Source organism: Lissotriton vulgaris, chromosome 2_1 (assembly GCF_964263255.1).
Source record: "Lissotriton vulgaris chromosome 2_1, aLisVul1.2, whole genome shotgun sequence".
NCBI lineage: Eukaryota > Metazoa > Chordata > Amphibia > Caudata > Salamandridae > Lissotriton > Lissotriton vulgaris.
The window spans coordinates 1,620,579,204-1,620,651,292 of NC_141687.1; the positions used below are offsets into that span (position 1 = coordinate 1,620,579,204).

Genomic DNA, 72,089 nt, shown 5'->3' on the forward strand with positions numbered 1-72,089 from the left:
CATATGGAATAAAGAAAAGCAACAGCAATCATTACAAATTCAGGAGCAATTTTAATTCATTGCTTACATCACTATCTCTATATAAGAGAATATATAGGTTGCCCAAAGCGAGCGTGCATAGGATAAAGAATGTAGAGTGCTTAGTGAAAGAGATAGAAAATAGAGAAACATACAAGTATATTTACAAATTTATATGCAAAATACATCAGTTGTCACAATATAATTTTGTTTGTGTGGCCTGGTCTGTGTAATGAGTTCTATACACAATTTTCATTAAGTGGAGACATTGCTTCCAAAAGTTATATTGCACCAGAAAATTATGTGTCACAATCCAGGTAACCAAAAAAGAGCGTCGACGTTTCGACTCGTCCTAGAGCCTAGAGGTAAGTTGGACCGTGGCCATGCGAGTCTTCATCAGGACTAAAACATTGGGCAACCAAGGGAGTAGTGTGAGCCCTAAAAATGAAGCAAATATATACATCAGGCTGTTGCAATAGACTTGCGACCAGTAATGTTGTCGCAATCTGCTAGGGCAAGAACAAATATGGCTTACCCAATAGAAATGGAGAACCAAGTGGAATTCTTCACTCGGAGTCCCAAGGTAACTGAGTGATACCTAAAAACATAATAGGGTGGTCAATTGACTCACTCTCTATTAGATCATAAATGATGCTTGGCTTTAATGAAATCTGGACTTGTCATTACCTTTGTCCAGGGGACGAAGATGTAGAACTATATTATCTTCATGTGGCAGGCTTACAGTCTCTGCATAGACAATTTTCAGACTCTGCATGACATAATTCACATGACTGTGACACATAAATTCCAGCAACCCTCACCCATTTCTACACAAGGGAGGGGATGCATTTTGCCAACAAAGATGCAGAGGTACTAAATTGTGCCAGCAGTCAACGTACTGCTTTGCCCAATGCCTCTGCAAGCCTGACGCTCGTGTCACAATCCATTGTAAAATCACATCTATAGATCACTTCCCCAGCCTAATCATGACAGCTTCGCCACACATTATAATCACACTCTCCAAGCTCAAAAACAGCTTCCCATTTATAAACCGATATCTTATAGAACTGCAAAATAACTTTAAACTCGGCACGCTTCACATCAGTGGTGTATTGAGGTCAATGCACACTGGCCCACATTGCCAACCATCCAAGTGAAAGACAAGCATTATTAGCAAAATACTTATTAGAAATTAGAATGTAAAATCCATGTATTAAGAGTTTATATATCAGTTAGCAATTCAAAATTTGCAAACATTCGTGACAAGAATTTTCAATTCTATTAAGGACTAGGAGGCGAGGATTATGCTTTCTCATTTCTTTAATGAAATGCTCAGCAGCCAATCAAAAAACAAAACTACAAATCCCATGAACACTTGGGAATGACCCTAGAGGAAACACTATATAAGGTCCAAACACTAGTCCTTCTTCCTCTTTCTTTGGGTAAGCAGATCCACATCAAAAAACAATCCCAGGTAGAGTAACATCAAAAGTTCCAAGCAAGCCGCCGAAATCCAAATGATCTTGTAACAGAAGATGGAGGTATCTTGGATCCGGGCGCAAGGAGACAGAGGAGACTCTCGAGGCAGAGCAACCACATCATTTCTGGTCTGAACCTGTAAAAGATACAGAGCCGTAATATCCCAATAATGGAGAAAATTAAAGCAAGATAGGGGGGGGGGAAACAAGGAAAATATAACTGCAACAGTATGCAAAATGTTATACAGTACATGAAAATGCAACATAGTTACAATCAGGGTGGGATAATCCTCGCCTCCTAGTCCTTAATAGAATTGAAAATTCTTGTCACGAATGTTTGCAAATTTTGAATTCTATGTCAGGACAGGAGGCTCCGATTATGCTTGTTTAAAGCTCATCCACCACAACAGAGGCAACACTAACAATTGGTTTATAATAAAATTGTTTGAAAACAGAGTCCGAAGACCAGTCTGCAGCTTTCATGATGTCAAACAAAGTAACACCCATGGAGTACGCTTTTGAAGCCATTGCCCCTCTAGCAGAATGTGCCCCAAACACAGAAACATCAATGCCCGCCTCGGACATGAGCCAGCGCACCCAACGAGCTAAAGTAGCCGGTGCAACAGGATGGAAAGGCTTCTGTAAGGCGATCAACAACTGACCTTGCATGTCTGCGCGTAAAGAAGCGGTACTCACCTCGTAATCCTTCAAACACTGGACAACACAAAGGTTGGGATGATCAGGAAAAGAAGGATACGTTATGGAGGAAGTGTTAGTTTTAGTCCTCCTAGAAAGAGTGAAAGTAACACCCTCAGGGGTGAAACTGCGACCCGCAAGATCTAAAGCACGAATATCCGAAACACGTTTGCAAGAAACCAGACATAATAACATGGTCAGTTTTGCAGACAACTGTTTACGGGATAACAAAAGATTAGAAGGCCAGGCCTCCAAGAATTTCAGGACAACCGAAACATCCCACAAAGACACATACTTCGGTGTGGGGGGTTTCGCAAGACGAATTCCCTTCAGCAGTTTGGAAAGCAAATGATGTGCACCAACAGGCTTACCATCAATGTGGACATGGCCCGCAGAAATGGCAGAACGAAAACTATTAACGGTCCGATAAGCCAGACCGGAAGTGGCCAAGGAAGTCAAAAAATTAATGACTAGACTGATATCCGCTGAAACGGGATCAACCTCCCGTTGAACACACCAATCACTCCAGCGTTTCCAGGCTCCTCGATACCGCTTGTGGGTATTGGGAGACCAGGCGTTATCAATGAAGCTGGCAGCTTCGCTAGAAATGCCTGGGATCGACCAACGATCCCCGAGATTCGCCATGCTAGCAACTGGAGAGTGCCGGAAAGAATGAGGGGATGCGGATCTCCGAGAGGATCCTGTAACAGATTCCGCTTCAGGGGAAGAAGGAGGGGAGGTGCGCAGCACATTTCCAAGAGAACCGGGAACCACGCTTGAGCCTTCCACAAGGGAGCAATCAGAATCAGCTCCGCTTGAAATCGTTTGGTGTAAGCAAGGACTCTGGGAAGCATCATAAACGGGGGAAATGCATAGCAAAGAGTCGATGGCCACTGTTGGAGAAAAGCATCCGTGGCCAGAGCTAAGGGGTCCGGTCTCCAGCTGTAGAACTGGGGAAGCTGCGCATTGAGGCGGAGGCAAAAAGATCCAGGTAACACTGGCCCCAATGTCGAAGGATGGCGCGGAAGACTCGAGGGTGAAGTCTCCAGTCGCTGAAATCCCGAAGATGTCGGGAGTGCCAATCCGCAACCTGGTTGTTGCGGCCCGGAAGATACTCTGCAATAACCGTGATCTTCCGGCGGAGGCAAAAATGCCAAAAATCCTTGGCAATCTCCGCTAATATCTTGGACCGTGTCCCGCCCAGTTTGTTTACATAGCGGACTGCCGACACGTTGTCCATCCGGAGAAGAATGCAACAACTCGCCTGTAGAGGGGAAAAACACCGTATTGCAAAGGAACCCGCCAGGAGTTCCAGACAATTGATATGGAGAGACAACTCCTGGGGTGACCAACGACCCCCTGTTGAAATTGACCCGCAACGGGCTCCCCAACCCCATCGACTGGCATCCGATTCGATCACCAGTTCTGGAGACGAACCGAACAGGGCTCGACCGTTCCAGGCCTCCTTGTGATCCAGCCACCATTGCATCTCCATCCGCACCTCCTCTGAAAGAGGAATTTGATCCGAGTAGCGGAGGCCTTTCCGGAGATGCTGAATCTTTAGGCGTTGCATCGCCCGGTAATGTAGAGGACCCGGAAAGATTGCCTGAATGGAGGACGCTAGAAGACCTACCACACGTGCCAATGTGACACAGAAGTTTTGGGCTTTTCTGAAGACAAAACCTTCGCCAGTCTTTGAAAGTCCGATTTGTGAGGGTTATGAGGCGATTTAGCGGCCTTTTGGGAAGGAGGTAACCAGCCCTGCTGAACAGCATACTCATTCAAATGACGTTTGAGGGGGTTAATAGCCCTAACCAGTGCCTTGTTCACTGAGAGTTGTACTCCTTTGTCCAGTTCTTCAACCAGGTTGTACTCCAGAGAGTCATCCTCCTCTTCATCGTAATAGCAGTCATCATCTGCGTCGTAATAATCAGCCATTGTACCAAGTACAAAATTCAATGCCCACTAGATGACTGAAAAATGTTGAGTATCAGAGATACAAATAAGGGGGAGTGATAACCCCAAAGCAGGCTAAATAGAGGTTGGAGATACCAAACTCAAGGCAAAATGAAATTAAAACGTGGAGGGAGATAAGCCTGCCAACAAAAACCACTCTAGGCAGAGCCTATGCACAACAATAGTCAACCAAAACACTTTCCTGTGCTCCGGCGTAGACGGGGTCGAAAGTTCAGGGCTGTGGGCGTGAGCGCTGGTGAGAAGCGTTCTTTCACTCAACCGGCGTGAGGCGAACAACCTGAAACCGGAAACAAAGCAACGCGCATGCGCGACGTTGCTGCCGCTGAAACACCGGCTCGAGAGCGCTCGCGCTCTCCCAAGAAGCCGACGACCCCTGCTCCCACTCCACCAAAGCAACCGGGCACAAAAGCGGCCAGGCGCAGGGAGGTGAACACACGCTCCCAGGAAGACACGCCGCTATCGGACGCACAAATACCGGCACCGAAGCCGAGCAAGAGTACACAAGCGCCGCGCACAAAATTACAAGCAGCGGAATATAAGGCAAGTGTACACAGCCAAAGCAGAGCAATAACAAGTAAAGCAATGCATGAAAGGTAAAGAGACTTAACTGGCTGCGGATTAGCAAAGAAAGAGGAAGAAGGACTAGTGTTTGGACCTTATATAGTGTTTCCTCTAGGGTCATTCCCAAGTGTTCATGGGATTTGTAGTTTTGTTTTTTGATTGGCTGCTGAGCATTTCATTAAAGAAATGAGAAAGCATAATCGGAGCCTCCTGTCCTGACATAGAATTAACTGCGCACCCATACAGCGTCGCAGTTCTCCTCCAAAATGTATCCTTTCACTCCGACCAGTGGTTGAAATGGAAAAATAAAAGTGCAGGAACACTTCTTGTGCAGCAGTGGATTTAATCAAAGAAACGTCAGGTAATTTGTAGCCTGACTCGGATTGGTATTCCGTGAAATCGTGTAGCCCCGCGCTCAGTCCGAGCAGAGATCGACTGCTTCTGTCTGATAAAGCCCGTGCTGAGCGTATTCCCCATAGACAGCCGAAGGCCAGGGGATAGATACGGTCCCAAGGGGATACCAGATATTACGCAACACCTGTTCCCACCTTCTCCTTAACTGGCCTCAGCTCAAATAGCCCAACCCCATTCCCTCCGCACCCTTTTAGCCACTCCCATAAACGAAATCACTCCCTATAAACCCGTGCAGCGCCCGCCTTCAGTAGCCCGGTTCCGCCTCTTGTTTCACTTCCAGGAGTCCAACTGTTTCCCGGAAACCCGCCCCCTCGCTGAAGGTCATCGACATTCACCGGAGCAGCGTCAACAGCATGGCGGTCGCAGGGAGGCTGACGAGGACAGCGTTGCGCACAGTCATGGCCTCGCAGAGCCGGGCCTACTCAGACCAGGTAGGATCTTTAGGGCACCAGCGGAGCTCAGGGAAGGGGACCCAGGAGGGTGTCAGTTCCGTAGCACGGCATGGGTGTAGGTGCGAGAGGAGGCATGCGAGGGCAAAGGGTCAATATTATAATGTGATTATTTGTAAGAGTACAAAACGAATTAGAATATTTACAATTGCCTCCGGATTAAGCACTAACCTTGGGTTCTAGAGTAGCGTGATGCTCAGTGTAAAGCGTTTTGACGGCTGTGAGTGGTAGGAAGCGCTATATATAATATGCATTTTGCAGTTGTTGAGCTGTATATAAGAGGGCGAATCGGAACTGCTGAAAGCGCACACGTCAACATGTGAGAGCAGAAATTGGGAATTGTTGCCATAAATGTGATTAAATGGCAGAATAGCATGATGTCTGAATGCACGTACTGGAGAAAACCCCTCCATTTGAAGATCAATCTTGCAGTCTAAACATATGTGTAATGTACATACACAGAATCATTTGTTCGAACTGTTTGAGATGGTCTACGGCTCGAGTCAAGATGGTTATATTTCCATGAGACTTGAATGTTGTAAGTGGAGCATTGAAAGTATTTTTTATGTACTTGCCTGCCAAAATGGCTTTTTCTGACTGCAGCGTCGCCTTGGACATTTCTACTAGTAAAGCATCAACAAGATAACCGAGCAAAAGGTGTGTGTACACATTTCCTCCCCATGCGAAACCCTGAAGGTGCTTCTTGCTGTATAACTATTTGTGCGTGCTGCATCTGATCCCACAGCAGTGCTCCTCGGGGGATGGCGTAACACCTTCTTTTTTAATCAGATGAACGTGTTCAGGAGTTGCATTTCCTTTTTATAAAGGATGAAAGGAAGCGTCATATTGAGTGGAATTTTAACTCTTTGCCTACTGATAATACCCAGTGGCATTAGTGATTGCTCCACTCGCCCATTCAACCTTTTAGTCCCCTCTGCCAACCAGCTATTTGGGATAAAGTTTCAAAATATTCACTTGAGTATTTTAACATACATTTTGTGATTAGTATGACCAGGTATTGCCCTCAGCCAGGGTGGACATCACCACTGCAGTATTTTCCTATGTAACTTATAAATGGCAGGGTCGGATTGGGATCACAATTTGGCCCGGGCACTGACAAAAAAAGTGGCCCACAATTAAGGGGCGTGGCCCACATCCAAGGGGCGTGCCCTTTCATGAAACACCATTTGGTTACACACGTCAATGTCCTTGAATATTAGATGTAAATACATTAGGAATTTGGACAAGTATGGTAGTGCACTGTCCAGTGACCAGCTGAAAGAGGGCATCAAAGATCAGAAATTGGATTATAAATTCAAATCTGTTCCGAACAGGGGCCCAAAAATGTTTGGCCCAGGGCCCCCAAAATCCTTAAGATGTTTGGCACAGCAATGAATTAAAGTGAGAGGCTACTGTTCTTGCACAGGACACAGGGCAAAGGTGACAATGGTGCCATGCTGAGCAACTAAAAAAACAGCAAGGCCCCTTTGTCACAAAATTATTCGAGCCCTCCAGGGAAGGAGCACCTAATAAGCAGCGACGCCCCTGCTATTACTAACCTACTCAGCCCTCCCCAGACATTCAGCTCGGGAGCACATGAATAGCAGTAAGGCCCCTGCAATTAGTAAATTAATCAGCCCTCCCCAGTCCTCCAAGCCTCAGGGCAATGTCCTGGCAGGGGAGCACAAAACGCAGCTGCTGGGTCATCCATGGTAGCCAGGGGGAGTCTGAGGTGAAGATGGTGCAAGTTGCAAAGATCACCTGGCCCCCACACCGAGACCCATTCTTCCTCGCCCACTATGCCCTCGGCCGTTTTTCTCCGGACCCCGACTCTCCATCTTGTCCATTCCCTAGTCTTGTACCCTTCTCCCTCGTTTCCCCCTTGACGATCCTCAAATGTTTCTTCCCTTTTCTGTTTTGCCTTTTCTCCATACCCTTGTATCTCTCCCACCCTCCCTTGGTGCTGTGACTGCATCTCCCCTGGTGTGTGTGTGTATGTATATATATATATCCATTTGTTTCTCTTCCTTGTGTGACTTTACATCTTGTACATTTGCAATTTTTTCTGCCTGTATCTTTTATGTAACGCATGTAATCCTAAATCCTTATGTTTCGCAACTGATTATTATGTAAAGCGCTCTGACACCTTCTGGTAAAGTTTGCGTTATATAAAATCGCACTAAATAAAAAACAAAAAAAACATAACACTGTTTATGTGCTGCGTGGGCCGAGGTGAAAATGACTCAATGGCCTGAGCAACACCTGGCCCCCAGGGAGGCCGATTTTTGCAAACAATCACCCCTCCCCAGCCACCCTCAGTGTGATTGCTTTGCAGTGCATGGGGTGAAGGAGAGGCCACAGCGGAAACTCACTGCACAGTGAAGCTGCATTCATTTCTGTCTCTGTGGGCCGTCTTTTTTTCTCCCCTTTCCTAGTCCACAGAGATCAGAGAAATTAATGCAGCTTCACTGTGCGGCTGGGAAAGGGGAGAAAAAAAACGGCCCACAGAGGGCACGGAGATACCGGCGCTTCGGCCAATGCCCGCATTGCCAATCCGCCCCTGATAACTGGTAGCCATGAATAAACAATTTCTACTGCGTTTTCCAAAATGGAAACTAACGATGGAACATAAAAAGGGCAACACAGGCCAATCGTCATTATCTCAACAGAAAATCATAGGGGTCCTAATTTGGTTTGTCTATGAAACAGTGTTCAAACGAAAGGTGGGTGGGTTGGACTTGTACCGTGGGGTGGAGACTTGGTGGGGAACTGGTTGCCATGCCATTATGAATTTTTAATAAGGTAGTTTGACTACCGTTCTATAACCATTGTATCCTTTATCTTATGATAGCTCTATTACAGTGGTGGATGGATCAAGCCCTGATCTTTGGACTGGGTAAGAGTGGTCTGCTTAATTCAGACACTCTGTTCATCACCACCCCCTTTTCTGAATCCTTTTGTCCACCATAAGCGTGGAAGGGTATACTCAGATGTGAGTCCCTCGCTCATTGCACCATCAGGATTCAAGCAAGCCGGGCCGACGACGGCTGAAATGCCAGAAACCGGTCCCCGGAAGCTTGTTTCCTTCCCAGTATAAGAATTGGCTTGGTAGTTTGGTTTGCCCTGTTCCCATCATGCACTGGTAGCCAGGTTCTGAGCTGGGGTGGTGCAGTGAGCTTAAAAACGGTGATGGATCAAGCCCTGATCTTTGGACTGGGTAAGAGTGGTCTGCTTAATTCAGACACTCTGTTCATCACCACCCCCTTTTCTGAATCGGCTCTATTACAGTGGGCATTGCGGATTTTAGTGCTTGCTACCCACATAAAGCACACCGCCTCTCACCCCCAGTTCCTTGCTATAATAACTACTGATTTTAAACAGTAGTGGAAAAGCTTCCATTCATGTATATTTTTCCAACTAGCATTGCAAGCCTTGGGTAATTTGGCATGGTATAACATGCTATGTCTTTAATTTAAGCCGGTGCTTCCTTCCAAAATAAGGGACCTTTAAGGCATCCCTACTAGGCATCAAAAGGTGTGCGTTCTCTTACGAACCCTTCCAACTATGGTTGGTAGCATTAGGGTAAATTGTTAGCACTGTGGTGATTAACTCGGTGTTTACAGGTTTTGTTGGTTGAGATGTCCCTTCACAGTTTCCTATTGTCTTTCAGACATAACCCTAACCTAGAGTGTCCTCCCACTATTTCATTCACTTTCATTTCACCAGATGTCATGGTTTTGACAGCAGTTTGCATAGTTGTACCAGTCCAACAAAGGAGATTACTAATCTTTCAAAGTCCGGTCTTATGCTGGTGCTGTTCTGAGGACATGTCCCAGAGAAGTAATTATCTCAATGTTCCTGCATGTGATACTCCACCAAACTCTTTCAGCACTGGGAATTGTCAATCCTGCCTTTTGTTAACATACTTAACTGATGCATGGTACACTTCAGGAAAACACATAAGGTAAATCATTCTATAATCTACCATTAGGTGTTATGTTTAGATTTTTGGCAGCAGTAGGTCCTTTGGGCTTCTATTATATTGGTATTCAAATCCTGAAACCGTGTCCCCTAATGTATGTGGTATTATCCACAATTTGTGATACGCGTTGACAAACATAGGTCTGTGCAGTGATTTTCAGTGCGTTAAAAAAGAATACAAATAACTGTCGCAATTGTGTTTTTACTTTTGATTTTTTTGTCAGAATGTCCAATAAATGACCCTAATCCAAGGTATCAAGACTTCTTCGTGTAGATTGTTGCTAAATCTCGTATTCCCTATTTCGTGAGGCAGCCTTGCATCACATTTAAAAAAACCTTCCAAACGTTTGTGCTGTTTCGGTATAATTAAACAGGGGGTGGTGATGGACAGAGTTTCTGAATTAAGCAGAATACTCTCACCCAGTCAAGAGATCAGGGCTTAATCCAACACCGTTTTTTAGCTCACTGCACCATCCCAGCTCAGAACCTGGCTATATGCAAATTAGTCTGTCCCTGGCCCAGTGCATCTTGGGAACAGGGCAAACCAAACTACCAAGCCAATTCTTTCACTGGGAAATTTCGGTATAGGCTGTATTGGTCTCAATCCACCAATTCACTGATCATGGCCATTATCCAAATTATTAGGATTTTGGCAAGTACCTTACCGTTCGGGTTAAGACTAGAAAGTTGGTGGTATGCCACATCTAGTGGTGTTAGACATAGTTTCAATAGAGGGAGCAATAAGGCGTCTGTTGTGTGGGTATCCTCCCTTTATTTGAGCGTCCCCACACATGGTCTTGGCAGGTAACCCAGAAAGTTTTGTGGGAGTAGTTAAAACTATTAAACAGAACTAAACAGTTTGTCAGGCAGAGTATTGAAAATACAGAAAGACAGCTGCGTGCACACATCGCAAATATTCGGGCGCTGGAAATGTGAGATTGAAACCTTGATTAAACTGGTGTGATTGGAAGGATCACCAGACTTCAGCGAAGGTTGAACTGATAATCTGTGAAGGCTGGTACACCTCTGTTTTGGGTGTTCTCTCACTGGTCCCTTTCCAATCCATTGATATGGAAATAAAGTTGGTGCAGGGACTAGAGGGATCAATCTTAACCGCACCATTATTGATATCATCTTAGAGGTGAACCCCCAACAATTTATTGTTTTGTTTCTTTACCTTCTCCCCACTTGGTACCATCTATGGGAATTTGTTATTTGTGAATGGAGGCACTTGAAGTGTAATAATTATTATAAGTGCATATTCCCTTGCAATTTCATGTTGAAATGGGAATGAAGAAAACTGAGATGCTGTTCTTCTGCTATGGATATGTTTCTCAATGTGGTATGAAATGTTATTTATGACCTTTGAACTCCCTACTTGGGTAGGAGAACCAAGAATGTTTTTTGATTAATTCATACCGTTAAACATTTTATTGGTTTAATGTGATTCATTTTTTTTCTCTCCAGCTTGAATACACAATATATGAATATAAATTGTTGTCAACTAGGTTTACCTTTGATCATATTCATCAGAATTATGTTAAAGCTAGTATTGTGCTTGTCACAGAACAGCCCTTCAACCTTTTTAGGGCGAGCCCTCGTGACTCACTGTGTAGCAGTGCCTGCAGAGCCGCGAGCCGTTTTGTAGGTTTTCAAAATGGACCTAGAAATTCCACATGCTTGTGCATGTTCATTTCCTATGTCCATTTTGATTGGGCTTTGAGTGCGTGCTGTGTTTTAACAGAACACGCCATAGGCGGTCGCGTAGCTCCGCCTATGGCCTATTGGTGTCTGTTAAGCGCACCAAAGCCCATAGGTTTTCAATTATCGTGCCCACACGGCGCGATAATTGAAAACATATACCTGGCAGTGGCGCGTGCGCACCACTCTCTGGCTTTTTTTTTCTCAATGGACCTGGCCGGCTTAGCTTTGAAATGAGACCCAAATTGCCTTTTTCTGTAAACTTTGTAGGAATCTTTTTAGCTGTATACCTTTGCCTCGCTACATGTATCTCATTTTTCTGTTTCCTTTCTTCATTGGAACTTTGATTGAAAGCGTCCAGCTACACTGATCGCCCTTAATGCCTCCCTGGGGCGCATACAGCCACACTACGTCTATATATTGTTCCTCAGAGGCACACGCTGCATTGTCCTCGAGACTGGAACCATTTACATGGCAAAAGAGTGGCACAAAGCCATGATGGTGTGCCGCTTAGATTTATTCCTTCCCGCCTCCCCTTAGAAGTGTAGGCACTCTTGAAATTATGTATTTTTAGTCTGGCTGTTTATCAAGCTCTGAGACGCGTCACATTTTGTGGGGGAGGGCAAGAGTGGCTTTGACATTACAGGTGCAGATGTCCCTATGCTGTGCAGGATGCTTAACAAAGCTTCTTACCCGCTTGTTATGCAGGCTGCTATATCTGCAGTTGGTAGGAGAGAGATTTCACGGCAAGAGTGCTTCACCTTTCAATGGGATAGTACCGGCACTTCTCAGTGGAACCCCTATACCTTCACACTGAACTCGCGGGCTCCGCAGCTCAGCAGTGGAGTTTAATGTCAGCGAGAGCCTGCACCTGGCCTCTGCTACCGCCAGATAAGTCGGCGGGTTGAGTGCCCGCTGCTGAGAAGTTTCCAGGAGCGGCGAATCCGCCCTTCTACCTTCTGTGGTCGATAACGTGATTACCATTGAGCAGGACATAACTGACACCGGATGTTTACGGCGCTGCAATACTGTGGTAGGGCAGGCAAAGATGGAAGCCTGTTACTGACTAGGCTCATTGGAATGATGGAGACATGTTCACCACGAGGTGATATATAAGGCCGCGTGAAGCACCAACATAGTAAGTGGATGAGGTGTCTGGCGCATCCTGTGCTTTACAGGGGTCGATACTGTCTGGGTCTGAGCATTAACACTTTTCACCAGCACTCTGGGCAAAGCAGCTTATGGCATCATCACTTATCACGAGGCCTGTTACACTATTAGTGAAAAAGGGTTTGCATTTCTCAGCAAAAGTGCAATACTTACAAGGGCACCTACCCTCTACTGGGCCGCCAGTTCAGTTGTACATAATGCTTTTTTGGTCATATCTAAGGTTACAAAAATGCTTCTGACTTTTTAAAATTTTTTTTTATAATGTGTCCTAAATGCTTCCAGAGAAGGAAGTGACTTAATTTATGACGTAATAGCATTCCACAATTCGTTGCCTCTAGCACTAAGCAATCCATTACCAGGACCCTGGGATCCTGTTTTTGTTGGGACCAAATGCAGGAGCATGTTTCATGCAGAGGTGGTGTTCTGGTTTTTGTTGCAGTTATTATATAGCGGAACTCCACCCACATGTATTGGAGTGCTTCACATGAGCACGATGTTGAGCCCATGCTCTAAGTCGCCAGCTCTGTTCATTACTGCCGATTTTCACTTACAGAGCCTTGGAGCAGCTGAGCTGACCAACGTTTTACAAGCACTTTCACTTTTGCAGCCTGCGCGGCTGTACGTGCATAATAACGTCTATCAATTGTGCCATGCAAGAAATAAGATAAAGATTAAAAAAAAACACGAAAGAGAAGGGAATACACAGAGTATCTTTTGGAAATTATTCTCCAACTTTGCAGAGCTGAAAACAAATCTATCTCTGCTGTAAAAAATAAGAATGAAAGATCGGCTTAATCTTCTTTAACCGCATGCGCGCTAGCGGAATTCCGCTCGCACGCTGGGTTTTTTAAAAACGCACTTTGCGTGACGAGCTGGGCTCGTCAGCGTGCGAGGAGGTTACGCGATGACGAGCCCAGCTCGTCATCAGCGTCGAAGGGGTTAACTTCCCGCCTCTTGGGTCTGGCAGTGTCTGTTTTTCCTAGCAAGTTGGCGTGAAGGCTGCAGTTCCATTAAGGCATATTTAAGAAATGAAAGAGGAGGCCTCTGTGGCCCCTGCCTTCTTTACAGATCTACCCAGCCCTGCTCCCCAGGGAAAATAGCTCTGTGACCCCTATGACTCCGGGTGCTTTTCCTTTTACAAAGCAGTCCTTGTCCACACATAGCATGAGTAGCAGGAAAAAGAAAACATACTTCAAAATAGCCAGCCTATCTCACATGTGAGTTTCCAGATGCGTTCATTTTATGTCATGCTCCTAAGTATAATTATGTAGCTAAAAAGCTTCATTTTTTTTCATTAGTAACATTCCGAGTGTTAATAAAATACAGATTCTGACTTCTAAAGGACTGGCATTGTTGCCCCCTCTCTGAATGTTCTGCCACTTCTTCTCATGATTCATGGCTGCATCTTCCTAAGCATCGTATCATGAAGAGATCTCACCAGAAGTCATCCAATCACAGGGCGTAGGAGATAACGTTGTGGGTTGAAGGCTCCAGGATGCCTGCTCAGCCTAATTAATGTATTCAGTCAAAACTCTTACATTATTCAGAAAGCAATCAGAAATGAGACAATGCAATAAGTATTCGCTATGCTTTATATTTTAGTTGCAGATGTAGAGTTGCATCTCCCTGTGCCTTTCCATCACCAGCGGCAAATCAGTCCGTTGCAAATAAAAAAGCAAAAGTAAAAAACATTGTAATTTTCAACACCAACAGCTCCAACTTTAACAAATGCGAGACCTATTGCATTGCAAATGCTTGTTTAAATTACCTCTGTCAAATATTACATGACTCGGGCCTGTTATCCAGAATGGGGCCTTACAATTTTCATGTTTCTAAGAGAGGACCTTTCGAATCCACGGTACACCATACCTGTCAACCGGATTGCTATGCCATGAACTTAGCATAGACTCAAAGGGTGCACTCTCCTCTTTCTAAAGTAAGGAGCAGTATTCGGGGATTTGTGGGTAACGTTTCTTGCAGAGTGGCAGAAAATCCAACGCGGACTGTTGGCTCATAAATTGTTAGGTACTACTGTCAGTTTACGTTTCTAATACTAGCCTCTGCTAATGTTCTGCTCCTTTTTAGCATAATAGTATTACATCTTTTGGTGTTTAAAGTAATTTAACCCCTTCGATGCTATTGACGGAACGGTTCCGTCATGAGCGTCGGTTGGCCTGTGCTCATGACGGAACCATTCAGTCATGAGCCCGTTGGCTCATTAGAACGTTCAGCGCAGGGAATCTGCGCCGCGCTGAAGGTGTTAAAATATATAATTGTGGGTGTCTTTGACTTCCAATAAAGCGGGGGAGCCCGCATGCATAATTTGACCCCAGAGTCTCTGGCAGAAAAGAAGTAGTCTCCATATCCCCATAACCTTGTCAACAGTGGCCACAGACCCACATTCATACAGCCAATCCACTGACGAAAGTACCAAGCTTTAATTGCTTAGTGAAAACTAACCTACCCAAGATTATGTGGTGGGGCTTGCGTCTCTTTAGATGGTTCAGTCTGAAGTTCAATTAGCAGATTTAAATTTTGTGTTTTTCATTAAAGTGGGATTTCTGTTCTGAACTGGCTTGGCAGTCCTCTGAAAACATTAAATTGAAGCACATACGATAACCGTTTTGCAAGATATTACAGTGCATGTGTTTTTATTCTTTTCAGTTGGGAGAGCTTGGCAAAGGTGCTGGTAAGGGAGGAGGTGGTGGTGGAGCCATTCGAGAGGCTGGTGGTGCTTTTGGCAAAAAACAAGCTGCAGAAGAAGAAAGATATTTCAGGTAATACATTTTACTTAAGTTATTAAAAAGCAAGCATTTGCAAAGCAAACTGTCCAGTCCTTATTTTACGTTTACTTTTTCTTTAATGCAATTGAATTCACATTTGCATTCCTTCAAAAGCTGCGCATCATGCACTTCCTGATGCAACCCTCTATTACACTAGGTCGTTACTAGAAGCTCCTTAAGTCGCACACAGTCTTTGCTGTAGAAATTTTAATATGTATTGTAACTTAGCTGTGATGGAAAGTGTTTGGTTTTCTAGATAAGGTATTGTAGTTATGTTAGGGAGGTGTGGTATTTATGGCCGGTAGATAAGGTGGGTATGTATGATGGGTAGTTTCAGTATGATCAGTAGATTTGTATGGTAGGTCAAGTACCGTAGGTAGCTTTGGCAAGTATGGTAGATTGGAAGAATATTGTATTTATTCTGTGTTGGGTTAGATGATTTGAAATAGAACTATGATATTTTATGACTGGATTAGGCTGCAAAACAGACATAAATCTGTAAATACTCTGTTAAAATCTCAGCAAAGTAAATGCATCAAAGAACACTGGGTTTCACTTGCAAGGTAGAGGTCACGTTGCATCTGGTGATGCCCCATCACCATAATCAAATGTGACACCCTCAAAATGTAGCCTTGATGGAAAGGCTATCCAATCTCTGAAAAATAAATGCAAGTCAATGGCTGAAAGTTGCTCACCCACAGTCCACATTATCTCTTCACCATACCGAAGCACTACATTTGCATACATGTCTGTATGCCAAGGAAGAAACCTTTCAGTCATAAGTTGGTCTTCTGTCTTGCTTCGCCCTCCCAAATGATAGAAAATACCGCCCTCCCACACAGAGGCAGAAACACGGTGAAGCAATAAAACTACCACCAGGAAAGGGATCTCACTTATATAAAAGGACACACCAGAAGACTGATTTCAGAATAAGGCATTGGGTTTTATTCATGCATCATGCTCTAACAAAGGCTTTCCTAGTTGTCAAATGAACAACATTCAAATGTAATATAGATAATGTGCAAGCAATAATATCTCACTTAAAAGTAGGCAAATGCAGATATTAAATGCATGGAATGAAGTAAAAGTTATGCTAAACTCCTTATCACCTTTATCGGAACCTACTCACAATTTTACGCATGTGCCCTGAAACCCACACACCTTGCAAGTATTGCTCACCAAACAATACTTCTGGAGCCCTCCACAATCCTAAGCATTCATAGCCCAATGTACGGCTACCTGTGTATTCAGATCACTCAATCTAAAGGGCACTCATCCATGTGTGTGTATACCCATCAGAGCATACATAGTTCAATTCACAAAGTCTATATCCCACCCCACTATATCGCTCTCAGCAAGTCTGGATACAATTGCATAAACTCCTCTAGCCCTCCAACTGCCCCTGCATAACATGGATATCCCAGCTTGTCCTGGACACCCCAAGCCCCTCGGGCAGCCTAGAGCCCCTAAACTAGATGCGCAGGACACTCTTCACTGCGTGCCCAGGGCACTTGGCTATCCTCCACTTGCTCATGAGACCAGCATCTGCCTTGTAACCTACACACAACCCACATTGCATTGAAGTAGTCAATATTTTGCTGCAGCTAAGAACAATGCAGATTTCAGTCGTCTTTGATATATTTTTGAACAAACAACCGCCAGAATAGTACACTGCCTTCTGTTATACTTTCTGACCATGATGTACAAGCCCTGCTCATCGATGCCTGAAGAATAAGAGGCCGAACTGACCCAAGATCACTTGCTGATTTCTGCAGCATGTGCGTATACTGTTTCACCAACACGCTTCACTTCATCTTAAATAATTAAACCTGTTTCTTGACTGCAAGCCTATGAAATCAAACTATTTGATTTAATAAAGGATAGCCAACAAAAGATGAGAAGGGAATGAGATGGTGAGAGCGAGAGCTACTTCAGGACAGAGTTATTTCTGCTGGAGACCTTTTCAGACCATAACTCGGAGATGTATTCTCTTGTATACAAAATGTAATGCAGCAGTCATATTGAACTTATGAATGAGCAGTAGTGGGCGACTTTGAAGAGAATCCATAGTTCAAAAGACCTTTATTCGAATTTCATAAAATTCATAAAAGTACCGCAGTTAAAAAAACAATTCATTTACATTATACATTGTTACAAAAAATGTTAGTTAAAAATGTCATAGTTTAAGATATAATACAGTTCAGCTCTATTAAGACTAATTTCAGGGAGAATCCATAGAAGCTCAGAAGATAAAGAACAGGAGCCATGGATGTGCATTCATCCTCAAATGTCTGAAAACCAAAGGATACTTTGACATCAGAGGTTACTTATTCCTGCACCCTGAGTGAAAAGCTATGTGAGATCCTTGATAAGTGATATCTGTTAGCAGGCACCTGTGGGTGGATTAAAAGGAGCAGCTGGACGAGCGCATGCCACTATTAGTCTAAAGGCTGGCCAACCATGGAAATTCAGATCAATGATTACGCAGGACCAGGCTTCTAGGTGTAAAACCTTTCTTTATATTAAATATTCTATTCATATTTCCCCAATATTAATCACAAGTTCCATATAAATGTACAGATAAAGATGAATCTTAAATCAAAACAGATGTGCTAGGTATGTGATTAAATACTACAATGAACAAGTATGCAACTGAAATAAGGAAATCTGTAGGTTATAGCATAAACCGTGTAAACCAGATTGAGGGGTGGTGGGGGTCGCCAAAGAACCATATATCAGTCAGACTACGGGTTGCTAGTGCCAATCCTGCTCCTCTGGCATAGCTCCAGCTGAGGAGTGCACTGTGCCTAGTTAGCACGAACACATCGGCTACCCTGCCACTCAGGGGCCACAAATGTTTGGGGGGAGGTTGCGCACAGCACTTTCCCTGGCTGCGCATTTACCCTACCCAGCTGCCATTGGGAAGCATCGGATGGCAAGTGCTGCGATCCAGCATAGAAGAGATCCCATTGAGGCTCCACATTAGAGGGGTCAATGGGGATTTCTGTCCCCTCTTCCCTGCAATTGAGCTCTTCTGAGGTGAGTCTACGAATAAACTATACCTCCTACTAAAAGTTATTAACACTCGAACCTGGAACTGAAAATACACTTTGGCCCTGGAACTGGGAGACCTCCGTGAAGATCCGCGGCAGTATAGTGTAGGCCAATGAGGTGGAGTTGCAGGGCCTTGCCCGACTGCTGCTCGCTGTGTGGCGAGGGTGCACATGGTGCCCCATACCACCACCACCTACCTACCTACCACCACCACTACCCCTCTGGTGTCTCCTGTTTGCTAAGCACCTACATTTCCGAAACCGTAACTTTTATAATTATTCTGCAGGGTGCCAGCGCGAAGGTACCTAATCTTTTGATTCCTCCCAAGTGCTAAAGTTATCGGACTACTCTTTCACAGTCCAAAGACTGAATGCCTCTTTCCTGAGCGTCAAGAGGGTGCTGCGAGCGATTGGACTCTGCTCTTTTGGACCGGTTTGTGAGTGGTGGCGGACACTCCAACTATTTTCTTCGAGGATGCTGTTGAAGCTTGGGCATACAGTAACACACACAGGGCTGAAGGCTCCCCGACAAGTGACCATCCACTCTGGCTTTTCATGAACCAGACTCTTGTCTGCGGCGCCTAGGGGTAGGACAGCAGTGTACTGTATATGCTTTAAGATTGAGACCAGTTATGGAGCGCCACAGAACTGCCCTTAAATCAGCATGCTGTGTTGGGGAGCCCCCCTCCCCCCCCAAAAAAATTCCATTAAGTGCTGACACTGGAGCTAGTTTCTTTGGTTCTGAGCCAAATGAATTGCTCCGGAGAGACCTGCGTGTGCTTAGTTATTGTGATGCGCTGTTGTCTTAAAGTGCTTCTATTAATGGGGGACCCCGAATACCCATGATAGTGAATATTCTGCTCAACCTTCAGGCTCTGTTTTACTCTGCTGGCCCTGTCATGCCTTCATTATTTACGCCCCTAGATCTAACCTCCCAGGGCTCCAGATAACGTGATAATTACCCTTTGTGAAATACTCCTAAAGGCAGCACACTCACACTTCAAACCTTGAAGTGCTGGATCTTTACCCCCCAAACGTCCCTCCCAATGCAAATAACACCAGGTGGTAAAGTGGGCCTTTCTCCCTTTGAGCTCTGTAGCTATCCCGAGGAGCTCCATGATCGCTCAAAGGACACCCTTCCTCCCACACTGGTGGGCATTAAGTCTCCTTGTTTTTAGTGGTAAAAGGGCCCTACGGTCTCTGCCCAGCATAGTATTTAGTTCAGCCCCTTTCGCTGACTACTTACCTCACCACGCCACTACTTACACAAATTCCCAAGGCATGTGGAAGCCGGGTCAACTCAGCAGATGATTCCACACTGACCTTTTGTGGATCCCTTTTTTTCTAGGCCAGAGGGCACAGGGCACACACACTCTTATTACTTGGAATATTAGAGGAACTGAGTATCCTACGAAACTCCAGAGAAAGCTTGCGTATTTGAAGAGGGTGAGTGCTCATATAGTGTATCACCTTGTGACAAAGCTTGATGTCCTGGAGGGAGACCAACTTGGGCACACATGGCGAGGCCAGTTAATTACTACCACTTTCTCATCCTATGCTAGAGGTAATGCCGTCTGGATCTGCCAGGCACCCTGTTTGTGTACAAGACACTGGTGGACCAGAGTAGTCAGTTTGTGTTTGTGAGAGGCTGCCCCAGTTGTCTGTGGACTGCCTCACTTTCTTGACTTCTCCCTTTTCAAGGTTAGCTGGGTGGGTAACTTTCAATAGATAGTAGGGGGAATTCTAACTGCGTCCTTTGTTTCCCTTGATAGAGCCAACACTATTGAGCGCTCCGTTGGTCCGCAGGGCCAAGGGCCTGCACTCATGGATTCACCCCATGTATTTTTCAGATGCACCAAGACTTAAATACCCACTTCACAAGGAATACTCTCCTCTTCATGTATGATTAGACGAATTGGTGTTATTTCTCCTCCTTAGTGTTCAGTGGTAACTTATTGGGGTAAAACGTCTCGGATCAAAATTCCTTAGAGTTTTGAATCAATTGGCGCAGAGTGCTCACCCCGATCCCAACATAGCGCCTTAAGCAATTAAAGGACCCTCCCTTCAGGGCTATTCTATTGCACTTCATTGTTAGGTACTTTACCAAGAATGTTACAGCAGCATCCTCCCCTCTGGCAGAGTGGGAGTCCTTTTTAAGGTTATGATTCGAGGATTGTGTCCAACAAGTCGTCCAGGGACTTGAAATCTTCACTTAAACTTGAAAGGGGATCTTTGGTGGAGAGTAACGCCCAGGGATGCCCTGAAAAAGGCATGTGAACGTCTTTCTGTTTTAATTGGATGCCTAGATTGGTCTTTCTGCTCTACTAAGACCCACGAGGAAGCTGATAATCCAAAGGGGCTCATCTTCTGGCTCATCCATCTTCGCCCCTCTGGGGATTCCTATACACACGATTAGGGACCGCAATTACTTAAAGGTTTGTACACAAGGCAAAATCAATTACGCTTTCTGCTCTTACTATGCAATTCTGTATGACAGGATTGGAGGCCCTCCTGGGTTGGAAGCCTTGGAACGATGTTTTTCTAGCATTGGCCAGCCGCAGGTGCCTGCGGGGACCTTTAGGGAGGGCTATGAGATCACTTTTAGCTTGTGCACCCAATTTTGGGCATCCCACTGTCGATGGTGATGCTCTCTACCTCCTGTACTATATTGTGAACCTCCCAGGGATGGTCCTGAGAGGAAATCCAGGTTGTGGTAACCTCGCCCCCAACAGCTGTGTTCCACTACCTGGATTCCCTCTTAGTGAGCTGGATCTGGTGCCGTGGGATAAGCGAAGTATCACTATATAAACTGAAACTGCTGCTAACATTGGGAAGTATGAGAGCACCTGATTTCTTCCATTACTACCTCTCAGCACAGTTCCAGTGGGTAACATATTGATTGCCGAGATCACCAGACTGGACTATCGCATGCTCAAATTCAGGACAGAGCCGAATATTCAAGATCGGAAGGCTTTTACAGAATTCATAGCTGTTTAGTCATTCTTTAAAAAAGGCCTGGGTAGGTTGTCCCAGACTTTGTTTAGTTAAGACCTTTAACATCCGTGTTAATAGACATTTGAATTTATGAATTTGTATGTACGCTTAAACTTCATGTCATGTATATACTAGAGATGGCCAACCAACATAGATGATGGACTAACCTGACCTGCCCTAGAGTAGAAAGGGAAACCAAACTCTCTAAAAGAAATCAACAGACAAAGGACTACTACAAAGGACGCTTGTTTCTGCATATGCTACTCGGGCGGCCATCTTTGACTAGTCACCCACTGCGGTGGCCTTCTTAGTCTAGTCATCTGCATCAACTGCCCACACCTGAGACCAACTACGTATACCCCCCTTTTTTTTTGTGTTTTTTTTTTTTTTTTGTTCTTTCTACCTACCTACTCCTCTTCTAATATGGAACGCAAGGGCAAGCATACATACAAAATTAACTACCCACCCGAGCCATCCAAAAAAAAACGCCAAACGCTTCAAACACAAGCTCCTGAAGGCCCACCCTGAAACCCCGTTTGTGAACACCTATTTTTCACTGGTCAATGGTGCCACGAGCACCGATATCATTCTCTACACTTTACGTAGAGCACAGTGGAGGATAGCGCTCCTCTCCGTTCTCACTATCTCCACCACCAGAAAATCCGCTCATGGCCTAACACTCACTATCATACCATCCCAAGTTTTCCCAGCTAGAGCCACCATCACCATATACAACAACGGTACCATTCTATTCCAATCCACTGACAGGAACCTGGACCTGCTCGACAACCTGTTCCCCCACCTTCCTCGAACACATCTCCAACCGGCGCACCTCCTTTCCTAACTTTTCATGCTACACTACCCCCTCCACTTCCACCTCCAATCTAACTTGCCTAACCTAGCACAACAGCTGAACGACACACACCTCTCCCATCCCCCTAACGTTGTAGGCAGTCACACACCCGATGTAACCTCACCACACCTCTCATCCACGCGCGAAGACCAATCCTCATACGTCCCCAGCGCTATAGTCAGTCACCCACCTGTTATATCCTCTCCTCTCCACTCCCCTCACCCAATGGTGGAGATTTCCCCCTTCATACATCCTCCATACCCCCTCCTTCCCTACCCCCACCTCACCTCCCACACCCCTCCACCGGTCGGAACCTATCTCCCCCGCCCCGCAGCAGGTCCGTCTCCCATCCTATCTCCCCTCCCACGCTTACTCCCCATTACCCCACTCTCCCAACCAGACTCGCAGAACACCACCTCCCCTACTTCAACCTCTCCTCTGCGCTCCCCCGCCCCCATTCTCAGCCTCCAATACCCGCCTCACACCCCCACTGTCACCAGCCTCCCCCCAGCCCTTAACGCACCTGCGCCGCCCCCCACCAGCACCCCCACCCATGCCTCCGTCCTCCCCCCTTCCCTCACCCCTCACCCACAATCTCTCTCACCTATCGAATGAAGCCCCACTCACTACTACAGCAGAGCCCCCCCAATCCCCCCTCTAGCCAGTCCCCTTTCCAGCTCCCTAATCGACGACTCGCCCACGGCTCCCACCCCCTACACCATCCCCAACCCACCTCTGGACATGATTATATCCACCCTCTTACAAGTCAAAGAAGAACTCCACACCATCAAAGAGCTTCTTACCACACACACACCAGACAACCCCTACCTACCACCACCTCCTCACCCAACAAGTCCCCCATCCGCCCCACATACTCTCAAGAAGCTATACTCCCCGCGCTGGCCCTCTATCCCCGCTCGCAATCACATCCACTGCCCCCGTCGCGCCCGCAACTCCCTTTCGAACCATGACTTACACACCCTCCTTCGCTCATTTGGCCCTGGCCCTTTAAAACACATAACCGCTACACACCTCCCCATTCCCACAATCCTCACAAATCCCCTTAGGCCCCCCACTCTAAGCAACAGAAGTTCCGTCCCCAATAATCTCAGAGTGTTCTAGAGAGAGGGAGAGAGGGGGACTTTTCTATCACCCCTCTTTCCCCCAGACTCAAATGCATCCTACTCAACTGTAGATCGGCCCGAGACACTCCTCCGACATCGCGGATCTCATCATAGCAATGGACCTCGACCTAGCCATCCTGACGGAAACATGGCTAACTGAAGCTTCTACACCTATAATGGACATACTAGCCCCCCCAATACCACATCATTAGGCTCGATAGGACCGGCAAGTTGGGAGGTGGAATCGCATGCATTTTTAGGAGCAACCTCTCTGTTAACAAAATCACCTCCCCCTCCCTCACTTCCTGTGAACTCTTCTGCCTCGATATCTCCAGCAAGGGCAAACCTGTCTGCTCTTTACATGTCTTTTACCACCCGCCTGGGGACAACCTCGCCTTCACCCAACAACTCATGGACACGATCTCATCCAATGCCGGTCGACTGATCACTCAAATTTACCTGGGTGACTTCAATCTACATTGGAACGATCAGAAAGACGCAGTGGTGAATGGTCTCTCAACTTTCCTCAATGCGCTTGACCTCACCCAAATATGCAATAGCCCGACACACGACAAAGGCTCGATCCTCGACCTTATCATCGCCAAAGAAGGCTCTACCCAATTGGGGTCGATCCAACCCTGTGACTGGTCAGACCACCACATTATCACTTTCTTCATCAACGAAAAAGTCAAACCTAACACGGCTCAACCCACCAAATCCAAAATCTGGAAAAGGGACATGAAGAATCTCAACCCTATCTCCCTTCTTTCTCACACTTGCAGTCTCCTCCTTCCCCCTACGGGTGCCCTTGATGTCCAATCACTGACTGACCACTACCTTGACGCTATGAACTCCATAATCAACGAAGCTGCCCCCCTGCAACTGAAGAGTCTCCACCAAGAAGTCGAATCCTTGGTACGATGGCAGACTCAATGAAGACAGACGGGCTATGCAAATGGCAGAGCGCACCTGGAGATCTGATCCCTCAGCACTGCACCTAAAAACGCTGAAGAACAAGAGAAATGCCTACTTTAGGAAAATCAAGCGTTCGAAATCTAACTTCTTCAGCCTCCAGCTGGACCAAGCGAAGAACTGACCAAGAAAACTGTTCGAACTAGTCAAAACTCAAACTAAGATGCAACCGCTACAATCCAACAGCGCAACAAGCGATATTCCACACTGAAGACTTTTCTGCATTCTTCAAGCTAAAGACTGACAACATAAGAAGTGATCTCCTCAATGATGTAAGCCGATACTCCAGCCCCATCAGCATGACCACCACTCACCCTAAAAACAACGCTTCATGGACTTCATTCGACACCTACACTGAAGAAGCAATTCACAAACTGCTCAGCACCTTGAAGCCCGCTAATCACTTCACAGACCCCCTACCTGCTAATGCTGTGAAAGACTTCACCCCCCCCTGCTCCTCCCGCTCTGGACCAAAATCATTAACAGCTCCCTTCAACAAGGTCTCATCCCTGACTCCCTCAAGGAGGGGCAAGTCACACCTATACTCAAGAAACCTACAGCTGACCCGGCTGACATGAACTATCGACCTATCACCAATATCCCCACCTTGGCGAAGCTACTGGAAAAATTTGTACAAATCCAACTGACAAAACACATCGATCAGTTTGACCTCCTCAACCCTCATCAATCAGGCTTCCGAGCGAAACACAGCACGGAAACGGCTATGACGCACATAATTGATGACGCCCTCCAAATCCTTGATCGCAACGATTCCTGCCTCCTCATCCTTCTTGACCTCTCCTCAGCTTTTGATACTGTCAAACATGAGAACCTACTGGAGCTGCTAAATACCAGAATGGGTCTATCCGGGACTGTTCTCAAATGGTTCACTTCCTTCCTACATAACCGGTCTCAGAAGTTCAAGATCAAGAACGTGCTGTCTTCACTGGTGCCTGTAACCTTAGGCGTCCCACAAGGCTCCTCCCTATCCCCCACTTTGTTCAACCTCGTCATGGAACCACTCACCACCTTGCTTCAAGCATCTAATGCACACTTCCATATGTATGCTGATGACACTCAACTTTACCTCAAGCTACAATCCCCGGAAGACATCCAGATTCTGAACGCCACACTCAGAAACACCCAATCATGGTTGGCCGATAATCACCTCAAACTAAATGCTCTGAAAACTGAGTTCCTTCTGATTTCACCTCCCACGAAGATTGCCATCACCCAGACCTGGCTCAAGCACCTAAATGTCCAACCCACCATTGTGGAATCTGCGAAATCCTTAGGCATTACACTTGACGCCAAGCTCAACATGCAGCAGCACGTTAGCAAAGCTACTAAAGGAGCTAACTTCCAAATCAACACTTTGAGGAAACTTAAACCCTTCCTCCCAGCTAAGGACTTCCAAACTGCTGTACAGGCCCTAGTTATCCCCCGCATAGACTACGGAATTGTGGCCCTTAGCGGACTCCCCATTACAACAACCGCACCCCTAAGAGCCTCCTTGAACTCTGCCGTGAGACTCATCACTGGTTCAAGGAAACATTCGCATATATCCCCGGATTTAAAATCCCTAAGCTGGCTGCCCTTTGAGGCCAGAATACAGCTGAAAATAGCCGTCATGACACTCAGCCGTTCACCACAAGTCACCCAGCTACATCACCCAAAAGCTGACTATATCTGGAGGCTCGAGATCCAATAGAAGCACAAAAAATCTACTCCTGAAACCTCGTAGATTCCGGAAGGAAGAAACATGCAAATGCTCCTTCTTAGGAATGGCTCCCAGGATCTGGAATGCACTCCCTCCTGAAACCAGGCTTATCTCCTCCACAGCACTTTTTTAAGAAAGAGGTAAAAGCCATCTTTATGGCCAAGTTCTCCTGAACTCTTCTGCTGCTGGAACAGAGACTTCTGCACCATTGCCGCAGGACTGGTTACCGGATTGACTATTGGTATTATTTTTGTACATGACTGATATCTTATTAGGCTATTTCACTTGCTACCGACTACTATATTGCTCCTAAGAGTTGGTTCCAATTACCCTCTTGCTGCCCCTACCCCGTGTTCCTGCGAGCTTTAAGAAAGAGGTAAATGCCATCCGTTGGGCCTAAGTTCACCTGTTCACTATTGCTGCGGTATCCAAGACTCGGTACTGTTTCTTTACTATTATTTACATGTCGTTTACTGGTTTTATATATGTACTTGCTGCTATCCTATGCTACTAGGCAACCATTTATCCACCCTCTAGTTGCCCCTACACCTATTTCTGTAAAGCGCTCTGATATCTGCAAAGATCTTGTTCGCGCTACATAAAACTTTGAATAAATAAATAGTGTTGCGCCAAACAGTAAATCTGGATTATGGCATTCTCAATTTTAAAATTGGAGAAAGCCACTTAAAAAGTAAGTAACAAAATGGTACCTGTTTAACCCCCACCACAATTATCCACATAACTGGACACTTAAACAACATTGACTTCTTCCATGCCAAATCTATATCCTCTTCTCCAGTTGAATCAGTTTTCTTGCTCACCTTTTGGAAGGTGGGTTTTGGTATTTGGAAGAAAGGTCATTTGTTGCAGACTCTGACCCTTCTCTCAGCGGACTGATTTTAACCCAATGCCGCTGAGTAATGAGAAAGGGCTGTCGGATCATAGTACCAGCTTTACTTAATATCATTCTGCAAGACCTATTCCGAAAGCGCTAAGGGCTAAATAAAGGCCATTGTACAATACCAGTGATTTAAATTCCATTTAGATAGTCCCTTGCTTCCTTCTCCAAAGCTTTCTCCGAGTATAAAGACCTAAGCAGAAGTATCAGGAGATATTCAAATTAAAAACATCTAGTTTCGCTTGATACTTCCTGCCCTCAGCAAAGGGTGCATTTGTTTATGGTCTGGCAGACAGATGTCTCTAGACAATTATGTTCAGAAAGAAGCATCAGGATAGTGGCGTTGGCTCCGCCCACATATTGGAGCCAGGAGTTCATGTTTTGATTGGGAAGAAGTTGTGTTCTTTCACAAAAAGCTGCTTGAACTCCAGACAGTTGTGATTTAGTCTATTTATCCAGCCACCTGAGTTTTAACTTTCTGGGACCCACATATGCGGGTATAATGCCATTAAACTGTCTTGGATAACTCGATAATTTATACTGTTAGGTCTCGCCCTGGAATTCGCATCCGAAGGATGCGTCCAGGGCGGAGACTTATAGTCGGCTGACACGGGGGAATGAGGGACACAAAACTGTGACGAGCGTGGATTGAGCTGCGTGCACGCGCGTCAACATTCACGCATGCGCACATCACAGCCACACGCATACACAGCACTCACGCATGCGCACATACACACGCATACACAGGCACACCCCCGTCACCTACACGCATACACAGAGACCCCTCCACACACACCAGCCCCTCTCCTCTCGGCTCCACACACACGCACACGCATTTACACTTACACAGACACGCAGGCACCCAGACAGGCAACCCCCCCCCCCCCCCCGTCACACACACGCATACACACAGACTCCAGGACACATACACATACACACACACACATGCACGCTCACACACATACACAGTCCGCCGCCGCGCGCGCGCACACAGATGCCCCCCGCCCCCCCCCAACAAGGCGACGCCCCACTCACCGGCATCCTCAGTGCAGCGGCTCCCACCGGCAGCAAGACTCTTCTTCCCTTCTTCGGCACCGGGGCGCAGGGTAGGCTCCTGCCTGCTCCGGTGCGCCAAACAATCGCGGCTCTTCCGTGGGAGGCGGGGTAGGCTCCCGCCCTCCTACTTCCGGTTGTCCCGCCCGGCCTGCCTGACTTCCTGGTCGCAGGCCAGGGGCTGAGCAACCGTAGTGGCGAAGCGAACCTGCCCTGTGAGGCGGCCTGATTGCTGTGGCGGAGCCGGAATCGCGGCGCGACAGACCGAGCCCGGGCCTCATTCAGGTGCGGAGAGAGGCGTCCGCGAAGTAGCAGCAGCTCCGGACTGAATTCCGGCCGCCTTTACCAAGATGGCGGCCGTTTGAGTGAGGTTCCGGACCACAGACGCGGAGACCGAGGGAGAAGCGGAACGGGTCCCACCCGCGAGGCACGGCGCTTGGTGGAGGTGCTACCCGGGAGCGGAGAGCGGGGGGATCCCTTCACCTCCCCCCCCGCACCCCTCCCCCTCCAACGACGAAAACCGCGGGCGCTTGGATCGGCGGAGCTGGTCCGTTCCCGCAGGCGAGATTGGACGCCTACAACGGAGGTGAGCCCAGGAGTCAAAAGCGGAGGAAGGGACCGCTTGGGGGGAGGCCTTGCGCCAGTGGCCTACCGGTCCGGTGCATACCCCCGAATTCCCATTAGTGCCACCCGCATCGACGGAGGTGCCCTCTCCCCACCCCCCATACACACATTCCCGCCTGTGGAACGGCCGGTGGGGAGGACACACGAGACACGGGGGCAGGCGACAGACTACGGGAGGCACCAGCAGCGGAGGCTGACCCCGCCAGGGACGACACTAGCAAGGAATCGGGGCCACGCAGGGAAGGGAGAGCAGAACGATCACGAGAGCGGCAGGGGGTGAGACTTCGGACATTGCCCCCCCTCCCCCTACGTGACAAGGCACACAGCCGAACGGGGAAGAAGGCCCTGAAGCAGCAGTGGGGATACTAGGAACTGGAAGAAGAGATAGTGCCCCCCCCCCCACCCCCCCCTGCACCAGGGGTCATTGTGAGAGGACAAGCGCTACACGGGAGAGGGCCGGACCATATTCACGAACCGGGCGGAAGGAGAAGGGATGAGATAGCCACCTCAGCCAACCCTGACCTCAAGGGCCACACGGAGATAGACCACTTGCAAACGCACAACACGCCCCTGCTGGCAGAGACCCGCCTGGGATAGCTCCAAGGGACGGGCTTCGGAGCGACTGAAGACTGAGCACAGGGAAGAAAGACACCTGGATACGACGAGGGGGGTGGCACGATCGCCCCACCCGGAACCCTGAGGTGGGTGCAGAACCAGACAAGCCCGATACTGTGCGTGCAGAGTGACAGTGAGTGCGGAGTGACAGTGAGTGCAGAGTGACAGTGAGTGCAGAGTGACAGTGAGTGCAGAGTGACAGTGAGTGCAGAGTGCGTGCAGAGTGACAGTGCGTGCAGAGTGACAGTGAGTGCAGAGTGACAGTGCGTGCAGAGTGACAGTGAGTGCAGAGTGACAGTGAGTGCAGAGTGACAGTGAGTGCAGAGTGACAGTGAGTGCAGAGTGCGTGCAGAAACAGTGAGTGCAGAGTGCGTGCAGAGTGCAGAGTGCGTGCAGAGTGCAGAGTGCGTGCAGAGTGACAGTGCGTGCAGAGTGACAGTGAGTGCAGAGTGACAGTGAGTGCAGAGTGACAGTGAGTGCAGAGTGACAGTGAGTGCAGAGTGACAGTGAGTGCAGAGTGACAGTGAGTGCAGAGTGACAGTGAGTGCAGAGTGACAGTGAGTGCAGAGTGACAGTGAGTGCAGAGTGACAGTGAGTGCAGAGTGACAGTGAGTGCAGAGTGACAGTGAGTGCAGAGTGACAGTGAGTGCAGAGTGACAGTGAGTGCAGAGTGACAGTGAGTGCAGAGTGCGTGCAGAGTGACAGTGAGTGCAGAGTGACAGTGAGTGCAGAGTGAGTGCAGAGTGACAGTGAGTGCAGAATGAGTGCAGTGACAGTGAGTGCAGAGTGACAGTGAGTGCAGAGTGAGTGCAGAGTGACAGTGATTTCAGAGTGAGTGCAGAGTGACAGTGATTTCAGAGTGAGTGCAGAGTGACAGTGAGTGCAGAGTGACAGTGAGTGCAGAGTGACAGTGAGTGCAGAGTGACAGTGAGTGCAGAGTGACAGTGAGTGCAGAGTGACAGTGAGTGCAGAGTGACAGTGAGTGCAGAGTGACAGTGCGTGCAGAGTGACAGTGCGTGCAGAGTGACAGTGCGTGCAGAGTGACAGTGAGTGCAGAGTGAGTGCAGAGTGACAGTGAGTGCAGAGTGACAGTGAGTGCAGAGTGACAGTGAGTGCAGAGTGAGTGCAGAGTGACAGTGAGTGCAGAGTGACAGTGAGTGCAGAGTGACAGTGAGTGCAGAGTGAGTGCAGAGTGACAGTGAGTGCAGAGTGACAGTGAGTGCAGAGTGACAGTGAGTGCAGAGTGACAGTGAGTGCAGAGTGACAGTGAGTGCAGAGTGACAGTGCGTGCAGAGTGACAGTGCGTGCAGAGTGCGTGCAGAGTGACAGTGAGTGCAGAGTGACAGTGAGTGCAGAGTGACAGTGAGTGCAGAGTGACAGTGAGTGCAGAGTGACAGTGAGTGCAGAGTGACAGTGAGTGCAGAGTGACAGTGAGTGCAGAGTGACAGTGAGTGCAGAGTGACAGTGAGTGCAGAGTGACAGTGAGTGCAGAGTGACAGTGAGTGCAGAGTGACAGTGAGTGCAGAGTGACAGTGAGTGCAGAGTGACAGTGAGTGCAGAGTGACAGTGAGTGCAGAGTGACAGTGAGTGCAGAGTGACAGTGAGTGCAGAGTGACAGTGAGTACAGTCACTCAGCACCACCACATTATCACTCAGAACCACCACAGCATCACTCAGAACCACCACAGCACCACTCAGCACCACCACAGCACCACCACTGCATCACTCAGCATCACCACAGCCCCATTCAGCACCACCACAGCATCACTCAGCACCACCACAGCACAAATATGTTCTCTCAATGTTTCAAGCTTTATTACAAATGTCACAAAAAGATGTTAATATTTCACTTCTGTTCTTGGATTTTGTTACAATAAAATACACTGAACATAATCTTCACAAAAGTTATTTACAAAAGTTTAAGCTATTGCCATTATAAATTACAATCACTTTTATTAAGTATTAAAAAAAATTAAAAGCCATTGTTATTTGTAATATCAATACATCTAAGTCACGTAAATACAAATGTTGCATGACAAATGCTATAGGTGTCACATTTGCGAAAGTTATAACTATTGGCATTGTAAATGACAAAGCTATTAATTTAGCTATTTTCAAAACCAACACATAAATGAACATGTGGTGAATTTCCATTAAAATATTTGACTTTTTTACTAAGATAGTATTATACTGTTTTATGCAAACAAAATTTAGATACTGCATAAATAACTTTAATAAAACATATTTTATATGAAGCTTTTTATGTAAAAAAAAAAACTATAGCATAAAGCAAAAAACAATTGCCATTTACAATGCTAATAGCTCAAACTTAAATAATGCGAGACCTATTGCATTGCAAATGCTTGTTTTTCTCTGGTAGCAGCACAGATGGGAGGATGGCAGTCATTAACCTACATGTATTTTTAGGCCTGGCACCTGACCTTTTAACCTATTACAATATTATTCTACAGTTCTTTGCTTCCACAATAATACATATCCATTCTCATACTATCTACTTGTAATGATCTGCATTACAATAGGTATTTTAAGTCAAACCTATTGGCAGTGACAATGCTTGTTTACACTATGAAATACGCAGTGTATGCATATTGATAAATGAACATGTTTGGAATGGTTCCACTAGTACCGAACAAGAAAGGTGCCTTTGCCCTGACTGCTGTTGGTGCTGGCTGCCATGCAGTAGGAGTCGCGGATGACACCTACCACATGCGGGCCGTGACAGTGAGGGAAAGGGGTGTGCTTTGTGTGGTGGTTGTTCTTATGCCCTCTTCTCTTCTTCACTGGTTGCACAGAGGAAGGTATAAGCATGCACGATAAAGGCATATGGGCGTGTGCAGCTATCCAGTTCAGTTTGAAGGTGCGTCTGTGTCTTCTTTGGACCTGCTGTTGGTCATTCTCTTTGATGACCCACAATAGCTATGGGCCCACTGGAGTGCAAGGGAGGATTGAGTCGTTGGCAGTGGCAGAGTAGTGAGGGCTCCACGGGAGTATGGTGGTAGGAACAAGGATAGAGTGCAGAGGGGCGCCTGATGCACCAATGAAAGTGCCCTGTTCAGAGAGCCACTCCTGCAATTATGCGAGTCTGCTGAAGTAAAATTGATTACTTGTAGTTCTCGCATGACTTCCTGTTCTTCCCTCGCCCTTCTTAGCCCACCCCTCGACTTGTAAGCCATTTCTTTCTTGGTGAGAGGAAACGTGGAGGATTTGAAAATCATCCACAGTTTTAATGCCAGCTCCTTTTCCAAAATTTGCTAGTAGTACTTTAACATGCTTTGCTGTTTTTTCGCACCTATGTGTTCATCCATTTCTGTATGTGAAATCAGACGAGGGAAACCTGCATGCTGTTGCCTTATAATCGCTTTGTCTGAGCAGATTCTTGTCCTTCTGTGTATGTTTGAATATATGCGAGGGATGCTTGAAATGCTGCAGCTGGTCGGTGCTTTTGTGTTGCCCAGTTGCGAGGAAAGCTTGCGCTGCTGGGTGTGCTATACCTGTACTGCGTGTATCAGAGAATCCTTGTTAAAAGTAATTATCAGAAAACACAATGTGGGTTATCAATGCTTACGTTTTGATTAAGATCGGCGTTTTACATGCTCCATGTTTTAAGTTGTGTTGTTTGAATGGAAATGAGCATGGCGGGGACATCCCTTTGCAGTTGGTATGTGACTTGTGGTGCTAAGCATTGATAACCACTGAATTCCTCCTTGCTTAAACCATATCACACCTGAGTACGTTACAGGAAGCCGGTTAACAATGTATGCCACAAAACTAGAATGATTAGCCATGCACCAAAAACTGGCAATTGCTGATGTCTGTAATTGTTTGAAGTATGTAAAATTCTGTTTTCGAGAAGTTAGTCCTAAAAAGCGTTACTGTTTGTCTTTTATTCAAAGGGAAAAAGAAAAAGAGCAGCTGTCCTTTTTGAAGAAACATCACCACGAAGAAATAGATCATCACAAGAAAGAGATTGAACGACTGCACAAAGAAATTGAACGCCATAAGTCCAAGTTGAAGAAACTGGATGATGACTAAGTTTTAAAACCGTTTTGAAGCCTGGCAGAGTACACTGGTTCTACTGTACATTATTAAAACAGGCGTAGATTAAAAATATCCATGTCATTATGCATACATGAGTCTGGTTATCATTTTTTATTGGTGTGCTTGCATGCCTTTGCCTACTTTACAGGAACACACTGGAACCTCATCAATGTTTTTTGTCGCTAAGAAAGCCCGCTAATCCTATCTCTTGCTACTAGACTGTGCAGACCAGGCCTAACCCGTGTTTCAAAAGATGGAACGATGTCCATGGTTAGTGCTGCATTTTTTTTATTCCCTCGCTATACATGTCAGAAGGGAAGGTACAGCTATTCATGGTGTGACAGAATCAGGCAAGATCGGATGAAATGCTCTCGATCTGTATGGATGACTGGTAGCTGACATTATTGTAAAGGGGCCAGGTTTTTACATTCTGCTTGTTCTAGAGGTCTCTTACTTTCAAAACAGGACTCTAGTGGACTCGCATCTCTCAAGGTAAATGTCTACATAATCAGCCAGCGATTAAATGTACTAAATCTTCATTCCAAATAGGTGTGAGTTGCATTCATTCATCGTCCTTCAAACAGAGATGGAAACCAGTAGCCATACTGTCACTTTGCGACAGTCATTGTGCTCCAGGTATATAGGGCATTAGACTGATATTGTATTTTAGATTTAGAACAAGTGTCTGTCGGGTCTTGTGCATTTTCTTTTTATCGTATTTTAAAATCAAATGCAAGAGCTTGGGGTCCGTTCGTTTTAGCCACTAGTTTGATGACCAGATCATTCACATTTTATATCTGCTCACATCCTTTCGTTTATTGGAGTTAAGGTGGCACCCAGGCCCTGAGTCGAACCCCGTGCAGAGAATGGCCTATAGCCATGCTCCATATGAGAGTTGGGTCAGTGTCATTGGAGGCTGATCCCCCGCCACCAACCCCATGCCACACTATGGTCAGTGAGGGAGTTGTAGGAATATATGATCAAAAACCTCCAGAAGTTCACTGAAAAAAGAGGTTATGTTCTCATTTGATACAGTAATATGATGTTGAGGCATGTGTTGTTGTAGATACACTTGCTGTGCAGAAGTCCATCTAGTGTTGGGCTCGGATGATTGCAAGTTGTTTATCTTCTAAAAATGTTTTGGTCACGAGGGGTTTGTGACTCCTTGATACTATGCATTGACAGACTCCATTATCGGATTTTTTTTTTTTTTTTTAGGTCTCGCCTATTCTAACCCGTAGGGATGATAGGTGAGATTATAGTAAGCGGCCCGAAAAGTCTACCTAGCTGCGGATCGCGCACAGTTCATGTGAACACAATCGGGTGCATTGTCAACAGCTGCCACAACCACGCGCATTCTCAACAGCTTCCATTTGCTACCAGACACTTAGTGCGCGCGCCCCCCGGTCTTCATCATTGCCAGCCACATCCACACTGCACACCATTACCATTTGTCTGAGCCTCGGCATCAGACTTCAAAGGAAGCTGCTCCCCCGCCCCCCTCCGCGCAATGTCAGAACTTGTTTATTTGACCGGATCCAGTGTCCGCAAACAGGCTTTCATTAGACTTTGATGCCAGTTGCATTTTGGGAGCAGGAAGGTTGATGAAAATACAGCTTCTTTTGCTTCTTTTTATTATTTAAGTCGCATGCGCAGTTCGCTTACACGCACGGTCCGCTTTCACTTTCAGGACCACGAGCACTATTTTTTATTTTTTCTTTTCTTTTCACTTCACTTTTGGTGTTTCTCTTCTTGCACGATTCTACTTTCTCTTCGTCTCTTCACCCAATCTTTCTTCTACCTAGTTTCACACCTCCCTCTTTGACATTCTTCTAATCCTCCTCTCTCTCCCGTTGTTCTACGGCCCACTTCCACACAACTTCCTTCCCTCATTGCTTCTTAGGGCGCCCCCTCTAAGCTTCCATGACTGCCCCAGTCCCACCCCTCATGCTCCTTTTTCTCCGCGCCATGTTTGCTCCTTTTTCCACATACCTCATTTGCTCCTTTTTCTCCATGCTGTAGTTGCTCCTCCATTTCTCCATGCCGCATTTGCTCCTCCGTTTTCCTCAAACGCCCTCTACATTTCTCTTCCACACTGGTTTCTTACCGGACTAGGCATGTTTCCAGAATTCAGTGCCTTTCCCACGTGAATGTGCCCTGGACCTGCCCCGCTTTGCTCTTCTCCCCTCTTCCGGGACAGGATGGCACGTCCCAGAAGATAAATGCCACCTGCAACCAGCTCTTCCCTATAGCTACACTGGTCACTGTGTTTACTAGTCCCTTCATCCAACTTTTTTCCCTCATTGCTTCTCAGTGCGCCCCCTCTAACCTTCCCTCACTACCCCAGTCCCACCCCTCGTGCTCCCCTTTTTCTCCGCACCGTTTGCTCTTTTCCCCATTCCTCATTTGCCCCTCTTTTTCTTCATGTTGTATTTGCTCCTCCTTTTCTCCACGACTCATTTGCTCGTCCGTTTTCCTCCAACGCCCTCTAAATTTATCTTCCACGCTCGTTTCTTCCCGGACCAGGCATATTCCCGGAATCCCGCGCCTTTCCCACTTGAATGTGCCCTGGACTTGCCCTTCTCCCCTCTCCCGGGACAGGCTGGCACGTCCCATAAAATGAATGCCACCTGCAACCAGGTCTTCCCTATAGCTAAACTGGTCACTGTGTCAATTGGGCCCTACTAATCCTTCTGCCATGCTTCTGCAAAAAAGCATTGGCAAATTGAATGGGTCAAAATTGCAAAAAACACAGTTGATGGACAGAATGTAGAACAATGTCATACATTCACCCAGTACAAGGATCTGGGCCTAAATCCATCGTTTTTTTGCACTCCACACCACCCTGGGTTAGACACTGGCTATAAGCAAATCAGCTCTGACCCTGTGCCTCATGGGAACAGTCCAGTCCGAACTACCAAGCCATGTCTTTCCCAGACCGGAATCAAGCATCCAAGGACCGGTTTCTGGCTATCAGCCTTCATCAGCCTGGATAGCTTGACTCCAGTGGTGTGGAGAGCCTGGGACTCACGTCTGAGTATACCCAGCACACTCGGGGTGAAAATTGCAAAAAACACAGTTGATGGAAAGAATGCAATTTTCACCCCAAGTGGGCTGGTTATGCTCAGACGTGAGTCCCAGGCTCTCCACATCACTGGAGTCAAGCTATCCAGGCTGAAGAAGGCTGATAGCCAGAAACCGGTCCTTGGATGCTTGATTCCGGTCTAGGAAAGACATGGCTTGGTAGTTCGGGCTGGACTGTTCCCATGAGGCACAGGGTCAAGGCTGATTTGCATATAGCCAGTGTCTGACCTAGGGTGGTGTGGAGTGCAAAAAAACGATGGATTTAGGCCCAGGTCTTTGTACTGGGGTGAATGTAAGACCTTGTTCTGCATTCTGTCCATCAACTGTGTTTTTTGCAAAGTGAATGGGTCACCAAAATTCCAAGTCAGACTTATTTGTGGGTTATAACCAATCCAAACCAGACTTGTAGGCTTTGCCAATGCTGGTTAAGATTGTAAGTATGGGGTGAAATGCCCTCACATGCTTAGCAGTGGACTCTTTAACATAAATGAACTTGCCTTGAAGGCACGGGGACTCGGTGAGGGGGTCAGCTGAGAGCCCCCTGCCTCCGGCCCCTACACCGGGAATGCGGCTTCCTTAGAGGGTAACTGCATCTAATCTCCCTGGCCGCAGCTACTGCTCGGGTTATGTGGATGTTTCACAGCAGAAATGGCTTAAGTCTATGACTTTATTCAGAATTTTTAATTGAAATGATTGAATTTCAAATGAAGGTTCTTCTGTGCAGGAACTGTTAAAAGCCACAGCTGTTATTCGCTCCTTGGTTTGGTGCTAAACTCCTTATGTGAACGTGTGTCCATTTAACTTGTTTTACATGTAATAAATGTGCACGTGAATGCAAGCAGCAGCTTTTTCTGAATATTCTAAGCACTCTCGTGCCTCTGAGAGGTGGATGTGCATATACATGATACACAGTGGGGCCGATCTACAAAGGCATTTTGAGCACATACAATAGGAATCCAGTAATTCTCTTTTATATACTATCACATGCTCTCGATCTGTCTGTCGCCCTCTCGCTCGATCTGTCTCGCCCGCCCTCTCGCAAGTTTAAGCTATTGCCATTATAAATTACAATAACTTTTATTAAGTATTAATTATTTTAAAAAATTAAGCCATTGTTATTTGTAATATCAATACATCTAAGTCACATAGATACAACACATATTGCCTTACAAATGCTATAGGTGTTACATTTGTCGAAAGTTAAAACTATTGGCACTATTAATTTCTCTATTTTCCAAACTATAGATAAAAAAATTGTCATTTACAGTACCAATAGCTCAAACTTTCCTAAAGCGAGTCCTATTGCATTGCAAATGCTTGTTTTTGACTGGTTTTGATGTACTCTCTCAGTCCAGTTCGAGATCATCTCGGTTTCCCTTCAGTTCACCGGTACTTCAAATAACAACTTATTGTCTCGATCACATAGTTCTTTTCAACTCTGGCGAAGCGTTTTTCCTTCTTCCAGCTAAAACCGAAAATACGCTGCTGATGGAACGCACGCCATTACACTTTTGTCTGAACTGTCATTCCAAATACCACCATACCGACCAACATTCTGTCTGTACCTATGCCTCTCACCCGATCATCAAAGATACCTGTGAGGCCTGCAGGTCCTTTCGATCTAAAGACCCTTTAGGGCCAGCTTGCACGACGTTTAGAACTGCGGCGCGGAGACTACATACTGGATCTCTTTAGCCAGTCAGAAGGTGAGGAAGAAGAGGCCTTTGCAGTAGTTGTGGAGTCCGTCTTTATACAAGACTTCAACTCTGCGTCAAGCTGAACAAGACCCACTTCACATGGAGTATTGACTGTGGTGCAAATGCCCCCAATCTAAAGCCCAAAAAATCTGCTTAGGCCAGACCACTAGCTTGCTGTCTGTCACTGCACAAAAGCCATGATGCACATCAAACTATCCCTTTCGATGCCCTGGGCTTTGCACTGAAACATCGGCTGACAACCGGTGCCTCCACATGGAAATCTACCTCAGAACTGATGCACCAAAGCATATCCTCTGCACTGAAACCAAATGTACACAGTTCTTAAGCACTGACCACTCTGGCACCCAAACTGGCATCTCCACCAAAATGATATGCATTTGGACTGAAAAAGCCACCAGAACCAGTTCTTGAGACCTTGCAAGAACGGCTCGATCCAAGGAAAAAGACAAAAAAATTCAGCCTGGCACAAAGAAAATCGTTCTGCAACTTCTTCAATCCCTAAAAGACACATGGTCTTCTTGGACGCTAAAAATCCTCCTATGCAGCCTCATAAAAAGAATGACCAAAAGCCCCTTATATAAAACTCTTCCTTCCCCTCTACCGTCTCCCCATACCAATACTCCTCCACTGGCTTTACCACAACAGTCAGAAAGAGAGCATCATTACATCTCGCACACAGTCACCCATCGGAAATGGTACTGAATACATGGAAGAGGATACACATCCTACAGATCCCTGGGATGCATATGAATTAGATCTATCACCCAGGCCAGACAAAAAATACAAGGCGGCACCATTTGACTCCATTTACATCAGTGGGCAGTTAATGCCTGACTAGTGGTGGCCAATGCTAGGAAGAGGGCAAACTCAAAGACCACAGGATATGCACCTCCCAGATAAAGAATTAAAATTAATTGATGCATCTGATAAACAGGTGGCCGTACAATCTGCTAATCAATTGAGAATAGCCATCAGTCAGGCCTTATTAGCATGGTATGAAAGAGCACACTGGGATGAAATGGAGGGGCTCCTCCAAATTCTCCCAGAAGAGCAGGAGGAGGAGATGCAACCAGGAGCGGTAAGGAGAACAGCAAGTAAGTTAAATTATTTTATTACACCCCCGCCACCCCTCCTGATCCGTGCCTGCGGCAGGTGGGAATCACCCGCGCTCCACAGGGTTTTCACAAAATGTCTGGCAGTACCTGCAGCACATTTGCGGAGAGAAAACATTCACGTATTCCCCTACTTGGATGATTGACTCATAAAAGCCAACAACTCTCACATTTTGCAATCTACACAACCAAAGGACAATTAGCCTTCTACATCATCCTCTGTTTTCCATCAACGTGCAAAAATCTTATCTTCAACTGTTACAACCGTAATTCGGGGCCATTCTAAACGCACAATTAGGGTAAACATAGCCAAATACATTCAGGATTCAAGCACTAGTCCAACAGTTTCAAACAGGGAATCGAGTCACGGTCAGGACAGTCCTGTACCTTTTAGGCAAGCTGGCATCTTGCATCGCGTTAGTCCCACATGCATAGTGACATGAGACCACTGTAAGCATTCCTTTCACGCCAATGGAGTCAGTCACAGGGTAAAATGTGCAATCTAGTCTTTGTAGACAGCCTCACACATCACTACAGTGGTGGAACTCTCAAAACCTTTTCAAGGGAGGGTGGTTTTCAGACTGTTTCCTAAGTTATTCTTACAGCGGATGCTTCTGACAGGATGGGGATCTTGTATGCAAATTGACAATTCAGGGTATATGGGATCCCAAACACCAGGGTCTGCACATCAATTACCTAGAGCTTCAAGCTGTTCACCTAGCATTGAAAGCGTTCCTCACTCACCTAATCAAGGTTGTACGGCTCTGAAATGACAGCATTACAACCATGTACTATCTACAACAAGCATTTGCAATGCAATAGGTCTCGCATTAGTAAAGTTTGAGCTATTGGTATTGTAAATGACACATTTTTTTATTAATGTTTTGTTTTTGAAAATGGCAAAATTAATAGCTTTGTCATTTACAATGCCAATAGTTTTACTTTCGCAAATGTGACACCTATAGCATTTGTAGTGCAATATGTATTGTATTTACGTGACTCGCATGTATTGATATTACAAATAACAATGGCTTTTAATTTTTTTAAATAATTAAAACTTAAATAAAAGTTAATGTAATTTATGAAATATTGTAAGAGTTTCATGGCAGCACTTCAATTCATCATTGGCAGTCGCCGCAAAAAAAGCAGAAGAGAGAATTATTAGTGAAAGGAAGTAGTGCTGTAGCCAGGATTGCTACTAAAGCGCTGACCACAAGCGCCACTCCCATACTCACTTTGCTCTCCTGAGGCACAGCCGGGAGCAGCGCTCTTTGTCACTATTTTAAAAAACTGCTTATTGTGTATTTTAAACTTACTGCTTGCACTCTCTCCTGGCACATCTTCACTATTTGGCCCTGACACCCCCCCCACAGCGGAGCTATCGCTGCAGCGGGTGAGGTGCTTGAATTGTTATTGCCGCCATTTCTCGCTGCGAGCCTTAGGCCACGCCCACTCGCGCAGGCCACGCCCCCTCCGCCAGGATTGCTACTAAAGCGCTGACCACAAGCGCCACTCCCATACTCACTTTGCTCTCCTGAGGCACAGCCGGGAGCAGCGCTCTTTGTCACTATTTTAAAAAACTGCTTATTGTGTATTTTAAACTTACTGCTTGCACTCTCTCCTGGCACATCTTCACTATTTGGCCCTGAAACCCCCCGCACAGCGGAGCTATCGCTGCAGCGGGTGAGGTGCTTGAATTGTTATTGCCGCCATTTCTCGCCGCGAGCCTTAGGCCACGCCCACTCGCGCAGGCCACGCCCCCTCCGCCAGGATTGCTACTAAAGCGCTGACCACAAGCGCCACTCCCATACTCACTTTGCTCTCCTGAGGCACAGCCGGGAGCAGCGCTCTTTGTCACTATTTTAAAAAACTGCTTATTGTGTATTTTAAACTTACTGCTTGCACTCTCTCCTGGCACATCTTCACTATTTGGCCCTGACACCCCCCGCACAGCGGAGCTATCGCTGCAGCGGGTGAGGTGCTTGAATTGTTATTGCCGCCATTTCTCGCCGCGAGCCTTAGGCCACGCCCACTCGCGCAGGCCACGCCCCCTCCCAACCCCCTCTCTCATTGTTATATTTGCGGGTTTATATCGCGCTATTTCAATTTCAATTTGCGGGTTTATATCGCGCTAGGATCATCTCCCGGAGGAGTATCTCCGCGCCATTGAGAACCTTTTCAGCTTGTAACAATAGGTAGGCAGATGGCAGTAATTAATTAGGAAATAAGAAGGTTTTTAACTGTTTCCTAAATAAGAGATACTCCTGACAGAGTCTCAAAGAGAGGGGAAGGCTGTTCCACAATCTTGGTCCGGCAATGGACAGAGCTCTTCCACCTTGTCTGGTCTTTCTGGCTCTTGGAACTTGTAAGAGACCTTGTTCACTGGATCTCAAGGATCGAGCGGGCTTATAGAGAGAGAATCTATTGTTTAGATACTCTGGGCCTTTGTTCTGGAGACTTCTATGTATAGTGCACCCTATCTTGTATTTCACCCTTTGTTTGATAGGTAGCCAATGTAGGGTGTTCAGAAGAGGCTTCGATGGTGTGCGGGGAGGCTGATTTAGGACAAGACGGGCCGCCGTATTCTGGACTACCTGCAATCTCGCGATAACTCCCTCGTTTACTGACAGGAGCATCCCGTTGCAGTAGTCCAGTCGACTCAGTATAAGGGCCTGCACTAACGTTCTCCTAGTTGTATCAGGGAGCAAGGGGAAGACTTTCCTCAGCATAGCGATCACATGGAAACATGAGCCCACTACTTGATTGCTGTTTTGTTTTAAAGAGAGCTCCTGGTCCAGACGCACACCGAGATTTTTTACCACCTGCTTTGGCTCTGGGACTGGGCCAAGGTCTTGCGGCCACCAGTCTGGGGACCATAGGAGCTTTGCCTCACCGAACAGCATCACCTCCGTTTTTGCCACATTGCATTGCAGGAAGTTTGATGCCATCCAGTGAGCTACTGCCTTCATCCCCAAGGAGAAAGAGTTCCTGACCGTATCCGTAAGATGTTTAAACGGGAAGAGGAGTTGGGTGTCATCCGCGTATGACATAGGGATGAACCCATGGGATCTCATGATGTTTGCCAGGGGGGCCACATAGATATTAAACAGGGTCGGGCTTAAGCAAGACCCCTGTGGCACCCCCTTTGAGATCCCCAACTCCTCTGACCGGTAGGCACCCAAGGTGACGGTCTGGGTGCGGTCGGTCAGGAAACTCCTCAGCCATGCCAGAGCTACACCTTCCAGACCGATGTTGACAAGTCTGGTGGTCATGATGTCATGAGACACGGTGTCAAACGCCGCAGACAGATCCAGCAGAACCAGGATGACGGAATAACCCCCATCCTGGTACATACGTAGATCGTCTGCGACTGACAGCAAGGTGGTCTCGGTGCTATGTCTCGGCCTGAAGCCCGACTGAGAGGGATCCAGTCCATGTGTCTCCTCAACAAATCTGGACAGATGTCCATTAACAAACTTCTCCATCATCTTGCCCATAAAGGGGAGGAGAGAGATGGGTCGCAGGTTGGCAAGATCCGTCCAAGGAATGGTGGTATTTTTCCTTAGCGGTCTTACCAATGCCCGTTTCCAATCTCTCGGGACTTCTCCCGTGCTTAATGACAGATTAATCAGTTTCTGTATGTCTGGACCAAGAATATCAGCCAGCATAGGCATGATCCGGGCGGGAACAGTATCCTGCGGACTGCCGCTCTTAATTACTTTTATAAGGGAAATGACTTCTTCCAAAGAAATAGGGGGAAAGTTTTTTAAACGTTTGGCCAGTGTGTTCTGCTGAATACTATTATGAGGGAGGTTGTTAGGATCGCCCACTTCCATTGATTTAGTGGCTAATATCTTAGCATAGATCGTGTCAATTTTATTCATAAAGAAGGATGAGATCCTATCGCATAATTCTTGGGAAGCAATCTCCGCCGTCTCGCATGCTACAGGCTTGGTAAAAGTTTGCAGGATTTGAAAAAGAACTTTAGAGTCCTTCCCAGCCTCTGCAAGTTGCATCGCAATGTGGCTTTTCCGAGCCATCCTTATTGCCTTATGATAGGATCTAAGGGATGTTAGGTAGCATTGTTTATCCTCCGGCTTCCGAGAATGTCTCCACACCTTTTCAAGCTTCCTCGTCTTTTGTTTCATGTGTCTCAGGTCTTCGGAGTACCAGACTTCATGTCTGGCTGCTTGGCGGGGTTTATACGTTTTAAGTGGTATAGTACCATCAATTGCTTCATGTACAGCATTTGCAAAGCGATTGAGCTCAATTGGCATTATTCCCTCATGCTCATTGATTATAGGGGCTTGATAGGCTTCTCGAAAGGTGTCCTGTGTAAGTTTGTGCCATGGTCTTCTTTTGGTCGCCAAAGCAGTCGGTACACTTGATTTACACATAGGCTTAGTGTAAAATTTTAAAATAAAATGATCAGTCCATTCTGCTTGAATGGGGGATGGGCACATATTTAAAAATGAGTTGGAGAACACCAAATCCAACGTATGGCCTGCCTCATGTGTGGGTCCCTGATTCATTTTTTTCAGACCTAAATGTTCCATATCAGTAAGAAGTGTTCTGGCCTCCATGCAGGTCTCCAGTTCACTGTGGAAGTTGAAATCCCCAACTAATAGGAAAATCTGATTGTTTAAGATGAATGGAGCCAGAACCTCCATAAGTGCGATCGAAAAATCCACACTCGAGCCAGGGGGTCGGTATAGAAACGCACCCCCTGCATGTGGGAACATGTGTCGCCCCCGGCAGCGCAGCGGACGAGCGCAGCGGGCGCGACGATTGCGCGCCGAAGGCGCGCCTAAGGCAAGCCCGTCTGCGCCTGTCCGCGGCCGGCAGGGGCCGAGGGCCCGTCGCTCTGCCCAACTCACATCCTATGCTCCCAGGGACCTGATTGCATTACACTCTCACTGGCCGTTGGAATCCTCCAGCCACTCAAAACTACTCCAATTGGGGATCTTCAACGCCCGTACTGTTTTTCCAGAGCTCAGGGTCCTTTCATCCTACATCACCCCTGAACACACTGCCTCCTTCCCACCCTCTATAACCAGGCTTGCTCAGGCCCCTGTCAACATGGAACTAGCAGTTGCATACCTCAACACCCGGTCTCTTGTCAGTCACCAACACGACATATACCACCTTCTGGACTCAGACCGCCCCGACATCTTGTTCCTAACTGAGACTTGGCTGAACGAGGACTCCTCCCCCGACATCTTGGCAGCTATTCCTCCGGGGTATTACATTCTCCAAGCCAACCGACCAGCTGGCAAATCTGGTGGCGGCGTAGCCGCTATTATCAAACTCTCTTTCAGATTCTCTTCCCTCTCTCTACTCACCATCCCCCAGGCTGACTGCCTGGCTATCAGACTCGAATCCTCGGTGTCCCCTCTTACCTGTGTCCTGGTATACCGCCCCCCTCAACCCATGCCCAACTTCCCTTGCCTCTTTTGCGATCTACTATCCCAGCTTACACTCAACAACTCCAAACTCCTGGTCTTAGGAGATTTTAACTACTGGCCATCGGACCCACACGAAAGCCCCCACTCTTTGGCTTTCACTGATCTATTGAGCGGCCTCAATGGCCGTCAACATGTCCACACTGCTACTCATTCCAAAGGCCACACCCTAGATCAGGTCTGGACCTACAACCTTGAAATCAAATCGCTCACGATCCATCCTTGCCATTGGTCGGACCATTTCTTAATCTCTTTCCTTCTTCTGGTCCCCCATCGCCCCCCGTAGTCGAGGCCCTAGCCTCCTGGCCCGCAACTGGAATAAAGCAGACCTCAACCTCTTTCTCTCCTCTCTAACATCTTCGGCCCCGCCCGGTGTAGGTCCCCCAGACTTTCAGGAAGCCGCACTCCTCGACTGGCTGGAATCTGCTAGCGACAAAGTCGCCCCCTTAAATCTATTCGAACCAAGCGCCCTCACGACGCACATCGCTGGTTTTCCGACAGTCTCAAATCTCTAAAACTTGGACTTCGCCAAGCCGAGCGTCGCTGGCGCCGAAATTACGACCCTCTAGAAAAAGCCCACTTCCTAAAATTATCTGGAGAATACAAACTCGCAATCTCAGCTGCTAAATCTGCCTACTTCTCCACAAAAATTCTCAACTCCGCGCAAAAATCTAAAGATATTTTTGCTATTGTGGAGGAACTTTCACACCCGGATAGGGTGACCATCAAACCCCTCCCCTCTCAGGCACTCTGTGATTCCCTCAACCATTTCTTCATAGACAAAATCAGCAAAATCAAAAACAGTATCTCCTCCGGAGCCCCAGCAATGTCCCTCCCAGAGGCCGCCCCTTTCCTCAATTCTCGCTCCCTGACCCAGCTCCCCCCTATTCCCGAAGTAGACTTCTTCCCCCTACTCCACAAAGTCTCATCCGGTTCCCCCACAGACTGCTGCCCTCCGGCCATTCTCCGGACCACTTTTTCGACCTGCCCCGGCCCTCCATTGGCCCTCTTGAACAACTCTCTCCTGCTCGGCGTGGTCCCCAGCCAGTTCAAGAACGCCGAAGTGGTCCCCATATTAAAGAAACCCAACGCCGATCCCTCGGTCTTGGGCAACTTCCGCCCCATTTCCCTTCTGCCTTACCTGAGCAAGGTACTTGAAACGCATGTGACCAGCGTCCTCAGCTCCTTCATCGAGGACTCCAATTTTCTAGACTCCCATCAAGCTCGGTTTAGACCTGCCCACTCGACAGAGGCGGTTATCCTCTCTGTTATGGAGGAACTTCGCAGAGGCGCTGACTCCAACATCAGCCAAGCCCTGGTGCTCTTAGATCTGTCAGCGGCCTTTGACACCGTCGATCACACCATCTTAGTCAACCGTGTCAAAGAGGCAGGCATCAGCGGGATGGCCCTTAACTGGGTTTGTTCCTTCCTTGCGGACCGCCATCAATCGGTCCGTCTTTCCCAGTTCACAGCAAACCGGACGAGAGTCACCTGCGGTGTGCCGCAGGGTTCATCCCTGTCACCCCTTCTTTTTAACCTTTACCTCACCCCCTTGATCCGCTCCCTCCGCGGTAGGAATGTCACTGCATTTAATTATGCAGATGACATACAGCTCGTTTTCAATCTCGACTCCTCGGACGAAGCGGCTCAAGATTTCCAATCCACCCTCTGCCATATCAGTAACTGGATGAGCACTCACCATCTCAAACTCAATCCCGACAAGACGGAGCTCATTCTTGTCGGAGGCTCATCCAACCCCTGGAACTCCACCTTCTGGCCCCTTTCCCTCGGCCCCCCAACCTGCGGACAAAGTGAAAAGCCTCGGGATTTACATCTCCCAAGACCTCTCTATGAAGCACCAGGTCAGTGCCACTGTGTCCTCTTGTTTTGTTCAGATCCGGAAAATCGCCCACTTCCTGACCACTGAAGCCCTCACCTTGGCACTGCTGGCGTTAGTCATCTCTCGGATCGACTACGCCAATGCCCTGTATGTTGGCATCCCACAATACCTAATCAGCAGATTGCAGCTGATTCAGAATCAGGCAGCTCGCCTTATCTACCACCAACCAAAACATCAACACGTCCGTCCCCTTCTCAAGGCCCTCCACTGGCTCCCTGTTTCGGAGCGCTGCAAGTTCAAACTTGGCTGCCTGACTCATAAATCTCTAGCCGGCACCGGTCCCTCCTTTATTTCTTCCCTCCTGCACCCTTATACCCCCTCCAGGAACCTCCGTTCCTCTCATCTTGCGCTCCTTCAAACTCCCCGCTTCAAGCGCAAAAAACACGGAGGTCTCAGATTCTCCTTTCTGGCACCCTCATTCTGGAACTCACTGCCACTGGAACTGAGACTCTCCTCCTCTCACCTTCATTTCAGATCTCTCCTAAAAACCCACCTCTTCCATGGCACTTATTCATAATTTCCTCTCCCCCCGCTCCCTGCCTCTTGTTGAATAAAGTGAATAGCGCCAAGAAACCGTCTGGTGAATGCCGCGCTTTATAAGTAATTTTTACATCACATTTTACATCACATTTTACATCACATTTTACATTACATTTTACATTACAAGACAGCACATGACTGATCATCTCGCCACCATCCAGTGGTCCTAATCTCTGCAAGCTTCACATCTGGAAGGGGAAGCAGGAGCCAGAAGCACCTCGCCACCATACACTAAATAGCTTCCAGTGCATGCGTGCCATGCCGCGAATGTTAGAAAAGCAAACAAATAGAAAAGGAAGGTGGCGGTCACCATGTTTGAAGGTATAGCCGAGGTAAAAGCTGCACAGCCGGCAATGATGTAAAGACGGCCGCCGCCTTTCTTTTCAATTTAAATGCGCCATAGTTAAAGTGCGGCTTTTTACCGATGTTGAAAAGAAAAACAAAGAATGAAAAAAAGAATTATTTAAAGTAAAAGTGCGACGTTTCAATGCTTTAAAAAAATGCATTTGTTAAGGCGCACGACGCTTGCTAAAAAAAGGCCGTTGCCGGATAGCATGTCCTGCGTGCAAAGGTAGGCCATTTAAAGAAAATAAGCTGCACCCAGCCCTGGACGCCCGCATACCCAATAAACTACTCTAACTCCAATTAGAGACGTAATCATTTTGTACCAAAATGGAATTGGACCCACACAGTAAAGCTTGTGTCCCTATTTTGAAGGATCTTGGCTTATACCAGGGTAGGAGCGTGCCAATACAGGATTACTTTATTGGGTTTTATACATATTGTTTGGTCAGATTACTTAACATTAAGGTTCCTTGTCCCATAACAAATCGTGCTTTTAAAGGCAAGTAAGCCAGTCACTCACACAATCTGTAACTATCTCAAACGCTCTGTCACCATGAACATTCCCACAACCCTCCGTTAGATTCTTGTATAGACCCAAGCCTGTACAGATGTCCCACATACTACAGCCTTTCATTCCTGTAGAATCGCTGTTAATGATGTAATGCATTTACTTGCACCTTCCTCCTATGAAATCAAAGTTCCATACTTACGATGGACCTTGGTAAACACTGAATCTAAAAACAAACAAAACAAGGCGGAAGAGACGCGAGACGCCACCGGCCACTCGCGTGCACATCTCCTGTCCTTGTAGTGATTGGGAGGGTGCCGCCGCGCTGCCCGCGGCGACCCGGAAGTACCGCCTCCTGAGGTCCGTGAGAAGGCCTGCCGGCGCATGGAGCGCCCTGCTGGTCCTGGGTAGCCCGGGTCCCCAGGAGGGGGCCGGGGAGAAGGAGTGTGGCGCCTGTTGCGGGGCTCCTCTGACCTGAGGGAGCCCTGATTCAGAAGAGGAGACGCGCCGTGAGGAGCGGAGCGCGAGAGGAGCCCCGCCGGAAGAGCACAGTCGGTGAGTGGGGCCCAGGGCTGATGTGAGGTCCGTGTATGCCTGTGGGGGAGGGGAAGGGGGAGGAGGGGGGGGGTGTGTGTGTGCGCGCGCATGCGTGACTGTGTGTGATTGAGAGAGAATGCGAGGCAGGGGATAGTGTGCCGTGTGCCTGTATGTGTGCTGTGTGCATGCGCGCGCCTGTGTGTGTGTGCGCAGGCAGAGGGGTGGGGGCTGCCTGTGTCTGTGTGTGAGCAAGGGCTGTGTGTTGCTCCGCGCAAGCGCAGCTCATACGCGCGCTCCCGAGGTGAAATCTGACATTGTCAAAGCGCGCGTCTGATAGCTGTCCACATTCCTAAATACGGGCCACAATAGGTCTGAAGCAGACACCTTCAATGCTCACGCATTGAGGGTAGGTCTGCTCGATCTAAAAACTGGGGAGGTGTGGGGTGGGGGGGGGTTAGACTCACTCTGCTGTTATTATGCATAGCACAAACAGTCGCAAAAAGAAAATTTGAAACATTCACCCCCAGTCACAGATCTGGGTTCATCCCATTGTATTTTTTTGCATGCCATTCCAGTTTAGACCCAGCTATATGCAAGTCAGTCTTGACCCTGTTCCCCATGGGAACAGTCTAGCCCGAACTGCCAGGCCATGTCCTCCTGGACCAGAAACCAGCATCCTGGGAACAGTTTCAGGGTGACATCCCTCATCAGCCAGGCTAGCTTGAATCTGGTGGCTTAGCGAGCACATGACCTACGTCTGGGCATACCCTTCCCACTTAGGGCGACAAATGCAAAAAGAACAAATGATGGACGGGAATGCTAATCAAGTCACAGATTTGGGTTGAATCTTGCGCTTGGCAGTACATCACAAGCAATCAAGCTGCAAACCCCATCAGCAGCCCCAAGTACTCCAACCATACTTTTACAAGTGGGTGGGGGGGTATCCACAAACATTATTTGTATCCCCAGAAAATGCAAAATGGCCTAACTTAGCTTCCAGGTTTCCCACACCCACTATCCAAAGGCAATGCCCCATGGATGAACTAGTTGGTGATATTTTTCCATGCCTTTCCCCCTCTCTCCCCCTACTTCCATTTATGGTCTGAAAGCTCAGGCAGACATCACTCATTCTAGTTCTCATAACTCCAACCTGGGCTTTGCAGCCATGGTTCACCACACTACTAGAAATCCATTTCCCCATGAAAAACTTCACCCCTCCTCAATCTGGACCTTCTCTCACACAACCATGGCAAAATCAGACATTGTAATCCCAATGAAATGAACCTTTTCATATGGCTCCTGAAGTCATAGAATTTGGTTATCTAAACCTTCCACATCAATGTTTTGTTAAAAAAAAAATTAAAAATATTTTTATTAACATTGCTCACAGACTCTCAAAATACATAGCAGTGATCAAATGGTGTGAAATATTTAGCAATACATTGTTTGTCCTAACGGCTAGGGCGGTCGACTTCTAATCTGGGGAACTTGGTTCAAGTCTCTGCAATGACTGAACATCCTGTGATTCTGGGCAAATCACTTAATCTGCCTGTGCCTAACCAAAGTTAATGTGTCCTCATGTAATTTAACTGGTGCTATGTAAAGTGCTCTGGTACCTGATTCTGGTCAAGTTCATGCTATATAAAACTCTGCAAAAAAAAAGTATAGATATTCGTAAGGAAGCTCTTACAACTACAAAATGCTACACCGCTAAATGGAAAATGTTTTTACTTTATAGCCAGCGGCAAAAGGTTAACCCTTTACAGGCTTGGGTACAAACCATTATTTATCTGCTGCATCTTTAAACCTCTGGTTTAGCCTACACTTCAATAATTCTACACCTTGCTGCCATTGCAGCCTATCTGCAAAATAGACCTTTATCTTTATTCAATTCAATTTCAAATCTTTATTTCGATCGTTTGATCATAAAAGATATACAACAATTCATCATCATTTAAAAAGACTGTTAAAAGAGAAATTGCAGTGTCTCAATATAACAAGTTTTCAGTGGTCCCCTGCCATCTTTGCATGTCGGGTTCTAACATACCACATTGCTGTTAAAAAATTTAGCCAGGGCAAACACCGTTGACTGGGATAGGTCTGTTTTTAAAACTCTTAAGGCAGGAAGGAAAGTTCTGAATCCCAGGTTTCTCAGTAGTGGGACCAGCCAATATCGTCTACTTTTAGAGTAGGCTGGGCAGAAGAAGATGACATGGGCTTCGCTTTCTCTGATTTGAGCACAAACAGGACACAACTCGGTAGGCGGCTGTTCCGCCCACGCTTTAGTGAAGGTCTTTAGGGGAAAAGTCCCATACCTCCATTGCAAGAAGAGTTTCCTTGTTAGGGCAGGGGCCATGCCATCCAACACAGTTTCAAAGTTGTATAAGTCTTTGGTTATGATGAAGGCATGCGTCAGGGAGCCCTCTCGGACAGTTGCCAGGCCTCTGGTAAGCATATTTTCATAGTAGACTCTGGAGAGTGCTTTCCCTGAGATCCTGGTGCTTTCTGGGTGTAACCACAGTTCTGTTAGTCTGAGGGTATCGCATATTGTCTTGATGTAGTTTAGCCAAGGTATCTTGGCAGCGTTAGGTAGGGTTAGGAATTCCTGCAACTCAGATCGATAAGAAGTGAGGTCCTGACTGCTCCAGATGTGACGCCAAAATGTTAGGGACTCTAGCCCTAGTTCTTCTGTTATGGGCCTCAGGGCCAGATCCAATCTCAAAGGCATGAGTGGGGTACTTGTTGGTAGGGCAGTGAGTTGTCTTATACATTTGTTTTCTGTCACCTGTAGATTGGGAGATGACGTGTGACCCCACATTTCTCCCCCGTAGGTAACACCACCCCGAGCCTGCATTTTGTAGATTTGGATGGCGGGGGACAAAGGACGAAAGGTTGATTTTGATGCAATTCTCATAATGCCCCCGTCTTCTGAGCTAGCCTCCAGTTGGCTTTTATCCTGTGGGCCCCCCATGTTAGATTTTCAATAGTGTTAGCCCCAAATACTCAATAGTGTGTACCCTTTCTAGCCGCACTGAACCAAGTAAGGGATTTGGGCGCTTTTGGGACTTGGGATTCATAATCATGAATTTAGTTTTTTGGGGGTTTATTTCGAGGCCCCTTTCTATGCAAAAGTCCTGGAAGCCATCGAGCACCCTCTGTATGCCCAATTGGGTTTTGGATAGCAGCAGGGTGTCGTCCGCAAACATGATGGCGGGCTCCCTGCTGCCAGTCAATTTTGGGGCGTCGGTGTTGGCGATCCCTGTAAGGTGTGAGATTACCCCGTTCACAAAGAGGCAGAACAGGGTCAGTGCAAGCACGCAACCCTGCCTTACCCCTCTGCGAACGGGGAATCTTTCGGTCAGTTTCCCGCTTCTGCCGCATCTGACCCTTGCGAAGTTGTTATGATGTAGTTTAAGCAAATTTGCAAGGATATCTTTCGGGACGCCCAGTTCTATCATTACCGCCCACAATTTTGCTCTTGGCACTAAATCGAAGGCGGCACGCAGGTCCACAAAGACCGTGTATAAGGTGCCGCCCTCTAAGTGCCCTTCTCCAGTATATAAGATTTAGTCTGAATACCTGGTCAATTGTGGAGACACCCCTCCTGAATCCAGCCTGGTATGGGCTGAGGGTGTCTGTTTCTTCCAGCCAATTCTGCAAGCGATTCAGAATTAATCTGCCAAAGAGCTTTTGCGAGACATCAATGAGGCTTATGGGGCGATAGTTGGCTGGGAGCAGGGGGGGGATCCCTTTTTAAATATAGGGACCACCTCCGCGCCCAGCCAAGTATCTGGGACCTCCATACCCCCAAGGACCGCATTGAATATCCGCAATAGATATGGTGCCCATATCTCTGGTTCTTGTTTGTACAGGTCTCCAGGGACCCCATCCAACCCCGGTGCTTTACCTGCTGCCAGCCCCGCAATTGCGGTGTGCACTTTTAGCACAAATGGTTCGCCCACTAGCCCAGTCGTTGGGATGCTATTGAAATTGGTAGAAGGCATTTCCTCGGTTGTGTATAGGGATTGATAGTGTTCCTACCATACGGCAAGGGCAATGTTGGGTTCAATAGCAGAGGGGAGATCCTCTGACCCATGGTTGACCACTCGCAAAAATTTACGGGAATATTTATTGGCCAGCGCCTCTGACAGGTCTTCCCAGTGCTTTTGATCCCATTCGACTTTAGCATTTGCCAGCAGTGTCCTATATGCCCGTCTTCTGTCTTATATGGTTTCACGGCATCCGTGGGCCTTGATTACAGCTATGAGTTCCCGTTTGGATTCCCGGCATGCAGAATTATACCAAGATATTTTGCATGGCTTACTGCTTTTTGATGAAGCTTCTGAGAATAGGTCTAGCTGTAGTGTGTTTATTAAATCTTCATGGGTTTGGCCCAGTAATTCTGTATTCCCTCTATGTTCTAGTTTATCGGAAAGGGCAAATGCCCTTTCAAGGACTGGGGTGATTCTGGCATAGAGCCTGGATAATTTTTCTTCATTTGTTGCCAGCTTCCCCCACCTCACTCTCCTCCTATTGTTCTCTAGGAATAGGCCACTAGCCGCATTTCCGATGTCCATTCCCGTGTCGTCTATACCGGGGATGGCATATTCAAGTATGAGGGCGTTGTGGTCGCTATCCCCTCTGGGTTGTACCCTAAAATCGATTATTCGTCTCCAGTTTGATATTTGAGCTAGAATATAATCTAGTCTGGATTCGCTGCCTGGTTTGTTAAATGTGCATTTGCAAGGGTTGTCTGATTTTGTGCGCCCATTGCATGCACGTAGGCCATAATTGAGGGTGAAAGCTGTAATTTGTAATGCCAGGGGTGTCCAGGCTCTTGGTGGGGGAGCCACCGTGTCTGGTATCAAGCAGCTGGCATCCTCCATGAAGGGACCTTCCAATAACACTGGAAGTGGCAAATAGTGGGAGTTGAGGTCTCCCGCTACCAATTGTGGAAGATCCCTTGGAATGTCACTTAGAAAGGTTACGAGATCCTCAATTGTTTTCGATTCTCCAGATATGGGCACGGGTCTCGAATAGACGTTTATGACCAATAACTTAACCAGATTTGGCCATTCTAGGAGGACTGGTAGAATATCCTCAGAGTCCACAGCTAAGCACCTCGCATTACAACCCAGATAGGAGGCGATCAAAGTTGCCAGCCCTCCTGATGGACGTCCCTTGCCCCCCCCACTTTGCCTTTTTTGAAAAAACTTCCAAACCCGGGCATGTGAAGTCTTCTCGTGCCCAGGTTTCCTGGAAGAGACCGATTCCTTTTGAGCTAATAAGCCTCAGCCAATCAGGGCATTCGATTGTATTGCTAATGCCCGCTACGTTCCATGAAATTAAGTTAAGCATAGCGGGTCTTGGGGGTGGTTGCTCAGTATTGGGCAGAGTGTTCTCTGTTTGGACGGGAATAGCATTTACCGTTGAAGTTGGTATGAGTTCTCCTTGTTCGGACTCTAAATTAATGATGTTGTCCCTTATGACAGGTGTACTACTAGCATATTCTTGGGAGTAATTTAGAATGTCAGGGGAGATATTAATTCTTATTTGTGACCCAGAAATGCCTCCGGTGCTGGGTCTATCTTCTGCAGAATGTGCTGTTGAGTGTTGGTTCGCCACCCTTATATTGGAATCAGCCAGTCAGTCGACCATTTCCAGGGTGCTGTACCTATTTGAAGTGGGAAGATAGGCTGGATGATGCAATCTATGTGGACCTGGAACTCCTCTCAGTCTGCGACCCCATCCCCCTCTTCTTCTGGTGGCGTATTCCCACCCCTCCCCTTCATCATATGACGGTAGGTATTCGGGAAGCATACTCCTATGATAATGGGGGTCCCTTCTCCCTTCGCTATTTCTTTCCCACTCTCCCAGTAACTCCTGGTGGTGGCCACCCGGGTCTTCTGCTAAATAGATGCTAGATGGGTAGAAGAACGAGAGGGGGAGAGCCTGGATTAAATTCCCTTGGTCGTCGGGTGCCCAGTTACAGATGTATGAGGCTGTCCTTGGATCCCTAAAACTAACCACGATGCAATCACCCCTGATTGTCTTTCTCAAGTTACCCACTTAAGCGACGCGTCTCGCCATGGATACGTCGCTAGTTGTTCCTTGTGGGAGGGGTCTGTATATGGACAGCCAGTTGATAACTTTATTTTTGAGCGAGGCTGTCGTCTCAATAGAATTGGGGGATAATTCCGGTGCTCCCGCCAGTATCACTGTATAGGGGGATGCCTCCGGTGGTAAGTTTACGGGTTTGGGTTTCCAAGTGTTGTTCTGGGTGTTATCTTGCTGCCGCGTGGCATTCTTAACTCTATCTTGGGGATCAGGCTTGTGTATGGGATTGCTAGTTGTGTTTGAGGTCGTAGGAATTAATGTTTGGATTTGTGTAGGTGGTATGGTTTTGCTTGTACTAGCTGGGGCCAGTACCGTCGTGTTTTGTTTGGGAGTGGGTTTTGTATTTTGCGAGGTTGGGGGATCATTTTTCTTCGTCGGAATTGTGTGCTCTAGGTTTTTCTTGGGCATGCTATTTGACCCTATTTTTGTGCCCTTGGTTTCTGACTTAAGACTGTCTGCAAGCTGGACAGTAGATTTCTCAATATTGACCAGCCTTGCTTCGATCTTTATCAGTCGGGCTTCCAGAGGACTTAGGAGTGACCTGATAAGAGAACCTATGTCGGCAAGGGAGATGTCCTCATTTGCAGAGTCTATAGAAATGTCACCTTGTGGGAGGGGTTGTTCTATAGGTCGGTAGGGTGTTTTTGGGGCATTCTTGGTGTTCATAGATGGTTGTCTCGGAGTATTATCCCCAAGCTTCGCCAGCTAATTTGGGCTCAGATGATTTTGGCTTGCTGGCGCCTTTGGTTTGCCCCCCTTTCTTCTTTTTTTGGATTGCTCCCTCGCCCCCCTCTGTAGTTCTGGGGTGTTCACGGTAATGCAAGGGACAGTAAGATCCTTGTTGGTATCTGAGGGTGGAGCATAAGATGTGCGGGTCATGGGTAGGATCATGAGGCTCATGTCCTCTAAATCTTTAGAGCCCTCCATGGTAAGGTCTGTGTTGGAGGCATAGTGGGTTGACTGTGAGCCCGTCTGGGTAATACCATTATGTTCAGGCCTTTCTTCCGGTGTTTTCGCCAGAGCCATTGGACCCATTGACGATCTCCTCACCCAATCGATCTCTTGTGAGACACGCCGTTCAAGCACAGAGATTTCATCTATCAACAAAGAGCCGGCTTTAACAAAATAATTGTCAATAGTATCTTTGGGAACTCCAGCTGCAGCCAATGCAGATTTACTTCGTGTTTCCCTGGTGGACATCGTGGCTTCCCAGTCAGCAGCGTCCGTCGGGAGTAGGTTAGTGGTACAGGGCGGCCAAAAGGGGTGGCCCGGTTCCGGTCTCTGCCGTCCTCGAACGGCCTCAAACGGCCCGCTCTTTGCCCGGTCTTAGCCCCGAGCTGCGTCCCGCGGTCCGCGGGAGAGGGCGGGGTTAAGTGGAGAGTGATGGGGGCGGGAAGAGACACCAGCTGCAATGTGTTCGTCAAGGCGCTGTGAATGCTGGGTCTCGCAGTCCCGTCCCGGTCCCTGCAGGCAGAAGTCTCTTGTCCGATGCTCCTGGAGCAGAGCTCCTCCGTTAGGCAGGCAGGCAAGAAATGCAGCAAAACAGTGACAGCAAACGGCTATGCAGGCGGCTCCCTTTATTCAAAATACCATTCATTAAAGCACTCTTTGAGGGACTTAAAACCTTAATTCCCCCCTAAACTCCCACCAGCATAAAATTTAAACATTGTACTAACAAAGCTCATGGGGCCTTCACTAAATTTTTGCCAACTATAAAACTTTTCTTGGATTCTTAATAGCTATCACTTCACTCAGACATGTCAGTGAGCTCCAGGTAGCAACTGTGGAAGAACTATTCTTCGAATTCCTTAGAGACCAGGTTGTGTGCAGAACAAACCCAAAATTTCTTCCCAAAGTAGTCTCTCCTTTCCATATTATTCAATTAATGGAATTCCACAGCCTGATTAAGTTGCAGAAAGAGCCATACGTTCTCTCAACGTTAAAAGCGCTTCAATGTATTCTATCACCAGACCAAAAAATTTAGGAACACTAATAGTTTATTGCTTTTTCACCTCCTCACACTGGAAATTCAATTTCAGAGTGTAATTTCTAGGCTAATTGTTAATGCATTTAAACTTTTTACGCTAAAGCTAAAAGACTTGTGTAGGAGAGTAGGGTCTGCTTCCTATGGTCACCCCACTTTTTGCTGTGATTCTCTGGTTTTTCGACTTTAGTGTGGCTGTGGGCCTGCTAATCAGACCCACAGCCCAGCTGTACTCTCTAAATTGATACCATGCACTTTAGGTGCATACCAGATTGGTTACTGGGTCACTCTAGTGAGCCCCTGTATAGTGTACCATAGGTACCCAGGGCATAGGTGTACCCTAGGCCTACCAGGGGCTGCAGCATGTATTGTGCCACCCCTGGTCTGCCTTCCAAACTGACACCACAGGTCTGTTCACACAGCTTGGGTAAGGTGGTGTAATCACCCCTTACTTAGATATAGTATACCTATATCTACCTTTTATATATAGACACATATACACCTATAAGCCACTCCTATGGTAGGCCTCGACAATCCTTGAGGCAGAGGTCTTGGTTTTATGTGAGAGGGTGCCCTAGCATGAGCTGAGCCCCTCTGCAGCTTTCGGAACCATCTCCTTATAGCTGTGCTATGATATAGCCATACCATATACTCTTAAGTGCATTATCCTCACGGTTAATGCTAACTTTGGTTTGGCTTTATCAAAACCTGTCGTGTAAGGTGTCAAACACTTTGGAATACTACCCCCGCCAATTCTGGCGGCGGGGGTAGCATTCCACCCTTCTAGAAGGAAAAGACATTTATGTTACTGCTTTACCCGGTTAAAGTTAAACAGAGCCTCGGCATCACAAAATGTTTGATGCTGCCACAGACACGAGTCTGACCTCCTGTTGCCGGGGGAAACTCCAGCAAGGGCGGCCTGGACAATAGGCTTCCTGTCCAGGGAGGTGCCAGAATGTCCCCAGACAGGGGTTTTGTGTATTGGGGCAGGGAGGGCTGCATTCAGTAAATGCATCTAGACCCTGCCTGGGGCACACAAGGTGCTCCATGCATAGCCCGGTTCAAACCAGTTGCTGGGGCACTCCAGCCCCAGCTCTGGCGCAAAACTGGACAAAGGGGACCTAGTCAGGTAATCCAGCCCATCCTAAGTATAAGTATAGGAGCTGTGTCCCCAGGACTTTAGATTATCCTGGAACGAAACTTTGATACAGAACTCTTGGACCTTCGACATTCTATTCTGACTAGAGGACGGAAGACATCTTCCTTCTGGTCAAGGAGTGAACCCTGTTCAAACAGGCACCAACAGCAACTTTGCCAGTCTGCAGTTTCAAGGCTCCCACCGGAACCCGAAGACTCTGATTCAAGAACTGGACTTCCAGACTTCTCTGACCCCGACCCACATCCACAGCAAAGCTGAGACCCGTGGCGGACACGGACACGAGAGACGTGGGACCGGACATCCTGCATTTTGCTACCTGCACTCCTTTCCTGAAGCCTCAGTAAGTTGTGCATTGGGGGTATGAGAAGCCCCTGCCCAGAGCATCATTTGACACGAAGCCCAGGCCCCCACACTCTGCGAATGTGGGGTGGGCCCTGCCTTTACATTTGTGCTCGACGCATCTTCCCGGTTCCTTGCTCATTGGCTAGTGAGCCCCTGAAGATGCTATCTTGAATCTGACTTGCGATCCTGGTTGCTTCAGGCTTGCCCCAGCTTCCCTGCAAATGAGAAGCACCACAGACCTTGCTGGTTTGCAACAGAGCTAATCTTGACATCCTGCATGGTTTGCGGTTGCCAAGGCTTGTTGGGGCCAATCCGGATACCGACTCTGCAGTCCTCTAGATCCATCTTGGGGCAGCTCGAATCCAGCTCCTGGTCATCGTCGATGCCTCCTGGACCTCGTACCTGAAGAGACTAACTCACCTTCTTCACCTTAAAGCACCTACATTCCTGGTCACTGGCTAGTGACCCAGACTCTGTCCCCACTGCTTTCAGTTTCTTCACATCTCCGATCCACCCTTGGATGCACCCGGACACTTTTCCTCTGGTCGCCTGCAGCACTTCTTTGCAGCTCACCATAGAAAATGACGCCGAAACCGACATCAAAAGACACCTATGCACCCGGCTTCCGTGGGTGAGGTAACACAAGTACTTTGGTAGTCTCTAGGGTATTGGCCCTCCTAGTGTCAGAGTCTAAAAGGGTTCTGTCCTAGTCCATCCGGAAGTGTCCTTAACTTGTAACTATGTAACTTTTACGAACTCCATAGAAAGTCAATTGGAGCCTGCGCTTGTGTTTAGAGGCTGCACGTGAGTCCCGTGGGTCTCCTACTTCTTAACCTTTGGCTGCTTAGTATAGCCCCAGCGATTCTACAGGCCCTAGGCCGGCTTTCTAGCTCTCACGTGGTACTTATACCACTTTCTTAGTATATGGTTAGTGAGGCCCCTAGGGCATAACGTATACTGTGCAACTTATCGTATATAAACTGTGTGACTTGTATTATAATTTTACCTCTGACCTCCTAAAGAGTGCAGAGGGGTTGTGTTTAGATTAAATACATATATTTGTGATATATACCTTGTGTGGTGTCCTTTAATTTGGTATTCAAGGTATTATATATGGTAAAACAACTTGCTTAACTACTGAAGTCTTAGCCTGAAGACTGCTGATTCATGCTACCACTAGGGTAGCTTTCTATAAGGTTGACTTTATAACCACCAGGGTTGATTAGACTGGTACAAGGTGTCCACTAGAACTAGTGGACATCATATGCCAGGCTAACTTCTCACATTGGTGGCAGCGATGGGAAAAGAGCTTGCAATTTATTTTACCAAATAATCTTGTAATATCTGAAAGATCATATCAAGGTACCTGTAGGTACATATAAATCAAGTCTTAGATATACATAAGTTCTACTGAATTTAGCAGTTGTAGGTGGTAAGGGCCTAGCACACCCTGACTACAACTCCTAAAGAGGTTATAGTAGGAAAACATTTAGTGTAGGTAGGTGCACACACCACACTAGAAAATGTCCTTGGAAGCAGGTCCTAGTGGACCCCTGCCAGAAGACCCTCCCAGGGTACCTTCTAAATATGACACATTTACTTTTCAGGAACTGAGAAGTCTGTGTTCAGTCAGAAGACTGAGACAAGGACAGAGTCCAACATTTAACCACCTGATAGATATTTTAGTGGAGTATGATGCAGAAAAGGCATCCAACCCAGATCACCCAGGTAGTACAGGGAGGGGGGGGGGGGGGGGGGCAGGCATCTTTCAACAGAATATCCCACTGGTGAGAACCCAGGGTATTCTGACGATGATTTGGATGCTAACCAGGTAGAAGTCAGGGAACTGAACCAGGTTAACCTAGGACTACATTGAACTGAAGAAGGAAGGATCCAATCCAGCCCCCCCCCCCCCCCACCCCCCCAGTAGGCCTAATGGTGAGTACAGAAGACCCATCTGGCCATTCTGATTCATCAGTGGGGTCTGATGCCTCTGCACTGAGGAGAATGCCTTCACCTCGGAGAAGGGAACATAAAGCTAGGATGAGAGGCCAAGCTTAGGATCAAGAGGCAACAAGTTGCCATTACAAAAGAGACCCTAGCTCTTGAGAGAGAAAAATTGAGTGGGTTAGAACCCACTGGTGGCAGATTAACTCCTAGAGATAGGGAAAGGTCTCATGACCATGAAAATATGAACACAATTGTCCCTCCCTACAAGTGTGGGGATGACATCCACAAGTGGATAACTGCTTTGGAGAGGGCCTGCAAAGTACAGCAGGTACCCCAGAGTCAGTGGGCAGCAATTTTGTGGCTCTCCTGTGTAGACAAAGGCAGAGATAAGCTCCTGACAGTTAGTGAACAGGATGCTGACAACTACAATGTCCTGAAGAGTGCTCTGATAGATGGGTTTGGCTTAACCACTGAGCAGTACAGGTTGCTGTTCAGGGATACCCACAAGGCACAGACACTGGACTGACTTTGTAGAATGTGCTACTAAGGCTCTGGAAGGCTGGTTACTGGGCAGTAAGGTCAATAACTATACAGGATTGTATAATTTGATTATTGGAGAACAAATTCGTAACAACTGTCAGAACCAGTTATTGCATCAGCACCTGGTTAACTCTGATCTGACCTCTCCCCAAGAATTGGGGAAGAAGGCAGACAAATGGGTCAGAACCAGGGTGAAGCAGAAGGTACAGAACAAAGGTGGTGATCAGAAGAAGCAAGACCAAAAGGGTGGGGAGAAAGCAAAAGACCAGAAGTATTATCAAGGTCCCCAAAAAGCTTCTAATGGTGGGGGTCCCCAACAATCAAAAAAGAAAGAAGGTCCTAAGAAACCATGGTGCAAAGTATGTAAGGTAAATACTCACTGGACCAGTGATTGCACCAAGAAGGAGGCAGTTCCAGCCACCATTGCCCATAAGGCAACTGTTCCCCCTAGTACAGCTAATAGTGGTGGTTCTCAACCGAAGGGTGTAGTAGGGTTAACCCTGGGAACTGAGACGGGTTCTGGCCTAGTCAGAATACCAACTCAAGCTGTTCTTGTCTGTGATGTGGACATGGCTATGTCCTCTACTGTGAGTCCCAGTAACTTGGGCAAGTACCTACAGACTCCTTTAATTAATGACAACATGGCTCAGGCCTACAGGGACACTTGCTAGTGTCACAATGGTGCCCCCTTGCTTTGTGGACCCTGGTCAGATCATACTAGGTGAAAATTACCCAGTGACCAATGCTAGCAATGTCACTACCACTCACAGTATGGCAATTGTTAATTTCTCTTGGGGAGGGGTAACTGGCCTCAAAAAGGTTGCGGTTAGCTCAGACCTCCCTGTGGAATGCTTGCTTGGCAATGACCTGAAGACTTCAGCTTGGGCTGAAGTGGAGTATAGGACCCATGCAGAGATGTTAGGAATATCAGCACATGGCCTTGCTGTGACTAGGTCACAGGTCAGAAATAGCAACACTGAACTGGCACTTGGTTCTGGAACAATGGACCAGTTGCCTACCAGGAGGAGAAGCAGTAGGGTTAAGGCAGTGCCTTCCCCCTTGCCTCTGGAAGAGAGTCAGACTTCACAGGAAGCTGATTGTGAGACCCAGGAGTAAACTGTCCTAGAAGAGCCTGAGCCTGATCCGGTTGAGTTTCTTGGTACAGGGGCACCCTCCAGGGCAAATCTGAGGCAGGCGCAGTTAGACTGCCCTTCTCTTGAACCCCTCAGACAGCAAGCTGCTGCTGAGGCTTGCGGGAATGCTAGTGGGTCCCACAAAGTCTATTGGGATGATGGGCTCCTGTATTCAGAGGCTAGAGACCCCAAGCCTGATGCTGCCAGGAGGTTGGTCATACCTTTGGCATTCAGGGGCTTCCTTTTCACACTAACCCATGATATTCCCCTTGCAGGACATCTTGGCCAGAACAAGACTTGGGACAGGCTTGTCCCTCACTTTCACTGGCCTCGCATGTCAGAAGATACCAAGGAGTTTTGTTGCTCCTATGTCACCTGCCAAGCAAGTGGTAAATCAGGTGGCACCACAAAGGCCCCCTAATACCACTACCTGTGGTGTGGGTTCCCTTTGAACGTGTAGGGATTGACATTGTTGGACCAATGGATCCCCCAACAGCCTCTGGGCACCAGTTTAGTCTGGTGGTAGTGGATCATGCCACCAGATACCCAGAAGCTATTCCCCTAAGGACCACAAGAGCACCTGTTGTGGCAAGAGCCCTCTTCTCAAGAGTGGGTTTCCGAAGGAGGTTGTTTCAGACAGAGGTGCAAACTTTGTCTGGATATTTGACTGCTATGTGGAAGGAGTGTGGAGGGAGCGACAAGTTTACCACACCCTATCATCCACAGTGCAATGGTCTGGTGGAGAGATTCAACAAGACCTTAAAGGGCATGATTAAGGGTCTACCTGAAAAGCGTAGGCGAAGATGGGACATCCTACTGCCCAGCCTTTTGTTTGCTTACAGAGAGGTTCCACAGAAGGAGGTTGGCTACAGCCCTTTTGAACTTCTGTTTGGGCATCCTGTAAGAGGACCCCTTTGTCTGGTGAAGGAGGGATGGGAGTTACCTCTCAAACCTCCCAAACAAGACATTGTGGATTTTGTCCTTGGTCTTCGCTCCAGGATGGCAGAGTACTTGAAAAAGGCATCCAAAAACCTTGAGGCTAGTCAGGAATTACAGAAGGCCTGGCATGACCAAAAGGCTGTGCTGACTGTTTACCAGCCAGGACAGAAAGTGTGGGTGTTGGAGCCAGTCACCCCAGCAGCTCCAAGAGAAGTGGAGTGTACCTCACACTATTGTTGAGCAGAAGGGAGAAGTCACCTATTTGGTTGACCTTGGAACTCCCAGGAGCCCCCACAATGTGCTTCATGTCAACAGATTGAAACAATATGTTGACAGGGCAGACATGGGCCTGCTCATGGCTACAGATGAGGGACAGGAGAAAGAGAGTGACCCTTTCCCAGACCTGCTTTCTCAGAACCCTGATGATGGTTCAGTTGATGGTGTAGCCTTGGCAGGCAGCCTCACTGACCAACAGCAGCAGGACTTCAGACAAGTTATACAGTCCTACAGTCATATGTTTTCTCTGACTCCTCCAAGTCAGACTACCTGGTGCACTCATGAAGTGGACACTGGGGACAGTCTGCCTGTTAAAAGTAAGATTTACAGGCAACCTGATCATGTTGGGGACGGTATCGGGGCAGAAGTCCAAAAGATGTTGGATTTGGGAGTCATTGAGCCCTCAGAGAGCCCTTGAGCCAGTCCAGTAGTCCTGGTGCCTAAATCTCACACCCAAGATGGTAAGAGAGAGATGAGGTTTTGCGTGGATTACAGAGGCCTCAATGCTGTCACTAGGACAGATGCCCATCCAATACCAAGGGCAGATGAACTCATTGACAGATTGGCATCTGCCAAGTTTTTGAGTACATTTGACTTGACAGTTGGCTACTGGCAGATCATACTAGCGGATGATGCAAAAGCCATAACAGCATTTTCAACCCCAGAAGGACATTATCAGTTTGTGGTAATGCCCTTTGGTCTGAAAAATGCACCTTCCACATTCCAAAGGTTGGTGAACCAAGTCCTCTCAGGTCTGGATGACTACTGTCCAGCTTATCTTGATATTGCTGTCTTTAGCTCCACTTGGGAAGATCACCTGACCCACCTGAAGAATGTTTTGGAGGCCCTGCAAAAGGCAGGCCTAACTATCAAGGCTACCAAGTGCCAGATACGGCAGAGTCAGGTTGTATACCTGGGCCACCGTGTAGGTGGAGGTCAGGTTTAACCATTGGAGAGCAAGATCCAGACCATAAAGGACTGGACTGCTCCCACCCCTCAGACACAGGTCAGAACTTTCTTGGGCCTGACTGGGTACTACAGGAAATTTGTCAAGGGGTATGGTTCGATAGTGACACCCCTTAATGACATAACTTCCAAGAAAATGCCCAAGAAAGTTCAGTGGCTAGTAAGCTGTCAAAAGGCATTTGAAGAGCTGAAGCAGACCATGTGCACTGCTCCCATTCTGCAAAGTCCAGACTACTCCAAATAATTCATTGTTCAAACAGATGCTTCTGAGTTGGGGGTAGGTGCTGTGCTTTCACAACTGAACAAAGATGGTCAAGACCAGCCAGTAGCTTTTATTAGCAGAAGGCTGACCCCTAGAGAGAAACGTTTGTCAGCTATTGAGAGGGAGGCCTTTGCTGTGGTTTGGGCCCTGAAGAAGTTGAGACCATACTTGTTTGGCACTCACTTCAAGATTCAGACAGACCATAAGCCCCTCTTGTGGCTAAATCAGATGAAGGGTGATGGGGGAAAATTCCAAACTGCTTAGGTGGTCCATTTCCCTACAGGGTATGGACTTTACAGTGGAACATAGACCTGGGACTGACCATGCCAATGCAGGTGGACTCCCCAGATATTTCCACTTTGAACATGAAGACTCAACTGGTCAAGGTTAGGTTAATGTCCCTGCGTTTGGGGGGGGGGGTGTATGTAGGAGAGTAGGGTCTGCTTCCTATGGTCACCCCCGCCCCACGTTTCGCTGTGATTTTCTGGTTTTTCGACTTTAGTGTGGCTGTGGGCCTGCTAATCGGACCCACAGCCCAGCTGTTCTCTCTCTAAATTGATACCATGTACTTTAGGTGCATACCAGATTGGTTACTGGGTCACTCTTGTGAGCCCCTGTATAGTGTACCATAGGTACCCAGGGCATAGGTGTACCCTAGGCCTACCAGGGGCTGCAGCATGTATTGTGCCACCCCTGGTTTGCCTCCCAAACTGACACCACAGGTCTGTTCACACAGCCTGGGTAAGGTGGTGTAATCGCCCCTTACTTGGATATAGTATACCTATATCTACCTTTATATATAGACGCATATACACCTATAAGCCACTCCTATGGTAGGCCCTGACAATCCTGGAGGCCGAGTGCTTGGTTTTATGTGAGAGGGTGCCCTAGCATGAGCTGAGCCCCTCTGCAGCTTTCGGAACCATCTCCTTATAGCTGTTCTAGGATATAGCCATACCATATACTCTTAAGTGCATTATAATCCTCGTGGTTAATGCTAACTTTGGTTTGGCTTTATCAAAACATGTTGTGTAAGGTGTCAAACACTTTGGAATACAATTCCCCCCGTGCCAATTCTGGCAGTGGGGTTAGCATTCCACCCTTCTAGAGGGAAAAGACATGTAGCTTACTGCTTTACCCTGTTAAAGTTAAACCGAGCCTCAGCATCACAAAATGGATGCTGCTGCCACAGACACAAGTCTGACCTGCTGTTGCTGGGGGAAACTCCAGCAAGGGCAGCCTGGGCAATAGGTTTCCTGTCCATGGAGGTGCCAGCACCTCCCCAGACAGGGGATTTGTGTATTAGGGCAGGGAGGGCTGCATTCAGTCAATGCATCTAGACACTGCCTGGGGCACACAAGGTGCTCCATGCATAGCCCGGTTCAAACCAGTTGCTGGGGCCCTCCAGCCCTGGTGCGAAACTGGACAAAGGGAAAGGGGTGTTACCACCCCCTTCTCAGGTTTACCCATAGGAGGGACCTAGTCAGGTAATCAAGCCCCCATCCTTAGTATAAGTATCCGAGCTGTGTCCCCAGGATTTTAGATTATCCTGGATTATCCAGAATTCTATTCTGACTAGAAGATGGAAGACATCTCCCTTGTGGTCAAGAAATGACCACCCTGTTCAAACAGGCACTAACAGCAACTTTGCCGGTCTGCAATTTCAAGGCTCATGCCGGAACCCGAAGACTTTGCGACTCAAGAACTGGTCTTCCAGACTTCTCTGACCCCGACCCACATCCACAGTAAAGCTGAGACCCGTGGCAGACACGAGAGATGTGGGACCGGGCATCTTGGACATCCTGCATTTTGCTACCTGCACTCCTTTCCTGAAGCCTCAGTAAGTTGTGCATTGGGGTACGAGAAGTCCCAGCCCTGAGCATCATTTGACCCGAAGCCCAGGCCCCCACACTCTGTGAGTGTCCCGTGGGCCCCACCTTTACATTTGTGCTCAACGAGTCTTCCTGGTTCCTTGCCCGTTGGCTAGTGAGCCCCCTGAAGATGCCATCTTGAATCTGACTTGCGATTCTAATTGCTGCAGGCTTGCCCCAGCTTCCCTGCAAAGGAGAAGTGCCACAGACCTTGTTGGTCTGCAACAGAGCCAATCTCAACATCCTGCGTGGGTTGCGGTTGTCAAGGCTTGTTGGGTCCAATCCGGATACCGATGCTGCAGTCCTCTAGATTCATCATGGGACAGCTCGAATCCAGCTACTGGTCATCGTCGATGCCTCCTGGACCTCAAGAGACAATCTCACCTTCACCTTAAAGCACCCAACATCGCCTGGTTACTTCCTGGTCACTGGCTAGTGACCAGGACTCTGTCCCCTCAGCTTTCAGGTTCTTCACATCTCTGAACCATCCGGACAATTTTCCTCTGGTCGCCTGCAGCACTTCTTTGCAGCTCTCCATAGAAACGATGACGAAACCCGATATCAAAAGACACCTATGCACCCGGCTTCCGTGGGTGAGGTAACACGAGTACTCTGATAGTCTCGAGGGTATTGGCCCTCCTAGTGTCTGAGTCTAAAAGGGTTCTGTCCTAGTCCATCTGGAAGTGCCCTTAACTTGTAACTTTGTAACTTTTACGAACTCAATCGGAGCCTGCGCCTGTGTTTAGACACTGCACGTGACTCCCGTGGGTCTCCTACTTCTTAACCTTTGGTTGCTTAGTGTAGCCCCAGCGATTCTACAGGCCCTAGGCCTGCTTTCTAACTCTCACGTGGTACTTATACCACTTTCTTAGTATATGGTTAGTGAGGCCCCTAGGGCATAACTTATACTGTGCAACTTATCGTATATAAACTGTGTGACTTGTATTGTATTTTTACCTCTGACCTCATAAAGAGTGCAGAGGGGTTGTGTTTAGATTAAATACATATATATTTGATATATACCTTGTGTGGTGTCCTTTCATTTTGTATTCAAGGAATTATATATGGTAAAACAACTTGCTTAACTCGCCTACTGAAATCTTAGCCTGAAGACTGCTGGTTCATGCTACCACTAAGATAGCTTTCTATAAGGTTGACTTTACAACCACCATCAATTAGGGTTGATTAGACTGGTACAAGGTGCCCACTAGAACTAGTGGACATCATATGCCAGGCTAAATTCTCACATTTGTACCTGTTCCCCCTAGGGCTCACTCAACTCATAAGATAGAAGCCTTAATGGCTATTGCTGACATTTGCAAAAGCAGCAGCATGGTCCACACCACACACTTTCTTAAAACATTGTGTGGATCTTAGCACATCAACAAGTCTAATGCTGGACTAGCAGTACTGCGTACTCTTTCAAACAACTGCAACCCCCACCCCACAGGTTAGCCGTCGCTTGGGGAGAGGCACTGCTTTACAGTCTATGCACAGCATGGGTATCTACAGTCACACATTCCTGTAGATTTGCATGGGCCCTCCCTCTTCCCCACATGCCTATGTAGTCACAAATTACTGCTTTACATCACTTTAATTCACATTCCTAGCATAGACCTCACATTACTAATACTTTAACTCCATTCAAACCAGCAGTTGACTAAACAATCTAATGGAGTCAATGCCCATATGCATTATCGCCAAAAGGTGTTGCCGCACATCCTTGTGACTCGAACATTCTTTGAAGAAAAATAGCTTGTGTTCGTTCAAGCCCAACACTAGATGGCAGACTTATACACAGCATGCAAATCTACAGAACTACATGCCAAGAACTGATGTTTAGATTGTAAGTAACAATCCTTTACTTGGAGAAGCTTCGCGCGCAACCAAGATAGTCGCGTGAGCACAGGGCTCCCGAGACCCTCGCAACCACTGAAGGACTGGGTTTTCTTTAAGACCCAGCGGTGCCAGGGATAACACCTGAAACTTTCGTGGGTTACCTGTTCCGGCGTACAAATGACAGAGACACGGGACACTTCCTTCGGCGTCAAAGATTCGAGGTTTATTTACTGCAGGGAACACCGAAGTCACGAGAAGTACATAGCATGTAGGTTCACAGAGCCTGCTTCGAATTGTATCTGTGGATCGCTCCTTTTATACAGTTTTTCGTCATAGGATAACATGGTAAACAAAAGATTACAATCCGGTTCCCACAGTACATTTCATAGGGGGTCGCTTTCATGTATTCAGGGCCCGGAACATAATTACAGTAGCATTTGTCGGTTCCCAACTATAAAAGTACATCTTCCCACCATTAGTGCATTCCGTTCGACTGTAAACGAATCAAGGAAGAGTCAGAAACAGGTGCAGAGGAAGACGAGGATAGCGAACAGATCGAAAAGAGTGTAAAAGGGGTGGTATCAGGAAACACGATTGCATGGATCAAAGGAGACGTGCCTAATGAATGCATAACTAAGACAATAGACCGGCACGGCAAAACGAGCCTCGAGCGGGCCATCTGCCTTACAGTGTCATCCCCCTCATCATAAAGACACCCTCAAAGGAGCACGTGTCTTCCGCAAGAGTTTGGGAATCCCAGGGTCACGAAGCGGACAGTATCCGTTCGCTGGCTACTTGAGGGCAAGAAACAAAATGGATGCCATATCTAAGATGGAACCCGTGGGTTCAGATGAAGAAACCCACGAAACCAACGAACGGTTTAGGCTAGCACAGCGAAAACGCGTACACCCACTAAACTCGTCATTTGCGGTTCATAGATACCAGACTCGACCATATTCGGGCGAGTCGAAAAACACCACTTACGATTGTCACAGAACCTCAGACGCTCCTTTTGCCCTCATGTAGGCAAGCACTAGTCGGAATCAGAATTGATCTCGATATTCATCAAACCATCTAGATGTTGCTGCAACATTATTCTATCCATCAGCGCATCCTTGGTAACAGGCGGCCGCCTTATACACGTCGCAGCACAGAGGCCACATAAGGCAGGACCACACTGCACACAAAGACAACACGTGAATAGAAATGCTACAACAACCCCAATGATCATCAGAATCTTCCAACCCCACGTCGACATCAGGCCCCAAAACCACCCGAGTAGCGTCCAATCCCCTACGTCCACGTGTATGGACTCAGAGATCTTATGCAACTTCGAGATGGCTTGATAGACAGTTGGAGCGTTGTCAGGAATGAAAATGCAGCAACTCGAATAGATCACCTTACATACTCCACCTCTATCTGCTAAGACAACGTCTAAAACCATACGATTTTGTAACGTCATAAGCCTGTCCGCCTGAAGCTCTGCTGTGATGTTGCCAAGGGCGCTCGCAGTGATATTAGCGGTCGATTCCACCACTCGAGTCAACTGTCTCAGGTTCCTACTATTAATCATAGGTCCCCAAAACGGCAAGAAACCCTTAAAGTAGTCTCCTGCTTCTTGACCGGCAGTGTCCTCTTCGCTAATCACGCCTCTCACAACTCTGGTCTTATGATAATCCGACCCAACAGTAAAGGTCAGCGGCAACAAATTCGCAATATAACATGTGCCTGAGAAGTCACGAGGCAACCATGTATATGCGCGGTCGTAACAAACAAAGTAAGTACCCTTGGCAGTCAGAAGAACAGTGGAAGAGGTCGTCGGCAAAACATAAGTTTCGGTACAGGCACTCCTCCCGAGCTGAGCTCGCGGGCTTCGGCCTAGGCCTTTCAGACAGAAATTTCCGAGATGGGGTACGATCCAGATTGGAGACAAGCTTTTAAGCTGCCGATCACCCACTGACGTGCTATACTCAGCCTCACTCAGATCTCGGTATGCTCGCACCTCCTCCTCTGGAATAAGCGATGCATCGAAGATATCCCTATCTAGATAGGCAATCGCTCTTGCCAAAGGCTTGTGGTACGGGCCAGGACCATGATCTGCAGTGCGTGGCTCTCGATGGGGGTAAGAATCTAGTGCGCTACGAAACATTGTTTGGAATGCTCGAGCTGAACCCTGGGAACTGTAAGGAAGGACCAAGTACGGAATTCCCCTATCTGTGATATGTGGCATTAACCCACACACCCAACAATTGGTAGTGTTCATTACCAACTGATGCTGATGAAGGAGCTGAACGAAGGAATTGTTCATGAATTCCGCACGTCTAACCTACTTGTGTTGTGGTAAGATGTGGAAGGAATGAGGGGAAACCGTGGAAGTAGGTTTAGGTTCAGAAGAAGGGGTAGGTGAAACAGAAGGCAATAATGACTGTATCACATAATAAACTCCACCCACCAATAACGAAGAAACAGGAATAGAAGGAACACCTGAAACATGAACCATTTAGTACGTACAATCCTATGCAGTTCGAATCTTTGAGGTTGTCTTTTCCAATTCCGACAGCTTTGAGAAAGCCATCCTCTAAAACCGTCCGCAACGTTCTTGACGCACTTCGTTCTGTGTAGCAATAGTCAATCCCCAGGAGTTCCTAGGAATCGAAGGTCTCCAACCTAGTGTCAGGACCTACTAAACAGAAGGAAGTACCCGCACGGCCCTACGGTCCACCCGGATGTAAGGTTCTAAACAATATATACAGAATCTCCTAGCTGTGGAATCAAATACACATGTGCGGAAAAACTCACAATTCATACAAAAATCACAGTTATTCAAAAATGTTCAAAGTGATAATGGGGTAACGTGCATTTCAAAACGGAAAAAGCAAAAATAATTTTCTTTTATTAGTCTCTAGTGTTAGAACGGAGAAAATATCTGCTTCTTCCAGGGCGAGTCTGCTCTTCAAACAGTTGGTCGGATGATGAAACAGAGTCCTGTCGGTCAGACAATAGTTCAGATCTTGAGTTCTCCAATGACAAACGTTCAACAGTATCGTCCGGCTGCACTGAAGTCTCTCCCACAGGCTGAGCGTCACTGAATGGCACAAAATTCGGCAAAACCTCCGTTTCAGATGAGGCGATGCCCGTCCTCACCCACGAGTCTGCTGGTAAGGGTATTGGTACCTTTTTGGTGTGGGTGGCATGCACCCAATGCTTGCGGCCCTCCAAACGAACAGCAGTTCTCGTGGCAAGGAGCACTTGAAAGGGCCCAATGAACCTTGGCTCAAGATTTCGTTTTCGGCCAAAGTTCCTCGTAACCACCCAGTCTCCGGGTTGGAGCTGGTGGCCTGGACCCTCCGTCTGCGCCGGCAGTGCTTCAAAGACCTGTTGATGAATTAACCTCAGTTTAGCAGTCAGATCATGAAGGTAATCAATCAGCATTGGATACTCAAGATCAGCAAATGCACTGGGTCTAGGAACCCCCCAAATATTTGCAGGACGGCCAAACACAATCTCATATGGGCTGAGCCCTACTCGAGAGTGTACAATCGCCCTAGTTGACAAAAGAGCCAGGGGCAAAGCGTCAGGCCACGAGAGACCAGTCGTAGCCTGAATCTTTGCGAGTTTTAGTTTAAGAGTACCATTGTACCCCTCAACCAAACCTGCTGACTGGGGATGGTTGGCACTATGGAATTTTTGTGTAATTCCAAGGCCCTTACACACACTCTTCATCACACTCCCCACAAACTCACTTCCATTATCAGACCACACAATCCGTGGCATTCCATACCGGGGAAAGTATTCCTTCAGTAGGATCTTCGCTATAGACAGGGCAGTATTGTCTTTGAGAGGGTAGGCTTCGATCCATCGGGAGAATGCGCAAACCACAACTAAAACGTATTTTAGGTTATTGCATCGCTCCATATGGATGAAATCCAACTGAATTACCTCAAAGGGACATGAAGGGGGAGCAAAGTGGCCACGGGGTGTAGGAGTTCCCTTGCCAGGATTGTACATCATACATATCATGCAACTCTTGACCAATCTCTCAGCACACTTAGCGATACCATAATTCTTCCATACAGGGGACAACCACTTACAAATACCTTTCGCACTAATATGTGACAAACCGTGTGCCATAGTCACAACAGCTAGCACATAGGCATCTGGCAACATCCACTTTTTATTCTCCGACAAATCAATCCAACAGCCATTCGCAGCCATCTTTCCTGTACTCTCTTTCCACTTGGTCTTTTCAGTCTCGGTGGCCTCATTCTGAATCGCTTTCACACTCTCAATAGTGTCTGCACACATACCAGCT

At 47.3% G+C, this 72,089-nt stretch overlaps 1 protein-coding gene across 1 annotated transcript; it reads left to right on the plus strand.

Annotated features, from left to right (window-relative positions):
• The first annotated feature begins 4,941 nt into the window (after nucleotides 1-4,941).
• ATP5IF1 (ATP synthase inhibitory factor subunit 1) lies at nucleotides 4,942-33,283 on the plus strand. The gene is made up of 3 exons (XM_086957508.1): nucleotides 4,942-5,575; nucleotides 15,110-15,222; nucleotides 33,049-33,283. The coding sequence occupies exons 1-3, from the start codon at nucleotides 5,498-5,500 to the stop codon at nucleotides 33,185-33,187; spliced, it is 330 nt and encodes a 109-aa protein (XP_086813634.1). The 5' UTR covers nucleotides 4,942-5,497; the 3' UTR covers nucleotides 33,188-33,283.
• Nucleotides 33,284-72,089: the final 38,806 nt, after the last annotated feature.

What these genes read in the sequence shown, in the direction of transcription:
- ATP5IF1 (XM_086957508.1), top strand. Translation starts at nt 5,498, where the DNA reads ATGGCGGTCGCAGGGAGGCTGACGAGGACAGCGTTGCGCACAGTCATG. An exon ending in GCCGGGCCTACTCAGACCAG is followed by an intron (nt 5,576 to 15,109) that starts GTAGGATCTTTA and finishes TATTCTTTTCAG; the next exon opens with TTGGGAGAGCTTGGCAAAGG. An exon ending in GAAGAAGAAAGATATTTCAG is followed by an intron (nt 15,223 to 33,048) that starts GTAATACATTTT and finishes TTTTATTCAAAG; the next exon opens with GGAAAAAGAAAAAGAGCAGC.